General features: G+C 45.9%; 2 protein-coding genes across 4 annotated transcripts; both read right to left on the bottom strand.

Annotated features, from left to right (window-relative positions):
• Positions 1-43479: 43479 nt before the first annotated feature.
• Positions 43480-47305, bottom strand: LOC136476739 (serine/threonine-protein kinase D6PK-like). 2 transcript variants are annotated; one of them, XM_066474676.1, is made up of 3 exons: positions 46981-47305; positions 44955-45985; positions 43480-44669 (listed from the first exon to the last, which is right to left on the bottom strand). In XM_066474676.1, the coding sequence occupies exons 2-3, from the start codon at positions 45773-45775 to the stop codon at positions 43790-43792; spliced, it is 1701 nt and encodes a 566-aa protein (XP_066330773.1). In that variant the 5' UTR covers positions 45776-45985; positions 46981-47305; the 3' UTR covers positions 43480-43789. The 2 variants fall into 2 exon arrangements, with proteins under 2 accessions (XP_066330773.1, XP_066330774.1); XM_066474677.1 differs by lacking the exon at positions 46981-47305 and adding an exon at positions 46292-46940.
• A 4541-nt stretch (positions 47306-51846) lies between these two features.
• Positions 51847-68993, bottom strand: LOC136472656 (uncharacterized). 2 transcript variants are annotated; one of them, XM_066470365.1, is made up of 8 exons: positions 68437-68993; positions 67772-67860; positions 55745-56080; positions 55478-55666; positions 54516-54622; positions 53632-53723; positions 53418-53545; positions 51847-52500 (listed from the first exon to the last, which is right to left on the bottom strand). In XM_066470365.1, exons 1-7 carry the CDS (start codon positions 68882-68884, stop codon positions 53508-53510), a joined length of 1299 nt encoding a protein of 432 aa, XP_066326462.1. In that variant the 5' UTR covers positions 68885-68993; the 3' UTR covers positions 51847-52500; positions 53418-53507. The 2 variants fall into 2 exon arrangements, with proteins under 2 accessions (XP_066326462.1, XP_066326461.1); XM_066470364.1 differs by having other exon boundaries at positions 53424-53545.
• Between the last annotated feature and the right edge of the window lie 3096 nt (positions 68994-72089).

The raw sequence follows: 72089 nt of genomic DNA, 5'->3' as shown, positions 1-72089 counted from the left end.
TTTCGATTCCTCTCTCATGGACCATAAAACTAAAAAATTGTCCAGCTGATACTCCAAAGGCACACTTATTGGGATTCATCTTTTGACCATGTTTTCTTATGCACTCCAAAGTCTCCCACAAATCAGCTAGATATTTCTTGTATCCCTTGGATTTTACCATCACATCGTCAATGTAGATTTCAACAATCCTACCGATCAACTTATAAAAAATATAATTCATCGCCCTCTGATAAGTTGCACCGGCATTCTTCAAACAAAAGGTCATCACAACCCATTCAAATAAACCGATCACGCCAGGGCACCTAAAAGTTGTTTTTGCTATGTCTTCCTCGGCCATAAAAATTTGATTATATCCTGCATTGCCGTCTATGAAACTAATAACCTTGTGCCTAGCTGCTACATCTACCAACATATCGGCTATCGGCATTAGATAACCATCCATGGGTGTAGCCTTGTTCAGATCTCTAAAATCAATGTAAACTCTTAACTTCCCATTCTTCTTATACATAGAAACAACATTCGATATCCATTCTGCATATCGGCATGGTCGGATAAATTTCGCTTCTAGTAATCTTTTAGCCTCCTTTTTGATATCATCAAGAACATTTGAGTTGAATATCCTCGGAGCTTGTTTAAATGGTTGATATCCGGGTTTGATTGGCAACTGATGTTTAACAATTAATTGGTCTAGACCAGGCATCTCATAATATTCCCAAGTGAAATAATCTTTAAATTCCTTTAATAAATCTATCAACTCTTGCTTATACTATGGATCCAACTTAGCACTTACATACGTTAGCCTAGGCCTATCTCTAGAACCAATATCTATTTCTTTTAATTCATCGGCCGACGTAAAGCTATGTCCTAGTTTACCATCCGTACCATCTATTGGATTATCCATTAAAATAAACTCTCAGAGCCAACTACTTAGATCGGCTATTGGCCTTCATCATTGATTTTAATGAAGCCTCCTTCCCATAGCTTGCTAGAAAAACACTCGAAGTCTTCTAGCTCCCAATTCATTGGATCAGTTGTTGCTATACTTACAGAATCATCAGCATGAACTAGCTCAACATTGTCTTCATGCCACTGAATCAAACATTGATGCATAGTCGATGGTACACAATAATTTGCATGAATCCAATCATGACCAAGGAGTAAACTGTATGAACCTTTTCCATCAATGACGAAGAATGTGGTGAGCAAAGTCTTGCTTCCGATTGTCAATTTGACATTTATTGTCCCCCTGGTCTTAGATGCATTACCTCCAAAATCCTTAAGAATCATGTCGGTCTCAATCAAATCTCCTGGTCCCTTGCCAAGCTTGCAAAAAGTAGTATAAGGCATAAGATTAATAGAGACACCTCCATCCACCAACATTTTGCTCATCGGCTTCCCATTGATAAAACCTTTTACATACAAAGCCTTTAAGTGTCGATGCTTGACTGGCTTATCAAATATAGCTTGTTGTACAACTGCCAACTTGGCAACTATCTTCTCATATTCTGATTCATCAAAATCTGAATAGACTTCTTGATCTGCTAGAGCTCTAAATTCTGACAGCAACAGAAAAACTTTTTGAGTATCAGCTGATGGTTGACCCCTATCAGCTATTTTTTCGCACGCCACATTTGAGGTCTAGTGGATGCCTGAGCCTATTCTAGCTTTCTGTTCCTTAGGCGTTGCACCCTTCTTTTCTGGCTTCTTGTCAAACCTCCTAGACACCATTGCCTTTTTCGCCAAACATATTCTTTCTCGTCATCTTCTTCTTCATAATCAACCCAGTTTTGATCAACAACTCGCTTCCCAAGCCAATCATAAACACTTCTATTTTTAAGCGCCGATCCATATTATTATGATGATACTCATCTCGAGCATGGACAGACTGACGGTTGGCTTAAGATTGCCTAAACTCCCAATATCGCTCACTGCACTTTGGGCAATCATTTCTAGTAGACAATTTCAAACCTTCATTCCAACAATGTCTAAAGAAAGGACAATTCTAATATGATTCAGCTCATTTACTTTCATATCTCTCCTCTTCTTGTTGATGCTGGTATTCTAGGGTAGAACTGCCTAATCTAATGCCTCCTAGGAGTGCTTGTCTTCTATTAGACACTAAGCACTCAGGGGAGAACACTAAATTACTCGGTTCCGTTGGGCACATCCTAGGGGAGAACCCGAAAATCCACATTTTTCCATTAGGATCACAAATGAGAGAATAAAACTTACATCATTCTTAACTATTTCTTACATCACTTTTAATACAACATTAGAGTATAATATTTATTGTTCTAACAGCGGAATGTAATCATATTATCAGAGTTCTGAACAATTTAATTGAATAGCAAAATATAAACATGTGATCAGAGTTACAATAGAAATAAATACCTATTCATGACATGATGAAGCATTGATAAATAAACTAGGACAACAGATTATAAAATTCCCTTTATAAAAACATTTAGTCAGAGTTATAAATAACAACTACGATCGTAGCGTAAAGGAATCCTTGCTGAGCCCACCAGGAGGTATCCACACACAAGGGTCAGCTCGAGCATCCACCTGTCACATGCAACAGGGGGAATAAAACCCTGAGTATTCAATTGTACTCAGCAAGACTTACCCGATAGGAGAAAAGAAAAGACTCCAAGGATATGCAAGGCTATCTGGCTTGTGGGTTTATTGCATTTACAGGAAACATTACTAAGCGTGCGTCCTTATATTTGATTTTTATTAATAGTCACACTGGTTCATTAACTAACCATTCTATGTAAGCACCTATGCTACTTTCAAGCAGGTGGTAAGCAATCAGATTTTCTTTTCTTTCCATCTTTCATCCTCCAGTTCTTACTACGGTGCTAGAGTTAAGACAAGCCGTATCAACTCGGCGGTGATTCATGAATCAATGTCCCCAACTAGGTACCCTGAAAACACATGCCCCACTTGCACCCTGGGCACAAGCAGGACCAACCCATCACTCTCCTATCCTGAGTGTCCAGGTCCCCATCCAAACTAGGACTCCAAGCCCCCACTCTCGAGTCTTAGACTCAGTGTGGTGCAAGGACCTCCTCCACCAAAAACAAAACCCTAACAGTCGGTCTAGAAAGAGCCAGATCCACAACAAGAGAGCAACAAGTCTTCCAAGCACCCATACACAAGTATGTGCTTGGGATAATAAATATGTGACTTGCCTAGCATCTTATGCAACGATCGGTCCTTAACCGACACAGACAGGGAAAGCAGTGTAACCAAGCCATGCCCCGCGTCCATGGCAACACAACCTCTTACACCCACCAATACCCAAATCATATCCCTACCCGATCACCATTTTTCCTTTCCACCATTTATATTTTCCAAGTGATAATGATATAGTAACATATTTCCTATATCTCATGAGTGACATGCAATCACTCGACTTCTACCGGTTCCTGTAGCATAGCAAGCTACATAAATTACAGTGAGTACCTAATATTGCTAGGGCCTACTGTACAAATTTTAGATTCAACAATATTATCAATTTATCATGAAAATTCTGATAAGTTAATATTTTACAATATTAAGTACCTTAAATTAATTATATAGCTTCCAAGAATATTATCAAACTACATGAACAAAATATACTAACAGGTAGATCATGATTTTAGAAGACTAACAAAATTGGTTTCACTATTATTGGACAGCTACACAATTTTATTTTGATTTTATAAGTTTATTTCCAAAACTAATTTTACAAATGCTTAGAAAACTAAAGGCCAGCGATAAGGTAGCCTGGACGAGCAGGCAACGGCCCAGGCGGACGAGCGCGCGGCGGCCTAGGCGTGCGAGCGGCACATGACTAGCCTAGGCATAGGCAACCGACCGGCCCAGCGCGCGGGCGAGCGTGGCTAGAGGCCTAGGCGGAGGTAGACGGCCCAATAGGCGTGCACACGGCAGCGGCACATGCGGCCAAGGCAGCCCAAACAGCGGGGCGCACGCGCAGACGTGAGCGGCCTAACAGGCCGGCCCACGCGGCATGGCCCAGGCACTGGCGCGCATATTTATAGAAAGAACCTTATGTTTTTCTCTATTCAACCCAAGATCTAGAGCACTATTTATATGAGTCTCGTATTTCGTAGTAAGGACCCTATATAAAATTTTCGCTTGGATTCATACCCTTTTCTACCTTCTCAAAGCAGAGAATGACACAGAGGCACCGACTGACGGCGGTGGCAACGGCGCATCTAGGCAATGGGCATGGTCAGTGGCGGCGCGGCATGGCGGCTGTGGTGATGGCCAAGCACGGAACAGAGGAGGCCATCCACCGGCCACGAAAAACGGCTCACCAGCGGCGGAGGTGAAGCAAGGTAGTGTGGGCAGATCAGGCACGGGCACACCCGGTTGGCCCCGAGACAGCACCATGGAGCTATGGAGTTAGAAACCTAGTGTGGCCGTGGAGGCACGCGTGCGCTCACGCGGGGGAGGGGCTGGCATCGACGGGCGTGAGGCGCGGTGCAGCAGCGCGTGACCATGGTGAGGCAGCCTGGTGACGCGGCAGTGGTGGGGCGCTTCACTGGCTATAAACAACAAGCGGGCCAGTGCGGAGCACGAGACGCTGCTACGGCAAGCGCGTTTAGCAGCGACCGTGGCGAGGAAAAGGAGGGGCATCGGTGCTTCATGGACCCAGGCACACGGGGAAGGCATCATGGTGCTGTGGCAGCCGCAAGCGAGGAAAAGGAGGGTGAGCAGGGGAGGGCAACGTAGTAGGGCTTGGGCGTGCTGGAATGGCAGCGGTCCAGAGCTAGCTGGGCCACGGATGGCATGGATAGCAGCGGTGCTCACGGTCGGCTGGTGCTGGCAGCTCATGTGCATGGGCGTGGCACGGGAGAGGAAGCAACGGAGGCAAGCAGAGAAAAAGTGGGGAAGACGAGTCAGAGCGGTGCGTGCTCGGGCAGTAGCGGGGCTTGTTGCGCTTGTGCGTACTTTGGCCGGCATTGGGAGCAATGCAGGTGCCATCGAAGGTCGCCTGGAGCAGCTCGGTTCACCGAGGGGCGTGTGCAGTGGTGGGTAGCGGTTGCTCCCAGTGCGGATAGTGGCCCAACAAAGGAGGCATGCTGACGGTGGGGCACTGGGGCTATTGCCAGTGGGAGAGCAGACTAGACCATGTGCGCGCCATCATCAACATAAACGCGATGAGGGGAGATAGGGTGGCACGGCGTAGCGTGGCCAGCAGCGGCATGCCAACGCGCATAGGGAGGTGATAGGACAAGACATGGGTAGGGAAAGCGGTACCACGTGCTCATTTATAGATGCCCCTATGCGACAGAGATGGCACACAAGCAGGCACATACACGTCGGGTGCTCGGCTCTACGAAAACAGGCAGAGACAAGATAGAGGTGGACAACCAAGGCAGGCAAGCATGAGACCACAGCAGCAGAGACAAGGAGAGGCACAATAGTCGGGCCAACTTTCATTAAGACGCCCTCTAAGAAAGGGTGCGAGGGAGAGGGAGCAGCAACACAATGATGGGAGTGAAGGACAGTGACGCAGACAAAACGATGTGCCGAGGTGCAGAGCCACGACGGAAGACGAGATGGTGCATAATTGCAAAGCAAGGCGACTATGCTGAACACCACGCTAGAAAAAGTAAATGAAGCTGCTACGCTAATACTCGTCTGTTACGTTCTTAACAAAATAAACCTGTGAGTACATATATATATCGTTCTATTTATTAATGGATTTTATTTTATTTATAAAAGTTGCTTTTCATACTTAATCTAACAGAACAAACCGTTTGCTAGAATCATCGTTCGACATTCCTAATTATCTTTAACGTCAAGTACTTTTAAATAAAAAATCCGAGAAACTCGTTTTGAAAATTTTTACTTAGGCCTAAATCGCGGTGCTAAACAAGATCATAACACTAGGGGTGTTATAACCAACCCCCTTAAAAAGAATCTTGTCCCAAGATTCAAAGCAAGAACTAGAAGAGGGGAAATGCAATTACACTACGTAGATCAGGGATTACATGAAAGATTACACGGCTTAGAATACTAAACCACATGGGGATCTAGGGATACAGGGTCAAGAGCAACCTTGTACAACCAAGACTTAATCTAGAAGTCGAGATAGATGAGGGCAATGGAGAAATAACAAGATAATGAGTATCCAAAACATGGTGTAGGTCCAACAAATCCAGAAATAGTCGACTGAAAAGTAAAACATCATGAACCCTAAGATTGACTACCCCAAAAGTGAACTTGAGCTTCTTCGATGAACCGGATCCTTTCTTCTCCTCAGATTACACCATCACCTCAGACTGACGAACCTAGCTTCACAATGTCGACTGGATTTCATAACTCTGCTCCGAATGTGAGGGGAATCGGGATGAAGAAGAAGAGCAAGGACCAAGGGTATCTTATAGTGAGAAATGGAGGTGGGGCGCAACACACCAGAAGTGGATGTGGAGTGGATGGGATACATAGACGGTTCATGCTATGGGGGTAAACATAGCCATGGTGCGCTCCCTACACAAGCGAGTGGATGGAAAATAAAGGAGAGGAGATAAGAGGGTGCGCTCGATGAGGGAGGCATGTGGGCGGTCGTGTCCCCAAAAGAAGAAAGAAAGGAGAGGAAAGGTGGGGGTCTGGTATGAAGGACGAGGCATGAGAGTCAAGAGCCGATCGAATGCCAGGAAAAAGAAAAGCGCACAATGTACAAGGACGGTGAGTGTGGCACAATGTCGTGGCCACGGGCGAACGGGGTGCTACGGGCCCGATACAGACAGTGTTTGTAGGGCACACAGCGAAGTGACCCAGCATGCATAGTGCTGTCAACTAAATACAAGGCTTGGGACATGATATCTACTCAGGCTTTTACAATTACTCCCAACTATCCACGACTAACCTTTTCCTACTACTCTTCTTTTTTCTTTCCCTTACTCGACCACATCTGTCTTTCATGTAGACTGAGACCATGTCATACTTTCTTCCTCCAAAACCACCTCCTCTTGCTTACCTTGAGAGAACACTATGTCATCAACCTATTGTGGATTTCTTGTTTGAACACCTAAATATTTCCTAGGAGAATATTTGTAGCAAAAGTGGTATGACAGTGTAACTTGGCAAAGGTACTTGGTTAACAACCTCGATACCAGTGTGTGCCGAGCAGCATCACCATGTGGTAGCTGTTCCATAGGGGGCCCTTGGTTTCATCATGGCGCCATAAGCTATTAACCAGGTAACTACTACTAACATACATGCCATGAAGGCAGTGGGGTCATAGACCATAGAGTAAGGGGAGTATTGCAAGGGGAGATTCAAACAACAAAGGTTCCCTTCACAACAAGGGACAAGGAATTCAAATCCAATGGTGGATTTGTTTTAAAGAGATTCAAGTGTTCTATTGGGACATCCACAATTAGTTGATACAGTGTCCTATGTTATCCAATCACGGCTAGTCTACTGTCATATGAATGGTAGCTTCTCTTGTAACCCACTTAATATCATCCTTGAAAACTTTAAGCATGTCTAACGAACTTAAGGTAGATGAACGCAATAAACATAGCGAAATAAATAAAATATATATTCCAAACAATCTTCTATGGGTACAATGTATAGGCATTCAGGCTCCCATTCACGACACAGCATTCACCTATGGTCGGATGATCTCAACTACTATGGGTGACAACGACAGCAAGAGTATAATACCAGAGGACAGCGATGAAAAGCACTACTACTATGGGTACAACATCCCAATGCAACTAATCTACATCTTCTCGTGGCAATGGCTGAGTGAGAGGAATCAAGGGCTCTTCTTCTAACACTTCCAAGGGTGGAGGTGCTGGCGGCACTACAACACTGGTTCTCCTTCTTTCTGGCGGGTGGATAGGGATCCCTTCCAAGATCGGGGCATCCTGCCTTCCAGCAGCTAGTGTCCTCTGCTTGGCCCTGGTGACAAGATAGGCCTCACATAGCTGATGGACATGCCGATCTTTAGCCTCCTTTAGAGCTTTCAACGTGACAGTCTCCTGGCTCTCAGCAGCCGTAGCACTAGCATGCGCTTTAGCGAGCTGCACCTCGAGCATCTAGGTGAAGATCTTGGCTCCCTCGGCTCGATGGAAGCAGATCCTCAGTTCCAAGGCTTGCTGGTCATACTACTCATCCAGAGCAAGCAGGTATGTGGTCAAATGCACCATGGTAGGACTATCCTCTTGCGCATCCCGCCCTTGCAAAGCCTCCATGCGAGACCTCTATGCCTGCCAATTCTTGTCCAAAGGTGGAAAGAACCTCATGGGAGTATAGGCAATGGGCTCCTCATAGATCTAGCAGAGGTGTCGCAAGGCTTTGCAGGCCAGAATCTAGTAGGTGTCGATGAAGCTAAACTCGGTTGCAGTCACACTCCAGGCTTTAGTGAGGTTGGGGAACTCCTCCCTCTTCCCGATGTAGATGGTAACCTCACATCGCTCGGTGCCATGCTCCTCATACTCATGGCCCTCATACTCGGGATGATCTCTGACTCTGAGCTTTTGCAGGGTGGCATGCAAGATTCTAGAAAAACCCTCAATGTTCAGGCAGTAACTACTAACCCAGGCTCCTGCCATCTCTAGCGGTGGTGGTGAGGAAGGCTGAGTGAAAAGCTAGCTCAAAGGAAAAGCTGGACTACTAAAAGTGCACCAAGTGGTGGTACTAATGGTTAAGCCAGGCTCTACTTATAAAGGTGAAGCATTCAGTAGTCCTGACGTGGTTCACCAAGGTTCCTATGTGGGGTCACTACAAATGAATCGACCAAACTCCGTGCGTTCGAGGCGAGCGATTTGCGATGCCATTACTGACTAGTACGACTGTAGGGCAAGGGTCTGACAAGAGCGTAGAAAAGGGGTACAGAGAGATGTGGGTCATGATAGGCGTGAACCATGGGCGAACGTGAAACATGAAGTCATAGTGCAGACCTAATTCTAGAACAGGAATGAGTCAACCGTGCACAATACGACACACTTGACACCTATGGATAGCGTATCTATAAGCAATACGGTGCTACAATGCACAAATAGGATATGCATGAAAGCATGTCTTATACGTTCTTCCACTGTTGCCAACATATAGGGCAACCGTTCTCAGATTTTTGGCACTGCGTTCTCTCCCTATAACTAGTCGATACTATCAGACTATGCTCGAGTTAGTGTACCTACAAAAAACTTAATTAAGTCTACCTAAGTCAGTAGAGTGCCATCTATCCTAGATACATAACCATAGTAATAGGGCTACTTATATAACTTCACAGTTAAATGCCCTAACTTTTTGTAAAAATAGGTTGTCAAATTTTAGTTTACAAAAGATTTTTGAAGCCTTATTTCCTCATTTGCTCTCTGATACCACCTGTGGTAGAACTGCCTAATCTAATGCCTCCTAGGAGTGCTTGCCTTCCATTAGACACTAAGCACTTAGAGGAGAACACTAAATTACTCGGTTCCATCAGGCACACCCCAGGGGAGAACCCAAAAATCCACATTTTTCCATTAGGATCACAAATAAGAGAATAAAGCTTACATCATTCTTAACTATTTCTTACATCACTTTTAATACAACATCAGAGTAAAATATTTATTGTTCTAACAGTGGAATGTAATCATATTATCAGAGTTCTGAACAATTTAATTGAATAGCAGAATATAAACATGTGATCAAATTTACAGCAGAAATAAATACCTATTCATGACATGATGAAGCATTGATAAATAAACTAGGACAATAGATTATAAACTTTCCTTTATAAAAACATTTAGTGAGAGTTATAAATAACAACTATGATCGCAGCGTAAAGGAATCCTCATAGAGCTCACCAGGAGGTATCCACACACAAGGGTCAGATCGAGCATCCACCTATCACCTACAATAGGGGGAATAAAACCCTAAGTACTCAATTATACTCAGCAAGACTTACCCAACAGGAGGAAAAAAAGACACCAAGGATATGCAAGGCTATCTGACTTGTGGGTTTATTACATTTGCAGGAAGCATTACTAAGCATGCGTCCTTATATTTGATTTTTATTAATAGCCGCATTGGTTCATTAACTAACCATTCTATGTAAGCACCTGTGCTACTTTCAAGCAGGTGGTAAGCAATCAGATTTCCTTTTCTTTCTATCTTTCATCTTCCAGTTCTTACTACGGTGCTAGAGTTAAGACAAGCCATACCAACTCGGCGGCGATTCATGAATCAATGTCCCCAGCTAGGTACCCCAAAAACACACACCCCACTTGCACCCTGGGCACAAGCAAGACCAACCCATTACTCTCATGTCCTGGGTGTCCAGGTCCCCGTCCAAACTAGGACTCCAAGCCCCCACTCTTGAGTCCCAGACTCAGTGCAGTGTAAGGACCTCCTCCACCAAAAATAAAACACTGACAGTTGGTCCGGAAAGTGCCGGATCCACGACAAGAGAGCAACAAGTCTTCCAAGCACCCATACACAAGTATGTGCTCGAGATAATAAATTTGTGACTGGCCTAGCGTATTATGCAATGATCGGTCCTTAACCGACACAGACAGGGAAAGCCGTGTAACCAAGCCATGCCTCATGTCCACGGCGACACAACCTCTTACACCCACCAATACCCAAACCATATCCCTGCTCGGTCACAATTTTTCCTTTCCACCATTTATATTTTCTAAGTGATAATGATATAGTAACATATTTCCTATATCTCGTGAGTGACAGGCAATCACTCAACTTCTACCGGTTCCTATAGCATAGCAAGCTACCCGATCCTATCATACTAGTAAGACTCATAGGATAAAGATATATATGCAAGTGGGTTTTATTCAACTCCTTAAAACTTAATGCACAAATATAATTTAAACTGCAGAAAAGTAGGGGTTATGCACCGAGGCTTGCCTGGGTAAGATATATATTAAAAAGTTAGTATCAGCATCTTCATATCATCCACCATCATCTGAATAGAAAGCCCATTACATCATCTCCTAGAGAGAATACCATTACACCATCTTTGGATTCTTAATCATCCTTCAATTGATCCATTGATCCATCATCATACCTATATGATATGCATTGATGCAAATGCATTGATGTAAATAATCGATGATAGCCAAAATGCTTAGAAACACGATCATGTCTCACAAGCTAACGAGCTCACTCTAACTACGTCCATACTTAGGCTACATATCCATGTTGTCAAATAAGGTATTATTTCCCAACAAATATTTTAGTTATACAAACCCAAGTTGTTTCTTTATTCTATTCTATCAATTTAATCTTTATTCATAATAGGACATCATTACCTATCTAGCAAACTAATTATTCTAGAGCTACAAAAATAATAGTGAGTACCTAATATTGCTAGGGCCTACTGTACAAATTTCAGATTCAACAATATTACAAATTTATCATGGAAATTCCTACAAGTTTATATTTTACAATATTAAGTACCTTAAATTAATTATATAGCTTCCAAGAATATTATCAAACTATGTGAACAAAATATACTAACAAGTAGATCATGATTTTAGAAGACTAACAAAATTGGTTTCACCATTTTTAGACGCCTACACAATTTTATTTTGATTTTACAAGTTTATTTCCAAAACTAATTTAACAAATGCTTAGAAAACTAAAGGCCAGTGACAAGGTAGCCCAGGCGAGCAGGCAATGGCCTAGGCAGACGGGTGCGCGGTGGCCTAGGTGCGGGAGCGGCACACGACCGACCCAGGCATAGGCAACCGGCCGGCCCAGCGTGCCCATGCGGCCAAGGCATCCCAAACAACAGGCCGACCCACGCGGTGTGGCCCAGGCATAGGCACGCACATTTATAGAAAGAACCTTATGTTTTTCTCTATTCAACCCGAGATCTAGAGCACTATTTATATGAGTCTTGTATTTTGTAGTAAGGACCATGTATAAAATTTTCACTTGGATTCATACCCTTTTCTACCTTCTCAAAGTAGAGCATGGCACAGAGGCACCGGCTGGCAGCAGCGGCAACGGCACATCTAGGCAACGGGCATGGTCGATGGCGACGTGACATGGCGACTACGGTGATGGTCGAGCATGGAACAGAGGAGGCCATCCACCGGCCATGGAAAATGGCTTGTCGGCAGCGGAGGTGAAGCAGGGCGGCGTGGGTGGATCAAGCATGGGCTCACCCGGTTGGCCCCGAGACAGTGTCGTGGAGCTACAGAGTCGAAAACCTAGTGCGGCCTTGGAGGCACACATGCGCTCGCATGGTGGAGGGGCCAGCACCGGTGGGCGTGAGGCATGGTGTGGCGGCGTGTGACCATGGCAAGGTGGCCTGGCGACGTGGCAGCGGTGAGGCGCTTCACTGGCTCTCGACAACAAGTGGGCCAGCGCGAAGCACGAGACGCTGCTACAGCAGGCATGGTCAGCAGTGACCGTGGGGAGGAAAAGAAGGGGCATCGGTGCTTCATTGGCCTAGGCACGTGGGGAAGGCATCATGGTGCAGCAGCAGCCACGAGTGAGGAAAAGGAGGGCGAGCAGTGGAGGGTAGCGCAGCGAGGCTCGGGTGCACCGAAAAGGCAGTAGTCTAGAGCAGGCCGGGCCATAGATGGTGTGGATGGTGGCGGTGCTCATGGCTGGCCGGTGCCAACAGCTCACGTCTGGTGTGGGAAAGGAAGCAATGGAGGCAAGCAGAGAAAAAGCGGGGAAGACGAGCCGAAGCGGTGCGTGCTTAGGCGGCAGCGGGGCTCGCTGCGCTTGCGTGTACTGTGGCCAGCAATGGGAGGAGCATAGGTGCCAGTGGAGGTCACCCAGAGCAGCTCGGTGCACCAAGGGGCACACACGGTGGTGATGGGCTCGATGCTATGGGGCAACGGTGGCTCCTAGTGCGGACGGTGGCCCAACGAAGGAGGCATGCTGACGGTGGGGCACTAGGGCTATTGCGAGTGGGAGAGTGGACTAGACCATGTGCGCGCCATCATCAACATAAACACAATGAGGGGAGACAGGGCGGCACAGCGTAGCGTGGATGGCAGCGGCATGCCAGCGCGCATAGGGAGGTGATAGGACAAGACGTGGGCAGGGAAAGCAGTACCACGTGCTCATTTATAGATGCCCCTACATGACAGAGATGGCACACAAGCAGGTGCAGACATGTCGGGTGCTCGGCTCTACAGAAACGGGCAGAGACAAGACAGAGGCGGACAGCCAAGGTTGGCAAGGATGCGACCGCATTAGTAGAGACAAGCAGAGGCATAGTAGTCAGGCCAACTTTCATTAAGACGCTCTCTAAGAAAGGGCGCGAGGGAGAGGGAGCAACGACACAGTGACGAGAGTGAAGGACAGTGACGCAGACAAAATGACGCGCTAGGGTGCAGAGCCATGACGGAAGACGAGACGGTGCATAATTGCAAAGCAAGGTGACTACGCTGAACGCCGCGCTAGAAAAAGTAAATGAAGCTGCTACGCTAATACTCGTCTATTACATGCTTAACAAAATAAACTCATGAGTACATATATATATAGTTCTATTTATTAATGGATTTTATTTTATTTATAAAAGTTGTTTTCATACTTAATCTAACAGAACAAACCGTTCGCTAGAATCCTCGTTTGACATTCCTAATTATCTCTAACGTCGAGTACTTTTAAATCAAAAATCCAAGAAACTCGTTTAAAAATTTTTTACTTAGGCCTAAATCGCGGTGCTAAACAAGATTGTAACACTAGGGGTGTTACATATTCTTTCTCCTTTAACCAATGCTGATAATCCTTTTTCTTTTGTCGCTGCCATTTATTCAACAAAATCCAAGATATGACACGTGACCTTACCGCCCAGTTCCTTAACATCTCTCACTGTTCATATCAGCTCTTTCGTTGGTCGTGATGCCTTTCAATCTCTCTATATTCATCAGCCAATATTTGCATCATTGGGTCGATGGTTCCGGCTTTTTTTGGCCCTAGTTGATTTAGGACTTTAGTTTTACCTTTGAGCAACCTAGCATCAACTATGTTCTGATTTCTTGGAAAAGGATTATCATCAACTTTCATCTTTCGAGGTGTATCAAATTTGAACTTCCCTTGCTGAATAGCCCTCTATATTTGTTGCCGGAAAATTCTACACTCATTAGTAGAATGAGAAGTAGCGTTATGAAATTTGTAGAACTTCTTATTCCTCAATTGATCAGGAGTTCATATAACATGATTGGCGGGCAACTTGATATGTCCCCTCTCAAGCAAGAAATCAAAGAGCTTGTCCGATTTTATGACGTCGAAATCATAGCTCTCTTCAACTCCTTTTCCCCAAGGATTTGGCACCATTAGTGTCTTCTTACCCCAATTCCATTCGACTATGGCAACCTCTTCTTCTTCGTTGTCCTCGTCATCGTCATCAACTGAATATGGATTATAGGCTTCGATAATTGCGGCATTCTTCTAGAATCGGGTATCTCTGTGCATATTTTGAAATTGGCTATTGAGCACTGCCACTCGTTGAGCCAACTGACCTAAATTGTCAAATTCTTGCCCAAGCAGTTTCTCTCTCCATGTTGGTAACATTCCTTGAATGGCCAAAGTAGCTAGCTGATCATCAGTCAAGCTCAATGAGAAGCACAAGTTTCTGGTCTCTCAGAACCTCTAAAGAAACTTGGTGCCTGATTCATTAGTTCTTTGCCTTATGGTTGTCAAATTAGTAATTTTATTTTCTCCTATCCTAGTATAAAAATATGTATGAAACTTCTTCTCTAGGTCAACCCAATTGGCAATGGAATTGACTAGTAATGATGAAAACCAAGTGAAGGCTGGTCCTAACAGAGACAAGGAGAAGAAACGAACTCGATGGGCCTCTTCAATGGATGCCTCACCTAACTATGTAAGATACCGACTAACATGTTCTATTGTACTTGTGCTATCTTGGCCAGTGAACTTAGCAAACTCTGGGAGCCTGTAATTTGTAGGAAGAGCGACCAAATTATACCACTATGGATATAGATGTTTGTACGAGAAGGTCTACCCTTTTAGCTTTAAACCAAACTAATTCTTCATCATCTCGGTCACTCTGAGCAACAACTCATCAACACTTGAATCTAGATTTCTTTGCAATTGCTGACCTACCTATGGATTCAAATTTCGAGTACCTTGATACCTTGAATTTGGAATCATATGAAGGGTATTGTAATCTGTCCCATAATGATATCCTTGTGGGATCTCTATCTGTTGAGTCCTTTGCTGATTTGCTGCTTGAAGTCTTTGGTTGTAGATGTTGGGATTCGTGTCTCTATGAACCATTTGAACTGATGGCGCTATTTTGTAGCTAATGATGGTATTTGGCCTGATGTACCAAAATTAACCATATGATTCTAAACTTGTCATGTCGGCTGCTGCACATACTGCACTGATAATCTAGGATTATTTTGCATTTGATTAGTAGTGGTACCTTGAACTTGTTCAGATGAGCCCTGAACTGCCTGGACATCTTCATTACCATTTAGTGCTGCTTCTTGATGGCTAGTACTGGTTTGATTATTCCCCTGAGTCGATGGATGTGGAATGTTATAATAAGTCGGTCCAACCTGATCAATTGGATATCCATGAAACACCTCTTTCATGGTATTATGGAATATGTTCAAGAAAGCTGTATTATGGCTCAACATGGCATCATTAACAGACTTGTTTATAGCATTTATGAAAAAATGTCTATCATCAGCTTCGTCTGTATCTAACTACCTATGCATCAAAACTCTTGGTAGTGGATATTTCTGAATAACTTTATTGTTATGTGTCTTGGTGTAGGACAGCAAACACTTGTTCTTAAATTCTTCTATATTTTTACAAATGACATCTTTATCCTCATCAGGTAGGTCTTCATAAGGCACCATAAGAATGTTACTGCTGTTGTAAGTCACCATGATGATTGTGGGGTCCCACCGGGCAGGCCAGAACACGTGTTGGCGCAAAAAATGTGTCGACACATAGCAAGCCAGAAGGATCTGCTTGATGGACCAAGGCTGGAGATCCGCTTGGCTTCAACATAGGACCAGCCGATCCTATGAATTCCTTCCAAGGGCGTGCTAGTTAATTTGACCTACAATTGATAAGGAATGAAAGTTTATCAGTAATTTAAGGTGGAACATGCTGGTTTTGCCCAGATAGTTCCATCTATGTCGCTTTGGGAGCAGCCAGATGGGAAAATCAACTAAATAGCCGATACAAGAAGAAATCGGTTGTTAAGGACTATAAAGCTTGCGTGTCGTGATTGATTCCACAGTAATGAATACAATGCACCCAGATATAAGTAACACCATTAGCTAGATAAATATAACTAGTGTAAAGCATTGAGCCAATAAGTTTAACGAGAAAGGATATAACATGCGAACAAATTGACTGTCTAGTACAAATGGATCTACAAATGCTCTGAATCTAATCTATTACCATCAACAGTGTGGTTCGACCGGATCGATGCAGCTATAATGATAACAACAAACTAAAGCCAAAGAATTTATAAAACCATCTATACGTTGATAGGTTTCTGAAAGACATGCTATATGTGTGAAGGCACAGGTGAACCGGCTAAAATAGCCGGCTCAGGTAGAAAAGGGACCATATAATGTGAACAATAGACTATTTAATATGAATAGATTTATACACTCATCAAAATCTAATATATTATCTTTAACAGTGGGGTTTGACCGGATCGATGGCAGCCAAAATAAAGATAACAGATTAAACCTTTTAAAGCAAACAGATCCATTCACATTTAATAGAATCATGAAGATACACTATGAGCGTTAAAGTACGAGCAATCGACTATTTAGCCGATGCAGGCATAGCAAACAGTCGAGGTCATGCCTGGTCAAAAGAAAATCTACCAGCTAGCATACTCTAATCTAAAGTACTAACAGTGGGGATTGATTGGATCGTTGAATCTATAATAGCAAGCTATAAACCAGATTCAACTAGCTAGTAAACCTTCCCAAGATCAGACATGCCTTGACCGCGTACTATGCATGACCAAGATCAAAGTAGAACAACCGATGAAACATAATCTGTCATTTAAAGTAAGAACCATCGCGATGTAACAAAATAAACAAGGGACTAAAAGGATGTGAGGCCGGTCTAGATCGATCTCGATCGGGCAGGTTGATATTGCCGAAACTAATGACAATACGAAGATCAGCAAGATCGATAACTTAATGAATCTACCCGAAGGATGCCACCCTTAGGTAGAGTCAATAACTTGACCTTAATCTAATTCGAGCAGTGGAGGTCAAACTTAACTGATGCAGCCATACTCGAACTAGATAAGAATCGATAGCTAGCTTATACTAGAGCTCGCAAGAGGTCGGTAGGACCAATGTAGCCTTACAAACAGAAGTATAAGCTATGACGGTACTTACAGACAAGCTAGAGGTTGGCTAGACCAATGCAGCCCTGCTTGTTGAAGAACTCATCTAGATCTACACTACTCTTACTCCTAAGGGTTGGCGTGAAGCTAAAAAAGTAATTGGTATTGATTGATTGGATGTCCTCTTACAATAGCCGGGGTCCAATATTTATACCCGGAACCTAAGCGTGAATCCTACTCAAACACGACTTATTACAATCTTTGGCATAAGAGAAAATATTCCTAACTTAAGATAAGTTGGACCCTAATCTTTCCATTTTTGTAGAGTCCGACATGTTTCTCTCGACGCCAACCATAGCTTATTAACGTTATTTGCTGACATCATCCGAAGAGAGCCGATCCTAGTACCGCATCTGAATCAGCTGATATCAATCCTTATGCAATCAATTCCTTGATGACAGAATCTTGGAAGCTTCGAGTTCCTATGTTCTTCCAAATTTTGGTGTAAACAATAGCAAACCCATATTGCCCATCATATCCATGAGAGTCGAGAAACTATTCTCACTAGTCAGGTAAGTCTTGCGAGTATATTGTGTACTCAAGGTTTATTTTACCCCTGTTGCAGGTGCAGCTTAAGGAGTAGATCTTGTGTGGAGGATTCTTCTAGTGGGCATAGATGGATCCTTATATCGTTTCCGCTAGATTTTTATTTTCATTCCACTGTTTAATTATCGCACTCTAAACTCTGGTATTGTAATAAATGATTTCCAAGAACTCTGGTTGTATGAAATGGACTAAGTATTGTAAGCTCATACTCATTATTGGATTATGGATGTAAAACATGGATTGTTTCGAGTTCTCCCTTGGGGTGTCCTCGATGGAATTGTCCGAGGTAGCTAACTTTTGGGGTGCGTAGTGTCTAGTGGAAGACGAGCGCCTCTGAAAGCATATTATCTCAAGCGGTTCTACCACATATAGTGGGGCCTATTTGTTAGCCACCCAAACCTTCTCTTTCTGCCCAACCCTCTGGCTTTATCCCCTCCACTAGTCCACCCTCTCCATCGACAGTAGCTGACCAAGAAATCCCTGCCCAACCTTCGTCGCCCCTCCGGCTCTGCCTCGTGTCTGTGCGGCCTCCAGCGCCACCCCAATTGTGGCCACCTCCTCTATGCGACCTCCAACGGTGGTGTGCCACCCAACTTGGGGCCATCTCCTCCCTCCCCCGACGCCTTGCCCTCGTGCGCCCTCCGCAGTAGCGCCGCACCATCCCACCCACGACGTCGGCTGGGGCCACGCCCCACCCCACCATGGCCGCTCCACCACCTGCAAGCGGGAGCCCCCTACCACCGGAGCTCCTCGGCATGCATGTGGGAGCTACCCCGCTGCGTTGCCCCAAGGCCCACACTCACGCACCATGGCAAGGCTTCGGTGGCAGCGATGGCTGTGTTCGCCCCGTGCCTAGTGACTGAACAGAGCTCTGGGATGAACAAAGTGCGCTCATGGCATGGAGCCACCCAGTCTCCCTCCTTCCTCTATGTCCCATGCTTGGTGTCCAAGGAGAAGGTGCCTCTACCATCATTGATGGAGATCCACACGTGCACCCACCACAAAGTAGGACATGATGCACATGGTGTAAAAGTCATCACCATCATCCGGCTCTATGGGCCGATAGGTAGGATCGGGAGCGGGTCAGCACGCCAGCCGCCGCCACCGCTGGGGATGTAGTGGAGCACCTCGAAGCAGCAGCAGTCACCACCGGGCAGGATGCTGTCCATCATGACCACCGTGTCATCTCCCACCATGAGCATGGTGGGACAGAGCTTGGCCTCATGCACCTACAGGCCGAGCGATGAGGGCTGCATGGCGACATCGAGGGCCACCTCATCGCGGGACTTATAGACGAGGCTGAAGATGGTGCTGTCGGAGAGGGCGAGCACTCTAAACTCTGGTGGCGTGATCGGTGAACCAGGTAGACAAAGTCATCCAACAGCCGCTCCACAAATGAGGATGGGCCGAGGCAGAGCAGCGGGTGAAAGGTCATAATATGGCTAGAGGGGGGTGAATAGCCTATTTAAAAATCTATGAACCAACTAGAGAAATTTGATTAGTATGACAAATAGCAAAATGCAAACTTGCTCTAGCTCTACAAGGGTTGCAAGCCACCTATCCAACAATTCTAGTTACTATGATCACTAGACACAAAATTTGCTAAGTCACTACTCACTAAGAGCTCTCACACTTGCTACACTAAAGAGCTCCACATATGAATTCAAACTACAAAGCAAGCTTTCAATTCCAGCTACACTAAAGAGCTTGCTACAACTAGTTTGCGAGAATATAAATGAGTGAGTATGGTGATTATACCACCACATAAAGGATTGAACCAATCACAAGATGAATACCAATTCAATCATCAGGAGAACACCAAAGGGCAAGAGACAACCAATTTTTCTCCCGAGGTTCACGTGCTTGCCGGCACGTTAGTCCCCGTTGTGTCGACCAACACTTGGTATTCGACGGCTAAGAGGTGTTGCATGAACCTCGTCCACATAATTGGACATCGCAAGAACCTACCCACAAGTGAGGTAACTCAATGACATGAGCAATCCACTAGAGTTACCTTTCGGCGATCCACTGGAGAAGGCACAAGACCCCTCACAATCACCGGGAGATGGCCACGAACAAACACCAACTCATGCCAATCCTCCTCCGCTGCTCCAAGCCATCTAGGTGGCAAAAACCACCAAGAGTAACAAGTGAATCCGGCAGCAAAACATGAACAACAAGTGCCTCTAGATGCAATCACTCAAGCAATGCACTTGGACTCTCTCCCAATCTCACAAAGATGATGAATCAATGATGGAGATGAGTGGGAGGGCTTTGGCTAAGCTCACAAGGTTGTTATGTCAATCCAAATGGCCAAGGGAGTGAGCTTGAGCTAGCCATGGGGCTTAAATAGAGAGCCCCCATGAATAGAGTCGTTGGCTCTTTGTTCCCTAAAAAATCAGGGCGACCGGACGCACCGATCAGATTGACCGGACGTAGGACCCTAGCGTCTAGTCCTCACACATTCGCCACGTGTCCCCAGCTTCAAATGCTCATCGCCTGATCTCAATAGTCATCAATGCACTTAAGTTGTGACCAGACGCACTACAGTGTAGGACCAGATACACAGTTGCCTAGCGTTCGGTCACTTCTAGTAAGGTTCTAGAGGCAGAAATTCATGACCAGACGCGTTCGGTCATGCCCGACCAGACTCGCCCAGCGTCTGGTCACTCACCCTCATTTTTTTGTGTGCCACCACATCAGCAGGACCAGACGTTGAACAGTGTTCAGTCACCTATGTCTAGTCTTAGGCCGAGAGTACCACCTTCTTTTAAAATTGACCGGACGCTAGAACCCCAAGTCCGATCACTTCAAACTCAGTGTCCGGTCATTGTTTGATAGTGAAAAACACCTCCTTCGATTCACCAACTTCTCCACCCTTTCACAAATGTGCCAACCACCAAGTGTATCACCTTGTGCATGTGTGTTAGCATTTTTTCACAAACATTTTTAAGGGTGTTAGCTTTCCACTAGATCCTAAATACATATGCAATGAGTTAGAGCATCTAGTGGAACTTTGATAACCGCATTTCGATACGAGTTTCACCCCTCTTAATAGTATGACTATCGATCCTAAATGTGATCACACTCGCTAAGTGTCTTGATCACTAAACCAAAAAGCTCCTATCAATTTCACCTTTGCCTTTAGTTTTTTGTTTTTCTCTTTCTTCTTTTCCAAGTCCAAACACTTGATCATTACCATGGCATCACCATCATCATGTCATGATCTTCATTTACTTCACCACTTAGAATGTGCCACCTATCTCATAATTACTTTGATAAACTAGGTTAGCACTTAGGGTTTTATCAATTCACCAAAACTAAACTAGAGATTTCAATCTCTCCCTTTTTGGTAATTGATGACAACCCTTAGACAAAGATATGAATTGAAATTTAATTGAATCCATGTTGCTTGCCCAAACATATTTACCATGTGTAAAAGGATATGGACAAGTTTCATGAATCCCATATGGTAGCAATTGCTCCCCCTACATATGTGTTAAGAGTTTGGATTGTAGCTTGCACATATGCTTAGATAGGAAATATAGGAGACAATGTCTACCAAATGATGCTAAGGTATAAGAGAAGGATCTTTGAAGCGTGATACCAATCAGAGTCCACCGATATACCATCCTTAGCACCATTAGTAACTAGACATACACAAAAACTAGAATACCCCGTGAGATCAACATTAGAAGTTAGGGTCTAGTTTTCATAATGTGAGCATGAGTCTAGTTACTTAACCTATGCATGCTAGTTTTTTATTTCATCATTCAAATCTACAACTAGCATACACCACACAAGCATTGAAATTTAAAACTTGTGCCATGCAAGCAAATATATGAAATGTACATTCAAATGCAACATACAACTTTATGAGCTTGCTCCCCCTACTTGTGTACAATTTTGATTGATCCCCTTACAATGTCATTTCATTTGTTTGCTCCCCCTATCTTACTATCTTTGTGAATTTCTATTTCTATTTCTCTCCCCTCTGTCAACAATTAGCACAAAAAGGTGAGCTCAAATTTTAGATAGGTTGGGGTGAAACCATGTGAAGTGAGGATCATTTTTCCAATTTGGTTCAATCTAGATCACTTGTAAAAGATATTTAACTCGGTTTGATCCAAGGGCAAGATTCTTCATACCTCCAAAAGAGGGTTATCATGCACCATGTTGAGTTAAACACTTATAGCTCATTTTCTAGATTAAGCACTAGGTTCACAAACCCACAAACATGTCATATGCTACCACTAGATCATTTCAAGCATACAAGCAATAGTGGTACCATACAAGCATCAAATTTATTTGATTTTCATGAATGAGCCTAGAACATGATAGGAATGACTAGATGCACTAAACAAGTCCTTGTCAATGAATGAATGACATGTCAATCAACTTTACCTTGCTTTTCTTGAAGGAGAGGCATGCCATATAATTGGGGTGCATCAATGCATATTGGAGAAGTCAAGTATGTTCAATTCATTCCTTAGCTTGCAAAACCTTTTCTCATTAAGTGGCTTGGTGAAGATATCAGCAAGTTGATCTTCGGTACCCACACCCTCAATACAAATATCCCCTTTTTGTTGGTGATCTCTTATGAAATAGTGGCGGGCATCAATGTGCTTTGTTCTTGCATGTTGAACCGGGTTGTTGGTTAACTTTATTGCACTCTCATTGTCACATAGCAATGGCACTTTCTTGAACTTGATTCCAAAGTCATCCAAGATGGCCTTCATTCAAAGTATTTGTGCACAACAACTATCGACGGATATGTATTTGGCTTTGGCGGTTGATAATGCAACACTATTTTACTTTTTTGATGACCATGAAATAAGTGATCTTCCCAACAATTGACATGTGCCCAAGGTGCTCTTCCTTTCAACCTTGCATCCCGCATAATCTGAGTCGGAGTAACCAACTAGCTCAAACTTTGTTCCTTTGGGATACCACAAACCAACATTTTGTGTATGCTTCAAGTACCTCAATATTCTCTTTGTAGCCTTCAAAAGACTTTCTCTTGGTGAGGCTTGAAATCTTACACACATGCATACACTAAATATGACATTCGACCTTGATGTGGTCACATAGAGTAGGCTTCTAATCAAAGACCAATACAATTTTTGATCCACCATATTGCCTCTTGCATCACTATCCAAGATATCATTTGTCCTCATTGGTGTGCTAATGTCTTTGCTATCACTCATGCCAAACTTCTTGATCATGTCCTTGATATACTTTCCTTGACTCACAAATATACTATTCTTCAATTGCTTGATTTGAAGACCAAGGAAGTAACTTAACTCTCCAATCATGGACATCTCAAACTCATTAGTCATCATCTTTCCAAAGTCTTCATAAAAGTTTTGATTGGTTGATCCAAATATGATGTCATCAATATAGATTTGCAACACAAATAAGTCTTTGCCAATCTTCTTGATGAAAAGAGTGGTGTCAACCTTACCCATCAAGAACCCTTTAGAGAGTCAGAAGTCCCTCAATCTCTCATACCATGCTCTAGGTACTTGCTTCAAGCCATACAATGCCTTCTTCAACTTGTACACATGGTCGGGCTTCTCGTCATCTTCAAAACAGGGAGGTTGCTCAACATATACTTCTTTATTTATGTAACCATTGAGAAATGCACTCTTGACATCAATTTGATAGAGTTTGATGTTGTGGGCACAAGCATAGGCTAGCAGGATTCTAATTGTTTCCAATCTAGCAACCGGGGCATATGTTTCTCCAAATTTAAGACCTTCAATTTGTGTATAGCCTTGTTCTACCAATCTTGCTTTGTTCCTTACTACTATCCTATCTTGATCTTGCTTGTTTCTAAAGACCTATTTGGTTCCAATCACATTGTGTCCCTTTGGTCTCTCTACTAATTCCCATACTTGATTTCTTGTGAAGTTATTCAATTCTTTATGCATAGTATTCACCCAATCAACATCCTTCAATGCTTTATTTATCTTCTTTGGTTCAATGGATGACACAAATGAGAAATGCTCACAAAATAAAGTCAATTTTGATCTAGTTTGCACACCTCTTAAAATATCACCAATTATAGAGTCCAAAGGATGATCTCTTGCGACATTAGTTGGTTGGAGCACTTGCACTTGTTTGCTTGCATTTGATCAATTATTTGGTTGAGATGATGAACTAGCCACTTATTGTTGATCTTGCACTTTGTCAACACTAGCACTTGCTTGACTTTGATCTAGAGAACCGCTAGCTTATACATTTGAGTTAGAGAGCAATTGATTCTTGTCATCTTCAACATTAATCACCTTTTTAGGTCTTATATCACCAATGTCCATGTTTTTCATTGCATTGACTAATTGAGTGTCTCTAACATCATCTAGATTCTCATCTTTCTCTTGAGAACCATTTGTTTCATCAAATTCCACATCATGAACCTCCTCAAGAGTACCACTAGCTAAATTCCAAACTCTATATGCCTTGCTAGTAGTGGAGTAACCAAGAAAGAAACATTCATCACATTTCTTTTCAAACTTACTCAATCTAGTGTCTTTCTTCAATATGTAGCATTTACAACCAAAAACCCAAAAGTATGCTATGTTGGGCTTTCTTCCATTCAATAGATCATAAGGTGTCTTCTCCATCATGGGGTGACAATAGAGTCGGTTGCTATAATAACAAGCTGTGTTGATTGCTTTAGCCCAAAAAGAATGATTCACATTGTACTCACTCAACATTGATCTTGCCATGTCAATTAAAGTTCTATTCTTTCTTTCAACTAGGTCATTTGATTATGGAGTATACTTGGCCAAAAATTGATGCCTAATTCCAAACTCATCACACAAATCATCCACTCTTGTGTTTTTGAACTCACTTCCATTGTCACTTCTCACTTTCATGATGATTGTTTCAAACTTAATATGAATTCTCTTGATGAATGTCTTGAAGATTGCAAACACATCACTCTTGTCAATAAGAAAGAACATCCATGTGTATCTAGTGAAATCATCCACAATCACAAATCTATATTTGTTTCCACTAATGCTAGTGTATGTGGTTGGTCTAAACAAGTCTATGTACACCAACTCAAATACCTTAGATGTGTTCATCATGCTCTTCTTAGGATGTGTGTTACCAACTTGCTTTTTGGCTTGACATGCACTACATAGCTTATCATTCTCAAATGTGACATCTTTTAAGCCTCTAACTAAGTCATGCTTGATCAACTTGTTCATTTGTTTCATTCCAACATGACCAAGTCTTCTATGCCATACCAACCCATACTAGACTTAGTGAGCAAATATATTGATAATTGAGCTTCTCTAGCATTGAAATCAACCAAGTATAGATTCTCATATCTAAATCCTTTGAATATCAGTTAGAGCCATCTACACTTACGATCTCTACATCATCCACACCAAATATGTACTTGAAACCAAGATCACACAATTGAGCCATAGATAGCAAATTGAAGTTCAAGCTCTCTACTAGCAATACATTGGATATGCTCATGTCATTGGATATAGCAATCTTACCAAGCCCTTTGACCTTGCCTTTGCCATTATCACCAAATATGATACTATCATTCCCATTGCTCTTATTTTCATTGATTGAATTGAACATTCTTGGATCACCGGTCATGTATTATGTGCACCTATTATCAAGCACCTAATGCCTTCCTCTAGCTTTATAATTGACCTACAAAAGAAGATCAATTCTTTTTAGGTACCCAAACTTACTTGGGTCCTTAAAGGTTAGTTACCAAGGTCTTTGATACCCAAATGACCTTCTTCATCGGGCCTACAATTGGTGTACCAATGAACTTAGCCTTCACACCATTGACACCCTTAACAAGCATGTAATAAAAATCAAATCTAATTGAGAATACATTAGGTTGCTTGTTCTTGTTAGTCTTGCAATATTGCTCTATATGTCCAACTTGCTTGCATCTATTGTAAAATCGACCATTGCCCTTCACAAAGCTAGCTTTGGGAGTGACAAAGGTTGTCTTGCCTTTCTTGGGGGTATAACCTAATTCCTCTTTATTGAGAGAAAACCTTTGGCTACCCAAGCACTTTAGCAAGTGGGCATCTCCACCATAGGTATTGCCTAAGGCACGAGTGAGCTCATTCACCTCCTTCTTGAGGGTCTCATTTTCCATAATTAGTGAGGCATCACAAGTGAAACCATCACTCAAAGGTAAAGTTGAAGTAGAAGTGCTACAAGAAGGGTTAGTGGGAGCAACTACAATATGCTTATAAAAAGATTCATCAATAATATTACATGTTAGTCCCACATCACAAGACACAATCACTTGCTCCTTCTTGGCTTCCTCTATTTTGACTTGCTCAATGAGAGAGGAGTGAGCCTTTTCAAGCTTAGAGTGAGCTTTGCCAAGCTTTTCATGGGCTTCTATTAGCCTCTCATGAGTGGCACTTAGCTCATCAGTGGATTGCTCAAGAAATTTGACTTTCTTGCTCAATTCTTTGTACTCCTTTCTCTTCATCTCAAAGCAAGTGTGCACTTGCTCATATATGTCCATGAGCTCCTCCTTGGTGTACTCCTCATAATCATTATCACTCCTACAAGCATCACTTTCACATTTATCATCATCACTCACATCATATTTTACCTTGGTAGGCTTTGCCATGAAGCATGTCGATGGAGTGTTGAAGATGGAGGGCTTGTTGTTGATGGTGATGCTTGTTAATGCTTTCTTGATAGATTTCTTGTCATCATCACTAGAGCCATCACTATCTGAAGAGCCATCGCTATCCTAAGTGACCACATATCCTCCACCCTTCTTCTTTTAGAAGGTCATCTTCTTCTCCTTCCCCTTCTTGTACTTCTTCTTATCCTCATCATTATCACTATTGTAGGATAATCCGCTACAACGTGATTAGGGCTCTTGCAATTGTAGCATCTTCTCACATATTCTTTGCTTTTGATGTGATCTTTTCTCTTTCTTGCACCATAGCCCTTCTTCATGAATTTGCCCATCTTGCGCACAAATAGAGCCATGGCTTCATCATTAATGTCACTAAGATCCTCATCATCACTTGATTCTTGTAACACCCTAAAATTTGAATTTCTAGAAATGGACCGAAAAAGATTTAATTTGGAATTTTTGTGCGCATAAAATATAGGAAAATAAAAAACTTTTATTAAATTAAAATTCATCATAAGGTAGCAACATGTTTTGAGCATACATGCCATTGCATTTGATTTATTTGGTTGAGTGGTTTTGATTGAAAATTCAAAATGGTTAAAATTACTTTTGCAAATGAAACTAAAAATGGCTTTGAAATAAAAGAAAACAAAATTAGAAAATGAAAGAATTTAAAAAGTAATTCTCGGAGTACTTACCCAAAATTAGCTCATTTATGTTTGAATTAAAAAATGTATTTTAAATCATATTTATACTCGATTCAATTTATATTTGGATTTGTTTTGAATTAAGAAAAGAAAAAGGATTTAAAAAAATAAAAAGAAGAAAAAAAACCTCACCTCTCTCATTTTGGCCCGAAGGCCCATGCTTTCTCTCCCTCGGCCCGCTCTTTTCTTCCTCCTGCGCTCGGCCTGCTAGCGGCCCCGCCAGCGCTTCCTCCCCTTCCTCCCGCACGCGGCCTGTTCCGACCTGCTCGGCGCCCTTCCTCCACACCGCTCGCGCGCATAAGTCACCGGCCCAGCTCGGTGCCATGGCCCGCAACGGCCTACCCCACGTCACGCCCTCGCGTGCACGCGCTCTGTCCTTCTCCCTCACAGTGACCGGGTCCCACCCGTCAGCTAGGCCTTTCCTTTCTTCCCCCACTCCCTTTCTTTCTTCCTCGTCGGCAGTGGTGCGGCCAAACATGGCAAGCCGCCGTCGTCGCGCATGCAAGGTAGGCGGCCAATCACCCGAGTGCCCCGCTTCCCTTCCATCTACGCAATGCCTGGCCACATACAAAGCCTCAAACCAAGCGCCTCCCTCTCCTTTTCTTCGATCGCCGCTCGAGCTCGCCACTGCCACCCATAGCCCCGATGCTTCGGTGCCTAATCGACGACGTCGATGCGCCCGTGAGCTTCGTCGTGTTCCCCCGTAGTCGTAGGTATCTCCAATTACTCGATTTGACCTTGATTTGCTTAGATTCACCCTCACCGCACCTTGTCTTCTCTCTCCAACCACCACCGTCGTTGACCCAAGCCGTCAAAGCCTTCCCGGACGCCGCAACCGTCGCTTTTCACCTCACGGTGAGCTTCTCCGTCTCCCTATGCCTGCCCTCCATTCATCGTATTGCACCCTAGAATGCCGTAACGGCAAGCTCCCACCCACCAATCATGGCGCAGCCATGGGGAACGCTGCCCCGACGTGCTCCTCGCCCCCAGTTTGCACCCCATGGTGTTCGCGAGAGCCTGTAGTTCATGTATGTGTAGTTGAATCGGTATAGGATGGCTAGAATCGCTCTCTCGACGTCCGCCATCGTGCTGCCTCACCGCTAGCCATGGCGGGCTCACCAGAGCCGCTATGCAGCCACCGGAGTTTGTCCTGAGCGTCCCACGCCATCGGATTCACATGAATGGCCAAGATTAGATCTAACCGGTTGGATGCGTAACCGGTCCACCATGGACCCATGAACCCGGCCCACGATGCCGTGTCAGCATGTCCACCGAACGCGTGGTGCACCACGCTAATCGTGTACTGCCATGTGGCGCCCAGTCAGCAGCCACAGTCAGCCCTAGGTTAAGCCGGGCACATTTTGCAGTTTAGCCCTCGAATTTTTAAGTAATTAACCCGTAGTCCAACCGAAGTTCAAAATAATTTCTTTTAGGTCCTATTTTCTTCTGTTTTAGCCCCTATAGTTTTGAGTATTAGTTTCCGTAGTCCAGTTAGCATTTAAAATTCAAAATTAATTAGTTTAAATTCAAATTTAAGTTCAATTAATTATAGAAATGCCATTGAACCTTAATTCATGCATAACTTTTGCGTTTTAAGTCCGATTTGACCCGTTCAAATTACGTTAGGACCGTATTTACGTTTTCTATGTGTTTATACTACTGTTAGGCATGTTTTCAATATTTAAAATTCATGGGTAGATTTAATCTATTATTTAACTAAAGGAAAACTTGTTTAGATCATAACTTATTCATTTTAACTCCGAAATAGTCCGTTCAAGTTGCGTTGGTTTCATAATGACATGACCTACGCATTAGTATCAAAGTTTTCTATGTCAAAATCTTTAGAATTTCATGGGTTTAAATCCCAACTTGAATAATAATTGTCACTAGATTTATAAATAAAATATAATAAATTCCACTTCAATTTTTAAAACCAAATATAAGTTTGACTTAATTCAACTTAAGTATTTTCTCTGAAATATCTTATACATGTTTTATATAATTATTGAAATAAATGAAGTATGTGGTCTTGTTTTTAAAGTAAATCTTTTAGTAGTTGTATCTCTTCAACCGTAGCTCTGGTTAGCGTGCCTCTCGCGACTGTGTGTTCGTAGCGATGCGTAGAATCGTATTTCAAACTCTTTTACTTATTTTTCTATGATTGGTGTACTATATTGATATAGATACAATTGTATGCTATGCATGTATGTGTATGGATGTTTGTGTGGTGTTCTACGATTACGTCGAGTAGGTGAGATATTTGTGGTGATCCAGAAGAAGAAGGGCATTGAAGATTAAAGCTTACTGAATGATCGATGTTTAAGGCAAGTATAGCATGGGACCATCCTTATTACCTATTCACCTTTAATCACTTATTTTATATTGCATGTGTCTACCTTGTTGCCAATAAGGATATCCTAGATACTTGATATCTTGTACCTTGACACCATGGGTGATTATGCATTGGGTAGTATTATGCTAGTGCTCAATATGAATAACCATGATCTGGTAACTTGACTAATAGAATATGCAATAAACACCAAAAGATGTTTTTAGCAACATGGAAATAGGGGGCTAGAGTGTTTAGCTACTTTCTAAATGCTCTAGATTCCTCTCCCAAAGGACTTATCTGTAAGTGATCATCCAGGACTTACAGTACAACTATGAGAGCTATATGGCTTTGGCTTTAGCTCAGTATGAGAACCTTTTCTAGCTTGTTAGTGGTTACCTTTATGGCACAAGAGGGGCTCCGACGGGTATGATCTCGGCCTGCCAAGTGGGTGCACTTTGTTAGTCACTCCTTGGAGGGGAGTTTATGCTTATTGATGGGGAAACCTTAGTGGCCCTAACTTGTTAGACAAACCTTTGAAAGGCTTCATAGTGAACCCTACCGACCTTCCTTGGTAGTGGGTCAAGAGGCTGACCACCTCAGGCGAAAGGGTAAATCACGACTCATAGTGAAAGTGTACAACCTCTGCAGAGTGTAAAACTGGTATATCAGCCGTGCTCATGGACATGAGCGGCCTTGGAACCCTTATGAAATAGAGATGATCACTAATGATTAATTGTTTATGCTATTCATTATTCATGTTTACCTGATCATGTGTTTATGGGTTTATGCTAAATTCGTTGCTACTCAATTGCTTCAAAAGATGACCTAATAAAAGCTAATCGCAGTAAACCAGTGTCAACCTTTTGAGCCTCATGAACCCTATGTTATATTGCTGAGTACGACATGTACTTACGCTTGCTTTATATTTCATATATTTGGAAAATCCCGGATGGGTACTAGATTACTAGTCTGGAGGAGTTAGGCTTGTGGTCAATCAGTCAGTCGTCCCTGTGGATTTGGAGTCTTTGCTTGAAGATCGAAGTTATCTTTTCGCTATCTATACTCTGAGGTTATATTCCTTATACTAATACGTTATATATTTAAGCATTGTCTATTGATATTACCCTTATTTGTGGCTATATGTGAGATTTGACTTCCCGGGCTCACATATAGTGTGTATCTGGTTTTATCTTTAAAACTGGGTGCTACAATTCTTTCTTGGACTTGCCCTTGTTCTTGGATGATGAGCTAGCCTTGAATGCTACACTCTTCTTCTTCTTGTCTTCATCTTCCTTCTTGTCATCCCTGTCAACCCCTTCTCTTTCCACACAGTATGTCTCTTATGTCATGACATCACCTAGTACTTGGTTAGGGGTAATCTCCTTTAATCCTCCTCTTATGATAAGCAATCTCAACATCACAAATCTTAGAGGTAAGCACATCAAGAACCAATGAGAGACATCATCATCATTGATCTTCTCTCCCAAAGCCTTCAAGTCATTGACAATCACTTGCAACTGATGGAACATCTCCAAAATGTTCTCATCATCCTTCATCTTGAAGCTTGTCAACTTGTCCTTGAGGATGTACAACTTGGCACTCTTCACCGTCGGTGTGCCCTCATATGTTTCCTCCAATCTCTTCCACGCCTCATTAGCTCTATCACAATCCTTGATTTGCTCAAACACCTTGGAATCAATGGCATTGTATATGGTGTTGAGAGCCATTGTATTGCATTGCTTATTGGTCTTGTCTTGGTTGGTGAGATTGTCAGGATCAATGATACTATAGTCATTCTCGATCACATCCCATACTTGATCATTGATTGAACCAAGATACATCTTCATCTTTCTCTTCCAATAATTATAGCATGTGCCATCAAAGAACGGTGGTTTGCCCCCCACATAGTTGAACGTAACTTGAGCCATAATTTTGACACCGAGGTTGTTAAGCCTTCAATCAAACGGTGACCACGGCTCCGATACCACTTGAAAGGTCCTAATATGGCTAGAGGGGGGGTGAATAGCCTATTTAAAAAACCACGAACCAACTAGAGCAATTTGATTAGTATCACAAATAGCGAAATGCAAACTTGCTCTAGCTCTACAAGGGTTGCAAGCCACCTATCCAACAATTCTAGTTACTATGATCACTAGACACACAATTTGCTAAGTCACTACTCACTAAGAGCTCTCACACTTATTAAACTAAAGAGCTCCACTAGATGAATTCAAACTACAAAGCAAGCTCTCAATTCTAGCTACACTAAAGAGCTTGCTACAACTAGTTTGCGAGAATATAAATGAGTGAGTAGGGTGATGTACCGTCACGTAAAGGAGTGAACCAATCACAAGATAAATACTAATTCAATCATCGGGATAACACCAAAGGGCAAGAGACAACCAATTTTTCTCCCGAGGTTCACGTGCTTGTCGGCACGCTAGTCCCCATTATGTCGACCAACACTTGGTAGTTCAACGGCTAAGAGGTGTTGCACGAATCTTGTCCACACAATTGGACACCGCAAGAACCTACCCACAAGTGAGGTAACTCAATGACACAAGCAATCCACTAGAGTTACCTTTCGGCACTCCGCCGGGGAAGGCACAAGACCCCTCATAATCACCGAGAGATGGCCACGAACAATCACCAACTCTTGCCAATCCTCCTCTACTGCTCTAAGTCGTCTAGGTGGCAGCAACCACCAAGAGTAACAAGCAAATTCGGCAGTGAAACACGAACACCAAGTGCCTCAAGATGCAATCACTCAAGCAATGCACTTGGATTCTCTCCTAATCTCACAAAGATGATGAATTAATGATGGAGATGAGTGGGAGGGCTTTGGTTAAGCTCACAAGGTTGCTATGTCAATGCAAATGGGCAAGGGAGTGAGCTTGAGCTGGCCATGGGGATTAAATAGAGAGCCCCCAAGAATAGAGCCATTGGCTCTCTATTCCCTAAAAAATCAGGGCGACCAGACGCACCAGTCGAATTGACCGTACATAGGACCCCAGCGTCTGGTCCTCAGACATTCGCCATGTGTCCCCAGCTTCAAATGTTGATCGTCTGATCTCAACGGTCATCAGTGCACTTAAGTTGTGACCGGACGCACTACAGTGTAGGACCGGACGCATAGTCGCCTAGCGTCTGGTCACTTCCAGTAAGGTTCTAAAGGCAGAAATTCTCGACCGGACTCGCCCAACGTCTGGTCACTCACCCTCTTTTTTTGTCTGCCACCACATCAGTAGGACCGGACGCTGAATAGTTGAAAGGTTCTAATGGCTAGAGGGGGGTGAATAGCCTAATAAAATTTCTACAACAACACTTAACAAAGTGGTTAGACAATTATGAGGCGAAGCGAGTGTTGCGCTAGCCTACTTAAAATGCAAGCCACCTACCACAATTCTAGTTTAGATAGTGTCTATTCACACAATAGCAAAGACACTATCCTATGTTAGTGTGCTCTCAAAGACTAACTAAAGAGCCACACCAACCAAGCAAGCAAGCTCTCACAACTAGCTATACTAAAGAGCTTGTCAACTAGTTTGTGGTAAAGTAAAGAGAGTGGTTAGGATAGTTATACCGCCATGTAGATGAAGAACCAATCAATCACAAAGATGAATAATAATGAAGACCAATCACCTCGGAATCAATGATGAACACAATAATTTTTACCGAGGTTCACTTGCTTGCCGGTAAGCTAGTCCTCGTTGTGGCGATTCACTCACTTGGAGGTTCACGCGCTAATTGGCTTCACACGCCAAACCCTCAATAGGGTGCCGCACAACCAACACAAGATGAGGATCACACAAGCCACGAGCAATCCACTAGAGTACCTTTTAGCGCTCCGCTGGGGAAAGGTCAAGAACCCCTCACAATCACTGCGATCGGAGCCAGGGACAATCACCACCTCCGCTCGATGATCCTCGCTGCTCCAAGCCGTCTAGGTGGCAGCAACCACCAAGAGTAACAAGCAAAATCCACAGCGAAACACGAACACCAAGTGCCTCTAGATGCAATCACTCAAGCAATGCACTTGGATCACTCCCAATCTCACTATGATGATGAATCAATGATGTAGATGAGTGGGAGGGCTTTGGCTTAGCTCACAAGGTTGCTATGTCAATGAAAATGGCCAAAGATGTGAGCCACAGCCGGCCATGGGGCTTAAATAGAAGCCCCCACGAAATAGAGCCGTTGTACCCCTTCACTGGGTACTCTGCGCTCTGACCGGACGCTCTGGTCCACTTGACTAGACCCTGGGCTCAACGTCCGGTCCATAGATGGACGCCACGTGTCATCGCCTTCAAACGTTGTTCATTAGATTCCAACAGCTATGACGCTGACCGAACGTAGCAGCTTCAACTAACCAGACGCTGAACCCCCAGCCTCCGGTCGTTTCCAGTAAGGTACCGACCTCGACCAGACGCGTCCGGTTAAAACTGACTGGATGCTGGAACCTCAGCGTCTGGTCGAGTACAGTAAGGGTCGAAACCTGGTTTTCCTCGACCGGACGTGTCCGGTCCACCTCGATCGGACACAGCCCAGCGTCTGGTGGTAAACCCTAACCACTGTACCGATAGTCAACGCAACCGGACACAGGCAGTCAGCATCCGGTGCTTCTGGATTCAGTGTCCGGTCACTGGACCGACGTTGGCATCAGCTCTGTTCTCACTTCTATCTTCTCCATCCTTGCTCCAATGTGCCAACCACCAAGAATTTGCATCCGGCGCAATAGAAAATAGGCATTTCATTTTCTCGAAAGCGCTGAATCCCGACCCAAACCCATCTCAACCCTGCACACACCTTGTGCACATGTGTTAGCATATTTTCACAAATATTATCAAGGGTGTTAGCACTCCACTAGATCCTAAATGCATATGCAATAAGTTAGAGCATCTAGTGGCACTTTGATAACCGCATTCCGATACGAGTTTCACCCCTCTTAATAGTACGGCTATCAAACCTAAATGTGATCACACTCTCTAAGTGTCTTGATCACCAAAACAAAATAGCTCCTATGGTTTATACCTTTGCCTTGGGCTTTTTGTTTTTCTCTTTCTTCATTTCAAGTTTAAGCCCTTGATCATCGCCATGCCATCACCATTGTCATGCTATGATCTTCATTAGCTTCTTCTACTTGAAGTGTGCTACCTATGTCATGATCACTTGATAAACTAGGTTAGCACTTAGGGCTTCATCAATTCACCAAAACCAAACTAGAGCTTTCAACAGTGTTCAGTCAGAGTTCGGTCACCTACGTCTAGTCTTAGGCCGAGAGTACCACCTTCTTTTAAAATTGACCGAACACTGGAACCCCGAGTCCGATCACTTTGAACTCAATGTCCAATCACTGTTTGACAGTGAAAAACACCTCATTCGATTCACCAACTTCTCCACCCTTGCTCAAATGTGTCAACCACCAAGTGTATCACCTTGTGCACGTGTGTTAGCATTTTTCACAAACATTTTCAAGGGTGTTAGCTTTCTACTATATCCTAAATGCATATGCAATGAGTTAGAGCATTTAGTGGCACTTTGATGACCGCATTTCGATACAAGTTTTACCCCTCTTAATAGTACGGCTATCGATCCTAAATGTGATCACACTCGCTAAGTGTCTCGAACACTAAACCAAAAAGCTCCTATCAATTTCACCTTTGCCTTGAGTTTTTTGTTTTTCTCTTTCTTCTTTTCCAAGCCCAAGCACTTGATCATTACCATGGCATCATCATCATCATATCATGATCTTCATTTGCTTCACCACTTGGAATGTGCCACCTATCTCATAATTACTTTGATAAACTAAGTTAGCACTTAGGGTTTTATCAATTAACCAAAACCAAACTAGAGCTTTCAGTGGGCCGTTCTCAACATCGGTAGCGCGGGCTCCACCACGAGCACTCCATCCCACCCTGCATCCCCAACGCCGACAGCGTGGGCGCCGCCACGTGCGCCCCGCCCTGCGAGATGGGCTGGTCCTACGAGGTGCCAGTGGTTGCGGCTGTGCTGGCTTGGAGCGGCCATGGCGTCCGTGCCACGTGTGCTCTACCATGGCCCACACCAACAGCACACAGATGATGCGATCAAGCGAAGCCTCGCGTGCGCTGACGGGTGGTCGAGCGGGCGGATCGTGCGCGGCGGCGGCCGGGTGAAGGGTCGAGATGGCGGACTAGAGGGGGGGGTGAATAGTCTTTTCTAAAATTAATCGCGTCGGCTAACCGATACAAATGCGGAATTAAAACTATCGGTCTAGCCAAGACTATACCCCACTATATATGTTCACTAGCACCTTGCAAAGATAACAATTATGCAACAAAGGTGCCGGGCTAGCTAGAGCTCACCTAACCAATGCTAGGAGCAAGGTCACACAAACCTATGCCTCTAGTACTTTAAGCAACAAGGGAGCTCCTACACATGCTAGTAAGCAAAAGCACAAAGCTAACTAAGCTCACTAGCAATGCTCAATAACAAGGCAACCAATGCCTAATTAGAGAGCGTAAATACTTAGCTACACAAACTAAGCAATGTGACTAACAAGGTTACTAAAACCAAATTAGCCACGCAAGGGAGCTACTTCTATGCTACACAAGCAAGAAGGTAATTAGCAAGCTACACAAGCTATCTAATTACAAGAGCAACTACACAAGCTTAATATGTATAAAAGTAATTGCAAGCTTGTGTAATGGGGATGCAAACCAACGGGAAGAACAAGGTTGACACGATGATTTTTCTCCCGAGGTTCACGTGTTTGCCAACACGCTAGTCCCCGTTGTGTCGACCGCTCACTTGGTGGTTCGGCGGCTAATTAGCATCACCTGCTAAGCCCGCACGTCGGGCGCCACAAGAACCTACCCCTTGAGTGAGGGTAGCTCAATGACACGCTTTACTAGAGTTGCTCTTCATGCCTCCCGTGGGGCGAGCACAATGCCCCTCACAAGCACTTCTCCAGAGCACCGCACAAGCTTCTTGCGGGCTTCGACGGAGACCACCACCAAGCCGTCTAGGAGGTGGCAACCTCCAAGAGTAACAAGCACCACCGTCTTGCAACTCGATCACCTAGTGCCACTTGATGCAACCTCACGATGCAATCGCACTAGAATCGCTCACTCACACAATCGAATGATCACTATCAAGTATATGTGTGATGGAGGGCTCCCAAGCACTCACAAGCATGGACACTAAGTCCCTTGAGGTGCTCCACACAGGCCATGGCCGAAGGCCACTTCTATTTATAGCCCCAAGGGCTAAACTAGCCATTACCCCTTCACTGGGCAACGGTCGGGCCGACCGGACGCTCCAGTCGTGTTGACCGGACGCTGGACCTCAGCGTCCGGTCGCCCGCAGACGGCCACGTGTCCTGGTTCCAACGGTCACTTGACTTGATCGGACGCAGCAGCTTCAACTGACCGGACGCTGGACCCTCAGCGTCCAGTCGTTTCTAGTAAGCTCCCGAGCATGACCGAACGCGTCCGGTCGAACGTGATCGGACGTAGCACCAGCGTCCGGTCACTCTCCAGCTACTGCTACACTCCATGTCAGCACGACCGGACGCGGGCAGGCAGCGTCCGGTGCTTTTGGATCCAGCGTCCGATCACTTGACCAACGCTAGCATCTCCTCCATTCTCTTCACCCTTGCTCAAGTGTGCTAACCACAAGAATTTACATCCGGCGCAATAGAAAATAGGCATTCCATTTTCCCAAAAGCGCCGAATCCCGCCGAGCTTGCAAACACCACCTCCTTTGTAAATGTGCCAACACCACCAAGTGTACACCACCATGTGTATATGTGTTAGCATTTTCACAATCATTTCCCAAAGGATGTTAGCCACTCAACTTGCCACGCTACTCGATCCTAGCGACAATGCAAAGTTAGATCACTCGAGTGGCACTAGATGACCAATATGCAAACAAGTTTGCCCCTCTTGATAGTACGGCCATCTATCATAAACCCGGTCATAAACTTCTCTACACACCTATGACCGGTGAAATGAAATGCCCTAGGTTATACCTTTACCTTACGCATTCCATTCCATCTCCTCCAATGTTGATGCAACACATGCACCAACACGATCAACAATGATATGATCCACTTCATATCATCACATGATCATATTGGTTCATCGATCTTGACTTTACTTGCTCTTCACCGTTGCCATCGTCCATCGGCGCCAAGTCTTGCTCAAGCTTCACCGCCACGTGGTCCATCACTCCAAAGCCTTCGACTTGCCCTTCACGCTTGCAACCGGTCCATCAAGCCAAGTCTTGTCTTGATCTTCTCCACCTTGATCACATGACTCAATGTCATGTCTCATGTGCAATAAGCTCCTTCATCATCACATGTGTGAGCTTTGCAACATCTCCAAGCCATTTTCACCTTCATGGCATATGTTGCTCACACACATGTACCTGTGGACTAATCACATGTGTATCTTACATAAACACAATTAGTCCACCTAGGTTGTCACTCAATTACCAAAACCAAACAAGGACCTTTCACCGGGATGGTGGGCGGCTCTGGGAGCGCAATGCAGGAGCGCAACAGAGGAAGAAGGTGCCCATGTCACTTATAGTTTGGCCCCACCAGGCAGAGAGAGAAAGAAGGGAGAGGATAGGGTGAGAGAGAAGGGTATTTTGGACATCACTATCGGTCGGGTCCACATGTCAGGGCTGTCAATCTGTAAAAATCAAACAGAAGGTGGACGGAATGGTTAGGAGGGCAAAAAAAGTTCGACGATGGCACCAAGGTGCGCTCGAACTTTTTAGTGGCATGTATGCTTTGATCATCTTTTATAATGGCACACATGTAAAGTCTCATCATTCATTGATCCCTCTCTAGACAACAACACCTAGCAATCACTCTCCATATGCCTAAGTCAGCATTAACCACTCTCTAACCATGGATATCTTTAGCACGTTGCCATGGCTTGGTAGTCTTCTCCGGTGTATATATGTGAGCTTCCTAGACTCCAACATATCTAAATAACCAAGTGGTGGTGTAGTTTTAACCTCAACAACTCAAACTAGTCATTGCATCGTCACGATGGCTTACAGATTTACACTCACGGGATCATTTTTGGTGTGTAACACAACAACTAGTCGCCGAAGACCCACTCATACCAATATTGAACACCGGGTGATTTGTTGTGACCATCCGGCGTGTGTATAGAAAGCTCAGCTCACCAAGCTCAATGCTCTGATGTGTTGTATGTGTACACACATCCTCCATATCCGGCTGTAGCAATTTTTGTGGGATTTTTTTTTAGAATTACACAATCCAACACGGACACTCATAACACACAATCTAATTTTTAATTTGTCCTAGTGGCCGGCTTTTCACCTTAGCATCCAACACCTACTAACACATATCCTCTTGATAAACACGTTAGCTAGCCCAATTGACTATATTATTATATTAATCATCAAAATCGCAAGTATATGGCCTATACAATAGCTTACATACAAGGGCCATATGATTAGCTACAAACTTGAGTAAGGGACGACATGCATGCATTAGGAAGTCTTAGGACCCGTCAATATCACGTATGAATAGATACAAGATACAAGTCAAATGGCCGAAAGAAACAAGTGGGTGGTCCAGTACTGTTCATTGGCAGTGATGAGGGCTGCAGGCAGCATCACATGCTGTAATATGGGCACTGGGCAGCCAGCAGGCCACAGGTCAGTGTCGTGTCCTGCAACTTGAAGAAGAGAGAAAAACAACTTTGATGAATAGTATCACAAAACAGTGCACAAGTTGGTGGAGGAATGTCCTAGCTAGGACTTCCGGACAGCCCCTAAACTTACAACGTATATAATTAAATCTAACTACCACCAACCAAGGAGGATCTATCATCATACATAGACTTCATTATTGTTGTTTTTATATATATATAACAACGCCGGAAACCACGGACGAATTAGATTACAGATAGATAGATAGATTGCGTGTCTATCTTCTAGCAGCTCCATCCATGGGATGAGTTGGCCTTTGCTCCCCTAGTGGCGTTGAAACCTCAACTCTGTCCGCCACCTTGTGCTTGTGCTATTTAGCTACACCCACATGACAATGACGCTTAACTCCCACCTGCTGCCTCTTCTTCATCTAGTGTGTGCCCATGTCATGCACTTTTGTCCTCGGTTGTCATAAAAGCAGTTATGCATATCGACATTAGACACACCATAAGTATGGACATACCTTGTCAACTAATCTATCGTAACCGAGTTACCACCAACTAACCTAGTTAATTACTCCTACTATCGAGCTTCCAATTTCCAAACGGTTGCCGTCCGCATTAATTCAGAGACGACGACTCCTTTTGCTACTTAAGCATTACTTGTGACAGTACAAAGAAAAAAAAGTTTACTTAAAAAGAAGGTCTAATGAGCTCTTGTTTCCTCCTTCGACACTGTTCCATTCATCCTTGATCTGATGATGAAGAACCTTCTGAGTGTGATTGGTTGCTCTAATTTGCTGCTGCCAGACTCTTGTGACACCAATGCCCTGTTCGCTTGGCTGATAAGCTATGACTGAAAGTACTGTTGGTTGATTTATTGTGAGAGAAAAATATTGTTCGTTGGCTGAAAAAGTACAGCTTATAAACCAAACGAACTGGACGAAAGCATGCATGGTAGAGCATGCATTTGCACTGGTATAGGCTACTAGGCGCTGCTACGGTCTATATTGGTACGAACAGATTCCCATTTGCTGCAAACCTCGGTGGGTACGGAGTATTATCTAGTAGGAGTACTATACATACATTAGGCTCAATCAGAGAGAATTCAGAGCTAGGAGAGGACTTCATTGATGATGATACTTTGATAGCAAGGGTGGCAACTGATGACAAGTCCAAGAACTACTTTATTTTCTCCTTATAGTTGCCTAGCTATTACTGGTTCGGCAACAAAAAATGAGAGGACGTGTCGAATCGCGAGAAATTAATTGAAGCCACAAGTTTTTAGCTAGCTGGCTGGTTCTCCTTGTGAGCTAACGTACTCGCACTCGCTAGCAAGCAAGTAGCAACGCATGCATGCGTATTCCACGATTCTTTCTGCCGGGACGACGTGGGGCACAGCTGTGCACAGTGCACTGGATCCAAAGCATGAAAATAATATAGTATATAGTCTTTGAGGTGAAGTTGAGTTTTGTACTCACTCCGTCTAGAAAAGAAAATGCAACTATGGATTACGCGTCGGTAAAAGCATACTATTCACATTTACGGCTCCAAAATAATTTATTATGAAAATAAATTTTGTAATTAATCTAATAATATTCATATGATATAATAAATATTAATACATTTTTATTTATAACTGATCAAACTTATCATGATACTGTGCTATAATTACCTTCTTTGCAACGGAGTACAACAGCAAAATAAGAACACTGCAGCATTGCGTCGGTGCAGCAGCATGCAATGCATGCAGCCGGTAAGTACGCTGGTACTACGCGTACGGCTGTCACGGATCCTTCGGAGTGAGTGACCACACGTCGGCCATGCCACTGCCAACTGGCTACTACTGGCCTCGGCATGTGACTCTGTTTCTTCATCCTTGAGCCAGCATATTTTGGTTTGGTTTGGGTCCCCTAGCTCTCTTTTTGGCTCAACAATAGCTAGCTAGTCACAGATTCAGATGAGACTCGCATCAGCTGAATGTGAAAGCCTGCAGAAAAAAACCTTTTCCAAAAAAAAAAACCTGCAGAAAACTCTCTCTCTCTCTCTCTCATCAGCTGAATGTGAAAGCCTGCAGGAAACTCTAGTGACGCTCAGCTGACTAGGCGTCTACACCAAGAATGTATCAACGACAATGCCAAATATGCCATGAGCTAGCTAACCGTGCCTCTTGCAATGTCAAATATGCCATGGCTCGCTCACATCCACTGGCTTTGCTTTGCCACTTGTCAGTCCATTTGTCTTAGAAAAAGACATCCATGGGCATGGCCCGAGGGGAAAACGGGAAGCAGTGGTTAGTTGTTTCTTGGCGACAGTGCCCGGTAGCAAACACAGTCTATATTATTTTATTCTTGGCATTGGCAAATATAGTAATGAAACGTTTATAATAAAATGGAACGATCGGATCGACCATGCGACCTATTTAAACGTGGGGCGCAGAATTTAAAAACCATTGTTGTATAAAGGGGTATATCTATTTGTATGGTTCGTTCATTCGTCACTCCTGTAGCGAGAGGTGAGAGGAGGGTGGGGCACGGCATCGCCGTTGTGTGCGGTGATGCGGCATACACTAGAGGTGTGTTTGGTTTTCCGGTCTACCTCTTGCCTAGGCTCCAACAATTAATACTATTGCCCTGTTTGCGCTGATAAAACATGACTGAAAGTACTGTTGGCTGATTTGTTGTAAGAGAAAAATATTGTTCGTTGGCTGAAAAAGTACGGCTTATAAGCCAAGCGAACATGACGTCTTGTTTGGTTTTTTGTTTAGAGCCTGAGGCCTGGCCTAGCTAGGTAAGCCACCGACCACCCCAGGCTAGGCTTGCTGGAAATACGAGGGGTGAGCATTCCTAGCTGATCAGGCTTGGCTACATAGTTGTATGACGTCTTCTCAGCACCCCCAAGTCCCACCTTCGCTTCTACCCCTTGTCGACGCATTGTCCTCATCGAGAGGGTTCCTCGATCGCCAACGCGGCCTCGTCGCCGAGGAGCCATCCTCGCCGAACCAGGCTTTTGCATCGCGGGAACCAGGCTTTGTCTACTCTTTTTCTTTGTCTAGTCTAGCTTAGTTGACTAGCCAGATCGGGTCTGATAGCGCAAGTACTCACCCCCTATAAACAACCATCTATTTGATCTCGGAAAAAGCATACGGTTGCTCTCTCCTTTCTGAATACTAGTCTTAAAAAAAGGAAAGAAAGGAGCCAAATAAGGAGATTAAATCATAAGGCGATTGAGCATGCACATGCAGATGCGACTATTCATCCCGCGTTTCACTGCAGATTCTGTGGCCCTCTTGGCTCATGGACCTCAAATAAATAACTGTGGCATGTGGCACGCGGCCCACGCTGCACCGCGGCAAGCCGGCAATGCCGCGAGGACTTGAAACCCAAATTGAAACGGGGGCAGGGGATGGAAAGAATTGGGATACTGCGTTGGGCCACTAGCACTACCTCATGGAGGCCCAGACCGTTTGCGCCTAAAAGGAATCCGATCGGGTCGGCCCACCACCGTGATGAGGAAACAAAATTGGATCGGTTGTGATTTTTATAGTCAGACTAGAAGAAGATATATATACGACAACAATGTCGTCGTCTCATCGCCTCCTTCGTCTTCAACCAAACCAGAATTCCTCTTCTTCTTGTTGTTCGTTGAAATCTTCAACTGTGCCATGATGATGGTATATCTTGGCATGTTCTTTGTTATATACGCAAAGCTGTTTCAGTTAACAGTTTTCAAATTGCTAACTGCGTAATTCCCACAATGTTACACATAATTATTATACTTATGTTTGAGAGAATTTTTCTTGAACAGCATTACTTGCCCCGCTTGCGCTCGAGTTTCATAATAACAAAGTTACGGTGTTTCCAGTTTGCGGATTCTTGTACAGAGTTGGTTCGTCACCACCTTGTTCAACATAGCTGCTAACTTTGGATCTGTTCATCGGTACACCTGAGCATCTTCTAAAAAAAAAAACGTCTGTGCCATTTTCCTTCCCAGTTTTATACATGCTCTATTTCTCACACAGATACCATCTGCATCAATCGAACACATGGAAATAGACCAATCAAATCGTTGAGTTCAGATGCTGGTTATAATCGCAGCTCTCTCTCATTCCAGCCAATAGACTGCAGCAACCAGACATGCATGATTTGGATTTCACATAAAAGATTACAAGAAACAAGAACTATCAAGTGTCTATGTAGTATCAGACAAGCTCAAGAAAAGAAATTCAGTTGCAATTGATATGCCAAATCAAACAGGATTTACAATGCCAGGGTGAAAGTATTCCCCTGTGTTCTTTAAGCACCACAAGATTTTCTAAAAAATTGCAACATTGACCCGGTATAAATTGGGTCATTAGCAGTTCAACGGTGAGGGAAAAAGAACAAGAGCTACTTGAGATAGAGCTACAGCTTACAACAGAGCATCACCAGTCATCACAGTATACGCCTCCGAACTGATCTTCCTCCTTTCATACACCAGCTTGCATGCACCGACCCACATTACAAAACTGAAAGGAAAACAACTCTAGAAGAATTCAAACTCCAGAAAGTTATCTGGGCCCTTCTGGTTGGCGGCTGGAGCAACCCTATCATTAGCTGGGGCCGGCTTCGGTGGGCGATCCAGCTCAACAGGCTTTGGTACATCTGGAGGGCTTGCACACCGTATCAACGCCCAATTCATGCCCTCAAAGAACGGGTGCTGCTTGATCTCTGTAGTCCCTCGTTTGTAGCCAAGACGATGCTGCGGGTCTTTGACCAGCAATCCTCTTATCAAGTCCCTAGCTGAGAAACTCACAATTGGAGACTCTGGGAACCGCAGGGGCTGACCAACAACGTTGAAGAGTGTAGCCCGGTTTCCTGACCCCTTGAAAGGGGTCTTACCAAATAGGAGCTCGTAAAGGAATATACCAAAGGTCCACCAATCCACAGCACTGCCATGGCCTTCTCCCTTGATTATTTCTGGTGCCAAGTACTCATGGGTGCCAACAAATGACATAGAGCGAGCATCGGTCGGCTCCGCAATGAGCTCGGGCAGTGGGCTAACTTGGTTGACAATCTCAGGCTTCGGCTTTGGCTTCTTCTCCTTCTTGGACTTGGATTTGGAGGAGAAAAAACGGGGACCAAAGCAAGTAGTCGGAGCAACACACGCGGGCTGGATGCAGGATGGCTCGATACAAGCAGGCTGCACACAGTATGCTTGGTTGCTCCTCTGCAGCGCATCTGGTCCAGGGTTGGCAGACTTGACAACAGTAGGGCTTACGTCACAACGAAGTGAGAGGTCAAAATCAGAGAGCATGATGTGCCCATCCTCCCGAACAAGGACGTTCTCCGGCTTCAGATCACGGTATATAATCCCAAGCATATGCAGGTACTCCAGTGCGAGGAGAACTTCAGCTACATAGAACCTTGAAGAAATGACTATGAGCATATTTGTAGTATGATCTGAGGTGTTGGATTATATGTAACAGTAAAAATATACTACAATACAAGCTCCAAGTAAGGGATACATTCAGAGGCGAATGCCAGGATAATTAAATATGATCAAGCTACTACACTGGACAGTACTAACAGAAAAGGAGAAAATGGAAGCAGCAAAGAAAAATAATCAATATAGGACTAGTAAACTTCAAAAGAAAATTAATATTTGCAATATATATACAAGTACTGTAATTTTAAGAGTTGAAACATACTTGGCTGCTTGCTCTGAAAAGTATTTTCCAGGCTGCCTTTGTCGAAGGGTGTGCAGGTCCCCTCCTGGACAGAACTCCATCACCAAACATGAGAATTTATCTGTCTCGAAGTGGGTATACAGTGTAGGAAGAAACGGATGGTCCAAAGATTGCAGTATCTCCCGCTCTGTCTGCGCTCGAAGAAGCTTCTTCCGGCTCGCCAATGACCCTTTGTCCATGACCTTCATGGCAAAGTAACTCTTCGTGCCATTCAATTCAGAGAGGTACACGCTGCCAATATCACCACAGCCCAGCTTCTTAAGCAGCCTAAAGTGGCTCAAACCCAAGATGCCATCCCTCGACCTTATCACTCGGATGGCTTCCCACCTAGAATCACTCCCCTTGTGCGGCTTCGTCGTGCTGCTGCTCATGCTGCTGCACGAGCTCTCATCGCTGATGTTGCTGCCCGCGCTCGGGCGGCACATGCTACTCTTTCCACTCTCTGGAAAATCAGCCCGGTCGCTGATCTTAGCACTGCCGCTGGTCTTCCTCAGGCTGTTGGCCCCATCGCTGGCCTTGGCAGAAGCAAAGCTCTCACTCATGCTGCTCTTCTGCGACGTATTCTTCTCCTGATTACCACCACTGCAGTCCAAGCTCTGGATATCCTTCACTTCCCCAGAATCGCCGTGCGGGGTTGGCGGCTCGTCCAGGACACCGCAGTCTGAGCAAACACTGGAAGGACCCTTGTCCAGCATTGACGCAGAAGACTCTTGCCGCCGATGGGAGGCCTTTTGTTCCTCCAAGACATTCTTAGCGGCAGCAAGCTCCGGCGCCCCGTCCATTGCTTTCTTCTCCTCCTTTGCAAGAACTGGATCCGCAGCCGCTGGTTTAGTAGCCTGGTGCCCAGGCACGTTGTGCTTGGCAGCCTCCACGGTCTGGTCACAAGGAGTTCCAGCAGTGCAGATCAATCAGACGAGTGAAGATCCAATTTTAACTTCACTTTATACAAAATCTAGCAAGACTGGTCACTTCTCAATTGAGTTCCTTGGCATCTACAGAAACAATGAAGAACAAAGAACAGAATTTATATCAGCAGGTAGTATACTGATAAGAGCCGTCTTAAAAGCAGAGTTGTTGACAAAGAACTGGTAACTGTACAGGAATTTGAATTTAACAGCGGACACAGGAACACATATCAAACACCACAAAATTGCTGGGAGAGACTAGCAGCCCACCCACCGGGTGAGAACTGGGAAACCTAAAGCATTCATAGAAACGCTCAAATAACAAGCTGCTGCAGCTGCACGCAAGATTTGCGGGCAGGGAGCAAGGAGATAGGCGCAAGCAAGCAGCCGCACCTAGAGGAAGCCCGAACCACCGCACAGATCCAGCACCCGGCCCATTGCATCAGCGAAGAAGAAGCAGCAAAGGGCACCCGGCACAGCACTATGAACAAGGCCCCAAAGATCACAGAGAGGCGCCAGCGTTTGGCAGGAAAGGAGACGGGGGTGGGGGACGAATGTGGGCGTGGCTCCACGAGGGGCCAGGCCGGAACAGGAGATTAATAAGATTAGCAAGAAAAGCGCTGGCTAGCTGCAACCTGGATCGGAACAGGTGGCGGAATCACGAGCGCCTCCCCGCTTTCTCCCCTCCCCTTGGAAAGGAAAGGAAGTGGATCACACCGGAATCACAGGAGGTAGGCACGGCAGGCAGGCTACGAGCAGCACGCACATCGACATCGGACATCTGCTAGGCGCTGAACGTGGAGCGGAGGGAGGCCATTAAATGCGTCAAGAAAAAGGGAACAGAGGTACAGAGCAGATGAAGAAAGTGACGGGCGGCGGCGGCGGCGGCATTGCATCGACAGATGAACAAACAAGAAACGCGAGAAAGAAAGAAACCAACGTTGGAGGAAGTGATGGGGGAAGGAGGGACGGACGGCACCCACCCCACCCCCAATCAGTCAAATCAATCAGAGTCAGTCAGGGACGCAAGAAGCAACCATAGCCAGGGCGGGATGGGAAGGAAGGAAGGGCAGCGAGCGTACCTCTGCTAGGGGAAGGCGGCCATGGCGGCGGAACGGAATGCGGTCCTGCGTCCTGCCCGGCGGCCGGCCTGCCTCTGCCTCCGCTGATGCGCGAGCGACTCCTATACAGGATTTCGCTGCAGAGTGGTGGTGGTCATGTTGGGGATGGCGAAAGGCAGCAGATTAATAAAGTGGGGGCGGCATGCTCCTCCAGCGGCGCTGCCACCTGCCGGTGCGCGGTGTGGGGAGGGAGTAGGGCTGCGGTCAGGGTCAGTCAGAGGGGGCAAGGTTGTGCAAAGACGAGAAGGGTCAAAGCTATGGCTTGTTGGGCCTTGGGGTGCCCCTGTAGGCCTATATACAAGTGGCGTCGAATCGATCTGGGCGTGCTCTGCTGACCCACTGTCAGAGACCAGAGAGCACTTGGTGGTGCTTTGTTGTTCTTTTCTCTCTGCTCCCCTTTCTTTTTCCTTTTTTTTACTCACATGTCAGATGTTCACTCACTCACTCACCCTCCTCGAGGCCTGGGCAACCGTCCCAGTTTTCAGTTTTGACCCACCCAACCCAGGGTCACTTTCTGGCAAAAAAAAAAAAAAAAACCAGGGTCACTTTTGGGTGCAGACCCCCAAGGTGATTACTGTATTATCCAACAGTAACTACTGCTACCGTAGTTACTGAGCTACTGGTATAGTGGTACTCTACTTCTAAAAAAAAAAGTAACACGAGGTAGGAGTAGTCCTACTCTTTAGCAATGGCAGGGCTAAAAATTGGTGGAGCTAGAAAAAAATTATGTTCTTTTGGTTGATAAGCTAGTTGATGTTGTTTTATTGTGAGAGAAAACAGTGTACCATGGATGATAAGTCGTGCTGATAAGTTCAAGCGAACAGGGCCTAATCAAAAATGGTTTTGGCTTCACCGTTTTTTCTTCAAAAGTCGTTTTTGTGTGCGCGCGCATGTTTAGCAAGGCTTTTGATTAGACTGATAAAGAAGCCTCAACAAGAAAAACAGCAAAATAAATGGCCAAGATACAACTCCCTCAATCCTAGAAAAAATGAAAATATGGTTTCTCAAGATCGTAACAATCTCAAAATTGACTAGGTTTATGTGCATGGTAGTATCAAAAACTGTAGTATCTTTTAATAATGTAAACTAGATTTCATATATTTTTTAGCACAAAAAATACTAATACTCTATATATAAGTGATCAAACTAAGAAATATTTAGCTTTTTAGGGAGTATAGCGTTTTTCTCTCGTAACAAATCAGTATTAGTCGACTTATCAGCCGCATAAACTATCAACCGAAATGTATTCTTTTAGCAGTGAGTGAGTAGCGTTTCTTGTCAGCAGGTGTGTACCGTGCTTCAGTCAGCTAGTAAACGGCTCGACATGGCGCATTTCCTGACAGGATACCAGGTCGTACGACGTCTGAATTCAATCTACATTTCTACGATTAGTAATAAATAAATAGTCAACGTTTTTATTGCTCCAGTGAGCCGAGAGTTTAAATAAACATGCCAAGATGGCAAAGATGTTTGTTGCATAGCGAAACTTGTTTATTTTTCTTTTTTCTTTTTCCACGGCATTTGTCTCGTCTCTCGTCTGGACTGGAGGGCAGATTGGGAACGCAGGTTTTGGTGGCTCCCAAGCGGCCAAGCCCATAGCATAGGAAATGGCGGCAGGGAACAGCCTTGAATCACTCGCTGTCCCCTCGCCCAGTCGCCCGTGCCCCCCGCCCGCACCTTTCATTTCTTTTCGCCCTCTCTCTTCTCGCTCTCACTCTCTCTCTCTGGAGGGATGGATAGCCGTCACTCCCAGACGTAAAAAGCCAATTTCTATGGACACTAATTGTATAGTTATCTAAGCGTTTTTACTGATGTAAAGAGAGAATAAAAATCATAGAAATTAGATCTAAGTTAGAAACTATGACTATACGAAAATCAGATATGAAGAGATATGATTGGTAGAGAACAGAGAGAATATACGTGATTGGATAAAAAATTATTCGGTAAAAATTATTTATTAGGACTATGGTTTCTATACATAGTGTCTATAGATATTAATAGGACAGTTCCAATACGTTATTAGTGATGGTTTTCTATGTCTATACACTATAGCGCACTGTAGCGTGCAGGAGTTGGAGCGGGAGAAGAGAAAAAAATGAGCTTCTTAAGCTCCGGCGCTCTCTGTGAAAGAGAAAAGGAGGAGAGAGAAAAACAACTCCGATGAACCGTGTCGCTATAAGAGATGAATGGGAGAGGAGCCGGAGGCCGATGAAACGAGCTCTAAATCCGGCTCACAAGCTGACTAAAGCTATTTTTCTGTAGGAGGAAAAAATACTGTAGCAGATAAGCTGGCCGATAAGCTCAAATAAACAGGCCCAGCCGCAGCCACCTCCCTTCATCGCGGACACGGCGCGGTGGAAGCCTCCATCCCCTTTGGTCGCGTCTACAGTTCAGCGGCGGTGGGAAAACGCCAGGGTAGCCTCCTGCTAGTGTCCTACCTGCATCGACCCCCCTCACCGTCACCGAGATGACTTTCGGTGAGACATTTTTGTATTTTTGAGCTGCATGCATCGATCCTTAATTTAGTCACTCTGTTCGTTTATTGGTTTCAGCCAGCCCAAACCAGTTAGTTAATAGTGTTTTTCTCTCACAACAAACCAGCACCAGCCAGCCTAAACCGGCCCAGAAACCAACCAGCGAACAGACCGAGTAATTGCGTGTGTTATGGTCTTCTAGAACATGTCGTGGACTGCAGAAATGTGTCAGCGTGTGTTCTGAAATGTGGCGGCGTGTGTTCTACAGAAATAGTTGCCACAGTTGATCTATCTTTTTTATGCTGTATTTAAGTTATCCTTTGTATGTACAAAGCAATGGAAATCGTGGGTTGAGAAGCGTAGTTTCTACTAGGTATTACGGGCTTTTTCTCTCTTGGAAAGAAACTGTCGGACTGCGAGTAGACCTGTACTAGAGCCGCCGCTAATAAACAATGGTAGTAATTTGCGCGCTAACCTCGAGGCACAAAGCACCGCCCATGCCTCGGGAATTCGTGCCCGCCTGTCTTTTATTTTTGAAAAACAATTTTATATTATAAACAAAAAAGACATAACCATTAGGCAATGGTCGAGAGCTTTGCCGTACTCCCTCTGTCCAAAAGAATATAACTACCAATTGCGTGCCAGCAAAAATAGTTCAAAAATAGCTTCAAAATAATTTATTATAAAAATATATTTCATAATTAATCTAATAATATTTATTTAATATTATAAATATTGATATTTTTTTATCTATAATTGAATGAATTTATGATACTAAACTATGACACTATGCTAAAATTACATAGGGCTAGTTTGGCTGATCCAGTCGTGGCTGATTTTGACTGATTCAATAGTGTTCTACAGTGGCGGAGCCTCGTGGAGGCCAAACTGGGCATCGGCCCCCCTTGCTTGACTATGCTCCACTGATATTCCTGTGAATGCATTCATTGTTTCGTGCGATAGAGAGAGGAAAAATATTTAACTAAGAACACAGGCAGACTGTAGTAGCTAGAAGTTAGGCAAGATGAATTAGCCCCTCCTTTGTTTGATGCCACGCTCTGCCGCTGATGTTCTGTAAAAGAGAATAAGCTGAACCAAACTAAAAAGTGATCATCCGAGATGGTGGATAATTTTCTGGACGGACGGAGTACTAACCAGTAGCGAGGGCTTCTTTTTAATTTTATTTTTGCGAGACGAGCATGGAGGTCGCCTTCACCGAACAGATGCGTATTTGTGTCGAGGCGCCTACACGCCTGCTGCGAGAGTGACGCGACCATTAATCCTGCAGGCTCTGTCTGACGTGGATCTGGATCACGTATTCAGATCTGACTCAGCCCCATCCATACATATATTTACGGGCTTTCCTTTTTCGCCGGCCTCTCAATTCATCAATTGTAATTAATTAAATTATCGACGGCATTACTAATACTCCTCCTATTACCTGTAGCAGCATCCCACATGTCAGAAGTCCGTCCGTATCTACAAACATACGGACAGGCGCGTGTACATCGATCGAGCTCCGATAACAGTTTATATTTGCAACGTGTTGGCTTACGCTGAAATTTGACTTATGCTGATAGTTATTTTAAAATATTGTTAGAGAAAAATACAAATGAAAAGCAGCTCAAGCGAAGAGAAAGTCGGTCGTTTTGGGGGGGGCGACAGCCAGATCCACGCGGGCCCCCAAGAACGCAGGACCTCTGCAGGCTGACAGACATGTTGCCTCTCCCTCCGGCGAGCAGCACGGAGCGTGCCCGTCCTGCCCCCGTAGCATTCCAACGACTCCTATTCAGGCCGGGGGCCGGGCATCTACTACTACTAATCGCGAACAGTGCCGCCATTTGTGTGGCTTGCAGCGTGCCAAGACTGCAAGACATGACCATCTATCGCGAACAGTGCCGCCATGCAGACGGTAGCGGCGACTCACACGACACGAGCCCGTTGGCGCAGGGATTTTCCAGCCAAGTTTTTGCAAGGGCCGCCGCACCGCACAGGTGGACGACATCGACACGAGGTCGGCAGGGCCGGCGGCAGGCAAGGGCGAGAGCACGCTCGCAACAGTCACATTCCTCCCTAACGTACACTGCTGGTACAACAGTAGAGAGCATGCGCCGGCCCCTCTCCCTCTGTGCCAAACCTACACGCTTCGCCAATCTCTTCTGGCTACCAAATATATATCTCCATAAAAAGTTCCCCGCCCAGCCAGCCACTCTACTCCACGTGGTCCATGCATCTTCAGGGCCAACGGCAACTGCTGCCCGATAGGAATCTCTCGAGGGTTATAGTTTATTTATGCAGCACAGCACAGCCAACATGCATGCTCTGATCGAGCATTCAAACCCAGAAACCCTTAACATGTGTAGGCAGCCATGTACAAGTCCAAAGGCTGATTATAGTATAATACTAGTTCACAAGTGACGGTGAGAGATCAGAGATGATAAGTGCCGGCGTAAACAAATGAAGGTGACTCTAAGCTTCGGCTGCCACGAGAACAAAAGCCTAGCTAGGTTCAGTTTGGAGCCATGAGCCCCTCCCCCGCAGGCACATGGAGCCCCTCAATGCGGCCCAAGGGCATCTGAGGGAGATGCCCTACAAGTACTTGTTCTAATCCAGAAGCCACATGCCCCGCCAGCGTCCACGCTGGACCTGGATTTTTCCTTCAAACACCACTGATTAGTCAGTGGTGATGATACAACAGGATCCTCGGTACCAATATGTCCACTAAACTAGCTGTACGTCCAACTGATCTTTGACCAGACTGGATCCAAATCCTATGCATGGACCAACCAACAAGGTCGTGCCAGTGTTTGTGCAGAATGCATGTACCATAACAGTGTTGAAATGAGCAGAGCGCAACTTGATCATCAGAGTATAGATACGGTACCGTGAACCACGAATTCGGGCGGGAGCTGATGGAGGCTCCACACCCCTATTGTCTCTGTGCAAAACAAAATGCTGCCGACGGACAGAACCGCCAGCCTTTTGTTTTATCATCAGTCACCTGCAACTGGAAAAGGGAAAGGGTTAGCCCAAAGGGCCTCTGGGAAAAGCACACGCGATGACACCAACGCTACATTCAGATTCAACATCATATGCCATAGAAGATGCAGTGCAGGAAGAAAAAAAAATTAGTGTGACATTACAATCTCTGCACTGCAAGAAACTAACTCCGGAGACAGAAGTTTATGACCACACTCATCAGCACAGACCACAGAGGGGGTCAAGGGTTGCAGTCTTACAAATGCTGATCTAAACAGCAATTAGGCCAATGGAAACAGCAACAAGTTGGCAATGGTCCTAACAGTGTTTACGTGGCACTCTGCCAGCCGTTTTGTTGTTTGGGTATCAAGATACATATCACATGTGCTGACAGGGTTGCAACTTTCGGGCATCAAAGCACACAACAGCTTCATCTGCCCGTTACAAAAAGATAGTTTGGTTTAGGTCAATCCTGGGCTCAATAACAGGCAGAAGTCAGAACCTTGGCTCATTTGGTTACTGCTATTGAGTAAAAATGCAATGTTGGTCTGGCTCAAATTTCTTTATTTAAAAAAAACTACAAAGTTTCCCCTAGGTGCCCAAACACATTAGGCACTTAGCTTTTTTTTCTCTCAGCAAAAACACATTTTGGTCCCATGCTGTAAAAATGAGTAAAAGCAAGGCCAGTTATGCTGCACTAATACTGGCTAAAATCTAACAGCATACCCTGATACTAAAATTTTAGACATGCTATACTTGCACCTAGGGGTATTGCATCACAGAAGGTTGTTATTCCACATAACCAAAGTCATACAATGTACTACAGTAATTCCGTACACTTAAGATCAGCATCCGTGAAACACAGTAAATGTTTTCAATGCGCTACTCCTACAGTAGAGCATACTGAAGATAATTAGTAGTGAGAGAGGGAGAGAGGAGATTTGCCTGTACATTTTGTTGCAGAAGAAAGAATTCCGTGAAGCAGGAGAACGAGCATTATTATTTTTACAGACTTCAATAGTTGTTAATGGCCAGCTAATAGATTGGTCGTTGAGCATTGCCACGCGTAAGAACTGCACCAAAAGGAGGGCTGCAACTTCAGTCACAGCAATAACTAAAAATAGCGTTACTACTAATAGTATGGTACATTGGAGCTTACCATCAGATAAGATGGCAGAACACTTATGAGCAAAAACTTCTCTGGAGTCTAAAGCCAGATTGGATACCAAGATTTTATCTAAGTTTTCTTCCCTGAAAATAAGTACAAACAAAATGCAGTTAGCAGGATAAATATGAATTCGGCGCTGGAACATAGAGTATCACAAGGATCCCTAGTTTCTATATTATCATGGCAGGACATTCTCAGTTTCTATGTCATGTGGGGGTGGCAGTATGGACGCCCGCCGGCCCAGGACACGAGATGTTGCCAGGGGAGCTACCAAGGGCGTGCAAGAGCCCAAGGAGGCACAGGCGGCTGTAATCAATGGAGTTTAGGAGTTGGTTGAGAGATTAGAGTTATGGTTGAGAGATTAGAGTTAATGATGGAGAGAGAAACGAGGAGCTAGAGGTTGGGCGCCTCTACTTATACCCTGCAACCAGTTTATGATGACGCAAGCAAGAACAAACCTATTCCTAATCTCTCTATTCTCTCTTAATCTCATCCCCTTCACCATAGGGCGTACAGGGGAGAAACCCCACGCCATTATCAGCCCAAGCTACGAGCTTCGTAGTCGAGGGCCAGCTACCTTGAGCACCAAGGAATGACTTTTCCATGTCTGCTTCAAAAGAGGAGCATTCTACAAGGAATGACTTTTCCATGTCTGCTTCAAAAGAGGAGCATTTGCTCACAGGAAATGTTCTAAGCAAATTCACATTAAGTTAGGATGACAAAATAAAAATAAAAACATAAGCAACTTCAACTAGAACACCGCTGTCCTATAACAAGTTTGATAGTGTGCCCAGTGTATTATCTAATGTACTTGACTTATTTTGGAAACATAACTGGTCATTGATAGCTATAACTTATTGGTATAGAGTACTTACTGAGCCCATGATGGAATCAACTTATGTCTACGCCTTATTTCCCATTGATGCTCCAAGGTTTCGAAATCCTTTGCATCAGAATCTTCATAAGGTGTCATTCCATAGGACTGCGATATGTTTACAGAATGAACGTTAAGCACAATATTTCTCAAACCATAATGTTTACAAAGTTCTGGTAAATGAAAGAAAATCAAACTTTCAAAGTAGCACACAGTGCAGCTGTCGCAGTTCAGTGCCATCTGTGATGAACTGGTGGGAACACAAAGTTATGGAACCACAAGGAAAGCCACTAGATTTTGTTAATCAATATAATGCATTGTGCGAATCGAAGGATCCCACTTCTTTTCACCCTGTATTTTTGGTTCTAAAATTACTCAGCATCTCAACTGTTTCAAGTTTTGGTACCAGATGTACATCTGGACTGTGTGTGATATTTTGATGTGTACAGTCACAGAGCAAAGATTCTTTGCCATGATGTGTTCTCCTTGCAAGAGAATGACTAGATAATGTAAAAACTATGCTTGTATTTGAAACTTCAGTTGTATTTTTTGTATAATTCTAATAGGCACTATAGAGAATTTAATTGGAATTATTAGAAAATTGTTGTTGGCAGGTCTAGGCAGAACCTGTCATAGGGGAACCTTCCCGGTAGTTTGCAAAAAATACAATGGAACGTAATAATTGTAGCATGCACTGTCCCTCACAGCTTATAGCATAGGTTCACCTGACAACTGCAATAGCTCTCACATCTAGGTTCCCAGTTAATTATATGTCATAACAATCTTGCCCTACCAAAAAATATTTTGTTAACGCTTTTCTTACTCCCTCATTAATGAGAAGAGCACTAGTTCTCATTTCCTGTTTCAGGATTAATCTGGGACTTTATAGCCTTGAAGAAAAGGAAAAGGTACCTATCCTAATGGTTCAAATTTCATATAGATAAATCAACTGAAAGAGTATACCTTATCCACATTGTCTGACAAGTTTTCCAGAACCTGAAGCCCAGAACCTGCTGATTTACGATCTGCATACATGGCCTTCACACTGTTGCTTTCAGATGCTAAAAGTCTCTGAACAGATTCCATCCTTTCATCAGATAATAATTGATTTCCTACCCTTTTGACTAAATTCTCCACAAGATCCTTGCCATCCTGAAATGATTAAAATGACTAAAAAAGATAGTTCATATAGTAATTTGAAAAGCGATGTTAGTTTCAGTATTTACTAACAGTATCTTTTGGACAGGCATCTTTCACGGTATTTGTAGAATGTATTATTTCCTCCAGCTGCTTTTGATGTTTCGGTGCCTCTTCAGCACATTTCTTTTTTCTGTCATTCTCCCTCTTTCCATCACCTTCTCTCTGCCTCTTCCTAGTAATAAAGTCTGCCCCCGTTTTCTTCTCGTACTCCACTTGTTTTTGTCTGTGCTCTTTCTCTTGCTTTAATCTTTGAAGCTCTAGTTTCACAGCTGCTTTGTGCATTTCACGCTCGGTTTGCTTCTTCTCTTCACGACGCTTTGCAGCTGCCGCCACCTTAAGTGCCCTCACTCTAACATCTCTTTTTTGCTGCAAGTGAAAAGTTTCATTTATTGGATTGTCTGATGTGCCCATTCAGGAAAAGAATGTAAGCATTCTGTACAGCATCAAGCATATGAATTATGATCATAGCATCATGCAAGACTACATTAGAACACTTGCATTAAATTAAATTTCGAACTAAAAATAGTTGTAAACAGATTAGACTTATGTTATGGTCGGGGTCACATATGAGAGGAGGAACAAGCATCGTGGGTGAGCCAAACAGGTCCGGCTCCGGTCGTTACGTGCCAACGTTGCCAACTGGTCAGGTGGAGTCCCAGAAGAAGATTTGGTTTGTTAGCATTGTTAGGAGTCTTAGAGGGTTTGAGTTTGTTAGCAACTAGAGTCCTTATTTCCAGCGTCAAGTTGTTAGAGTCGATTGTATAAGAGTCCAACTCTTGGTTAATGAAAAGGTAGCCTGGGATTGAGACTTATAGTCTCCCTTGGGCGCCTGGCACTCCTGTTTCCCTGTTCCCCGTTTTCCTTGTTGCCGCACGCGAACTCTAGAACACGGCGCCGTCTCGACGTTCACGAGCGCGCCCCCACGCTCCAACCTCCCCTCCCTACTTCCTCCGAAGCAAAGCACGATGTCATAACAACCTGGTATCAGAGATCATGGCCACTTCCGGGACCTCGTCGGCGACCGTGCCTCCCACCTCCGGTGCCTCCATGCCGCCGGCCATCTCCTCCGCCGCGCCCACCACTTCCGCCGCCGTTGAGCCGTCTCTTCCGCTCGCCACCATGCCACCACCGCCCCCACCAATGACGGCCATCCCTACGGACGCGCTCAACGCCTTCACCAAAGCCATCCAAGGGCTCCAGAACCAGATGGCAGTGATGAACTTCCACATCAGGGACTTGGCGACGCGCGTGTCCGCGATGGACGGCCGCGCCCTGCCGGTTCTGCCTGGGTTGGATGCCACCCTAGCTCTTCCAGCGGCGTCGATGCCGCTGATCTCCGAGCCGGCCCCCACGGCGCCCACGTCGTCCTCGGTGCCCACTGCGGCACCATCGGCTCCACTGGCTTCGGCGCCTGCATCGACTACGCTGCCCGCCACGGCGACTCATCCGTTCGGTGTTCCGATCGGCCAGATATGCTTTCCTCACTCGCCATCCCCCGTGCCGTCCCTGGAGTCCAACTTGCGGGGGTCGGTGCCGGTGTCCTCCGCGCCCATGGCATCCCCTACGTCCCGCGTGCATGTGCCACCAGAGCTGGAGGGACAGGTGGTGCCCAAGTATGACAAGTTGGTGTTTCCGACGTTTGACGCGAAGGTCGATCCCCTCGGTTGGTTGAACAAGTGCGAACAATTCTTCAATGGCCACCAGACGCGCCATGCTGACCGAGTCTGGCTCGCGTCGTACCACCTCACCGGAGTTGCTCAGCAGTGGTACTTGGTCCTCGAAGCCGACGCAGGCCGGCCGCAATGGGAGGAGTTCCGCACGCTGTGCCAGCAGCGCTTCGGTCCTCCCCTCAGCACGAACCATCTGTCAGACCTGGCGCGCTTGCCCTTCACTTCGACGGTGGATGCCTATATGGAAGCGTTCCAGGCCCAAGCGGCGCACGCCGGGCGTCTCTCTCCGGGTCAAAAGGCGAAGCTCTTCACGGGTGGGCTGCCGAGTCACATCCGCGTCGATGTGGAGCTTCACGACCCGCAGGATCTGCAGCGCGCCATGCATCTGGCGCGCGCATACGAGCGCCGGAACGCGCCGGCTCCGCTTGCCTTGCCTGCCCAGCAGCGGCGTCGGCCAACGGGGGCGCCGCCCATCCCACCTGCTTCGTCTGGGGCGACCTCAGCAGTGGCCTCTTCTTCCACGACGACACCGCAGAGGGCATTCAAGCGGCTCTCACCGGACGAGATGGCGGAGTGCAGGAAGCAGGGCCTCTGCTATAATTGTGATGAACCGTACGTCCGGGGCCATAAGTGTGCCCGGCTGTTCTTTCTCAAGGCCGCCGATTACATCGTCGAGGAGCCGGACGACGCCGACGACGCACCAGCTACGCCGTCGGCTAACAACTCGTTTGACCCGGACAAGCCCCTGATATCTCTCTCGGCGATCACCGGTATCCGGACAGCGGACACCATGCAGCTTCGCGTTCGAGTGGGCGCACATGAGCTTACCGCGCTCCTAGATTCGGGCTCTACACACAACTTCATCAGTGGTGCCGCCGCATGACGTGCTGAACCTCAGTTCCACGACAGCAGAGGTGCCCATGTCGTCGTGGCCAACGGTGACCGCGTCATGTGTCGCGGCTTGGCTCGTGACGTCGACCTCCGGATCGGCGGTGAAACTTTCCAGGTTGACTGCTACTCCATTCCGCTGGACTCCTACGACATGGTACTCGGCATCACATGGCTCCGCACGCTCGGCCCGATACTCTGGGACTTCGACAACCTGTGCATGGCGTTCACATACTAGGGGCGTCGCGTGCTGTGGCGGGGTGTCGGCTCGCCGGCCGCGGCCCTTCCTCCGACAGGTTGCCTCCTCGCCGCCCGGGGGCTCTCGGCCAAGGGGACCGAGCCTGCACTGCTCGAGTGCCTACTGGACTCATATGCTGATGTCTTCGTGGCGCCGACGGGCCTGCCTCCGGCTCGTGCGTGTGACCACAGGATCCACCTCAAGCCGTCCACAGAGCCCGTGGCAGTACGTCCCTATCGCTATCCTCAGCTCTAGAAGGATGAGATGGAAAGACAATGTGAGGAGATGTTGCAGCAAGGCACGATCCGCAACAGCACTTCTCCGTTCTCGGCACCGGTGTTGCTCATCAAGAAACAAGATGGCTCGTGGCGATTTTGCGTGGACTACCGCGCCCTCAATGCAGCCACCGTGAAGGACAAATTTCCTATACCAGTTGTTGAGGAATTACTCGATGAGCTCCATGGCGCCAAGTTCTTTACGGAGCTCGATCTCCGTTCGGGATATCATCAAGTGCGAGTTCACCCTAACAATGTGGCTAAGACAGCGTTCCGCACTCACCACGGCCACTTTGAATTTTTGGTCATGCCGTTTGGGCTCTCCAACGCGCCGTCCACGTTCCAGGCGCTCATGAATCTAGTGTTGAAGCAGTTCCTCCGACACTGCGTGCTTGTGTTCTTCGACGACATCCTCGTCTACAGCGCCACGTGGACGGAGCACCTCTTGCGACTGCGCGCGGTCCTGGATGTCCTGCGTGCCCACAAGCTGCACCTCAAAAAGTCCAAGTGTTCCTTTGCTGCTACATCAGTTCAGTACCTGGGACATGTGATCTCGCATGAAGGTGTCTCCATGGACGTATCCAAAGTCGCAGCGGTGCAATCGTGGCCGCAGCCGCGATCGGCACGTGGTCTCCGCGGATTCCTCGGCTTGGCGGGGTATTATAGGCGGTTCATCAAGGATTATGGCACCCTCGCGGCGCCATTGACAAGCCTCTTGCGGAAGAACGCGTTCCTGTGGACAGAGGCTGCCGACACAGCATTCACGGCCCTGAAGTCGGTGTCCGCGGCCCCGGTTCTGCATCTTCCAGATTTCGACCGGGAGTTTGTCGTCGACTGCGACGCGTCGGGCTCCGGGTTTGGGGCTGTCTTGCATCAAGGGGCAGGCCCCATCGCGTTCTTCAGCCGGCCGTTTGCGGCGCGGCACCTGAAGGTGGCGGCATATGAACGGGAGCTGATCGGGCTGACGCAGGCCGTTCGCCACTGGCGCCCGTACCTTTGGGGGCGGGCCTTTGTCGTGCGCACAGATCATTATGCGTTCAAATTCCTTCTCGACCAGCGCCTGTCCACCATCCCACAGCATCACTGGATCAGCAAACTAATTGGTTATGATTTCAGGGTTGAGTACCGACCATGACGATTCAACGTCGCCGCCGATGCATTGTCTCGACGGGATGGCGACAAACCACTGTTGGCGGTGCTGCGCGGTTTGGAGACGACTGTGGCGACGCTCTCTGTGCCCACGTTCCAGCTGTTCGACGAGCTGCGACGTGCGTTTGAGGTCGACGTCGAGCTGCGCGCGCGCCGAGACGCTGTGGCGGCCGGTGACTACGGCAACGACTGGTGGCTACGCGAGGGGCTCGTGCTCCACAAGGGGCGCGTCTTCGTGCCGGCCTCCTCGTCGGTGCTTGACGACGTGCTCCAGCTGGCGCACACGGGCGCGCACGAGGGGATCCAGAAGACATTGCAGCGCCTCCGCACCGAGTTCTTCGTCGAACATGATCGCCGCGTCGTCCGTGATTTTGTGCGGGCGTGCTCCACATGCCAGCGCAACAAGACGGAGACTCTACACCCAGCCGGTCTCCTACAGCCATTGCCCGTGCCGTCTCGTGTGTGGGCGGACATTGCGACGGACTTCGTCGAGGCCCTTCCTAAGGTCCATGGCAAGAGTGTCATCCTCACCGTCGTCGACAGGTTCTCCAAGTATGCCCACTTCATTCCGTTGGGGCACCCTTACACGGCTGCGTCGGTTGCTCGTGCCTTCTTCCACGACATCGTGCGCCTTCATGGTTTTCCGGACTCCATTGTCAGTGATCGCGGCCCCGTTTTTACCGGCCATGTGTGGCGTGACCTCTTCCGGCAGGCCGGTGTGCGGTTGAAGATGAGTACAGCCTTTCATCCTCAAACCGATGGACAGTCTGAGGCTGTTAACAAGACGATTGCCATGTACCTTCGCTGCCTCACCGGTGATCGTCCTCGCGATTGGCTCGATTGGCTTCCTTGGGTGGAGTTCTGTTACAACACCGCTAACCATTCGGCTCTTCGGACCTCGCCATTCACCGTGGTCTACGGCCGTGCGCCGCCGGAACTGCTGCCCTATGTGCCTGGTCGTGCCCAGACTGAGGCGGTCGATGAGCTTCTCGCCAACCAGGACGAGTTTCTGGAAGAAGTGCGTTCCCAACTTCTTCAGGCGCAGGAGCATGCACGGCGTTCCTATGATGCTCGTCATCGTGCTCTGGAGTTTGCGGTGGGCGACTGGGTGCTCTTGCGCCTCCTTCATCGATCCACCTAGGCTCTGGAACCGGGCAGTTGTGGCAAGCTGGGTCCTAAATATGCGGGACCCTATCAGGTTGTGGAGCGTATTGGTGAAGTGGCGTATCGCCTCTAGTTGCCAGCAGGAGCACGGATTCATGACGTGTTTCATGTTGGTGTGTTGAAGCCATTCCGTGGTGCACCTCCATCAGCAATTCCAGCATTGCCTCCTATTCGCCATGGCCGTCCGCTTCTTCGCCCTGACCGTGTGCTCCGCTCTAGTCTCCGGCGCGACGAGTGGCATGTGCTTGTTCAGTGGGCAGGATTGCCAGCTTCTGAGGCGACTTGGAAGTCGGTCACTGAGTTTCGCGTTGCTCATCCTGAGTTCCAGCTCGAGGACGAGCTGTTTCCGGAGGAGGGGAGAGATGTTATGGTCGAGGTCACATATGAGAGGAGGAACAAGCATCGTGGGTGAGCCAAACAGGTCCGGCTCCGGTCGTTACGTGCCAACGTTGCCAACTGGTCAGGTGGAGTCCCAGAAGAAGATTTGGTTTGTTAGCATTGTTAGGAGTCTTAGAGGGTTTGAGTTTGTTAGCAACTAGAGTCCTTATTTCCAGCGTCAAGTTGTTAGAGTCGATTGTATAAGAGTCCAACTCTTGGTTAATGAAAAGGTAGCCTGGGATTGAGACTTATAGTCTCCCTTGGGCGCCTGGCGCTCCCGTTTCCATGTTCCCCGTTTTCCTTGTTGCCGCACGCGAACTCTAGAACACGGCGCCGTCTCGACGTTCACGAGCGCGCCCCCACGCTCCAACCTCCCCTCCCTACTTCCTCCGAAGCAAAGCACGACGTTGTAACAACTTACCACATGATTTTGATGCCTGCTGATTTTGTTTTGCAAGTGATATAATTGATGTCAATTTTGATACTGTATTCCGAGCCTGCAACCTTTCTTAAGATTTGTTTCCCTTCTTTTCCTTTCACTTTTGCTACATGACGTTTCTGTCTTACTTAATCTGTCATGGAGCGAATAAGTAATTTTTCCAACATTTGTAATCGAAAGAGCACGAACCTCGTTCGGGTTCTTTATGTCCTGATTAACTCTGATATGCACATTCTGATCAGGCTCCCTTATATAAGATTTCCCAGCTATCAAGTCTAGGCTGCTTGTTCCTTTGCTTTGATATATATTAGTAGCATAACCAAGCAGCCTTTTGCCACCCAAGCATTGCCTTGAATAATTTCTACCAATAGAATGAGATGGTTTCGCTTGGTTCTCATTTCCCCCTAGAATGGTGCTATCTTCATCAATTTTAGAGCAACCAAATCCTGATATAGAGCCACGATAATCCGAACTAGACCCAATCGTTGCAAGGAGCTTTTCCAGGTCATACTTCTAAAATGAAAGGGTCAAAGCAACATCACTATCCTCTTGTACACTATAAACATTTGATGAACCAGAAGTCTGACCATTGGACATCATAAAAGCACCATCAAAATCCAAGCTACATTTGCTAGCATAACTTGGATCCAGAAGGTTAGTGTCTACGGAATAGGAAAGGAATCGATTCATGAGATTCTCAAACCTAGATGGTAGTGACTGATACACACTGTCTAGTGGTTTTATCTTATACTTTACAGAAAGGCTGGAACAAAAGTTAACAAGCTTTTTAGACTCACAGAATCCCTGAAGTGCCCTCTCAGTAATGGTCGGGCTGTCAGATGAAACAGGGATGCCGAAGCTCTGGCATTCTAGCATTGGCACACTTTTGTCCGATGACATTACACTATTCCTTTCTAAAATGTGTGATACTCTTGCCCTCTTAGATGAAGCAGCACTCAGAGCTTCTGACCTTGCAGCTATATCTATGTTATTCCAGACACAGACATCATGCACCTCAGTAGTATCAGCCAGGTGAGAAAGCTGCAGAGCAGATTCATTGATTGGAGCAGACAGCACATGACATCCTGAGCTTTGCTGTACAACAGTTCTGGAGCTTCCATTGTCACATCTATCTAAAAGACTGCTTCTTTTTCTTAATTTTCCAGTCTGTTCGATTGTGTGCAAGAGATCCTTTTCAATCTTTGGACTCACCAAACAAAAATGCCTTTCATGGGAGGTGGTTTCAGAACTGTCCCACTTCCTTATCAAGCAGTACAATGGGGATAGAATAAGTTTCTTCAGGAACAACAGTTTGAGGCCAGCCCTGAGATACTTCAGCAGAAATATTATCAACAATATCAATTGCACCATTTTTGGGAAGTGGACAGGATACACAATCAAGCCCTTCCAGAAAATTAGATTTAGTCGAGTGCGATGAACCATTTTCAAGCGATGGGCTGGCCATAGAATTTGATGCTTCAAAGGATTGAAACCTTGGTGCTTCAAGAGTGTTTTGTTTGACCTGATGGTTGATTTCAGACAATTCATGTTGCACATGATCTGCATTTTTGCTTGATAACATTATACTATTCCTTTCTAAAGTGTGTGATACAATTTCCCTCTTAGATGAAGCAGCACTCAGAGCTTCTGTCATTGCAGCTATATCTATGTTATTCCAGATACAGACATCATGCGCCTCAGTAGTATCAGCAAGGTGATAGAGCTGCAGAGCAGATTCATTGATTGGAGCAGACAGCACATGACATCCTGAGCTTTGCTGTTCAAGAGTTCTGGAGCTTTCATTGTCACATCTATCCAAAAGACTACTTTTTCTTAATTTTCCAATCTTTTCGGTTGTGTGCAAAAGATCATTTTCCATCTTTGAACTAACTAAACAAAAAGTCACTTCAAGAGAAGTGGTTTCAAAACTGTGTCCTCCTTCCTTATCAAGCAGTACAATGGGCATAGAATAAGTCTCTTCAAGAACATCAATTTGAGGCCAGCCATGAGATGCTTCAATAGAAACATTATCAACAATATCAATTGCACCATTTTCGGGAAGTGGACAGGATACACAATCAAGCCCTTCCAGAAAATTAGATTTAGTTGAGTGCGATAAACCATTTTCAAACGGTGGGCTGGCCATGGAATTTTTTGCTTCAAAGGTTTGAAACCTTGGTGCTTAAAGAGTGTTTTGTTTGACCTGATGGTTGATTTCAGACAATTCATGTTGCACGTGATCTGCATTTTTGCTTGATAACATTATACCATTCCTTTCTAAAGTGTGCGATACACTTGCCCTCTTAGATGAAGCAGCACTCGGAGCTCCTGGCCTTTCAGCTATATCTATGTTATTCCAGACACAGACGTTATGCGCCTCAGTAGTATCAGCAAGGTGATAGAGCCGCAGAGCAGATTCATTGATTGGAGCAGACAGCACATGACATCCTGAGCTTTGCTGTTCAAGAGTTCTGGAGCTTTCATTGTCACATCTATCCAAAAGACTACTTCTTTTTCTTAATTTTCTACTCTTTTCGATTGTGTGTAAAAGATCATTTTCCATCTTTGGACTGACCAAACAAAAAGGTCCTTCAAGAGAACAACAACAGCAACAACAAAGCCTTTAAGTCTCAAACAAGTTAGGGTAGGCTAGAGTTGAAACCCAGCAGAAGCCATCAAGGTTCAGGCACGTGAATAGCTATTTTCCAAGCACTCCTATCTAAGGCTAAGTCTTTGGGTATATTCCATCCTTTCAAGTCTCCTTTTATTGCCTCTACCCAAGTCAACTTTGGTCTTACTCTGCCTCTCTTCACATTACTATCCTGGCTTAGGATTCTACTACGCACCGGTGCCTCTGGAGGTCTCCGTTCGACATGTCCAAACCATCTCAATCGGTGTTGGACAGGCTTTTCTTCAATTGGTGCTACCCCTAATCTATCACGTATATCATCGTTCCGAACTCGGTCCCTTCTTGTATGACCGCAAATCCAACGCAACATACGCATTTCCGTGACACTTATCTGTTGAACATGTCGTCTTTTCGTAGGCCAACATTCTGCACCATACAACATAGCAAGTCTAATCGTCGTCCTATAAAACTTGTTTTTTAGCTTTTGTGGTACCCTTGTGTCACATAGGACATCAGATGCTTGGCGTCACTTCATCCACCCTGCTTTGATTCTATGGTTAACATCTTTATCAATATCCCCGTCTCTCTGTAGCATTGATCCTTAATATCGAAAGGTATCCTTCCTAGGCACTACTTGACCTTCCAAACTAATATCTTCCTCCTCCCGAGTATTAGTGCCGAAGTCACATCTCATATACTCAGTTTTAGTTCTACTGAGTCTAAAACCTTTGGACTCCAAAGTCTTCCGCCATAACTCCAGTTTCTGATTTACTCATGTCCAGCTTTCATCAACTAGCACTACATCGTCCGCAAAAAGCATACACCAAGGGATGTCCCATTGTATGTCCCTTGTGACCTCATCCATCACTAAGACAAACAGATAAGGGCTCAAAACTTACCCTTGATGTAGTCCTATCATAATCGGGAAGTCATCTGTGTCTCCATCACTCGTTCGAACACTAGTCACAACATTGTTGTATATGTCCTTAATGAGCCCGACGTACTTCGTTGGGACTTTATATTTGTCCAAAGCCCACCACATAACATTCATTGGTATTTTATCATAAGCCTTCTCAAGTCAATAAAAACAATGGGTAAGTCCTTCTTCTTCTCCCTATACCGCTTCATAACTTGTCTTATTAAAAAAAATGGCTTCCATGGTTGATCTTTCGGGCATAAAACCAAATTGGTTCATAGAGACCCGCATTATTACTCTCAAGCGATGCTCGATAATTCTCTCCCATAGCTTCATAGTATGGCTCATCAACTTAATTCCCCGGTAATTAGAACAACTTTGAATATTCCATTTATTCTTGTAGATCGGTACCAATATACTTCTCCTCCACTCGTCAGACATCTTGTTCGATCGAAAAATATGGTTGAACAACTTAGTTAGTCATACTATAGCTATGTCCCCGAGGCATCTCCACACCTCGATTGGGATACCATCCGGTCCCATCGCCTTACCTCCTTTTATCCATTTCAACGCCTCTCTGACCTCAGATTCTTGAATTCTCCGCACAAAGCGCCTATTGGTGTCATCAAAAGAGTCATTCAACTAAAAGGTTGTGTCCGTATTCTCACACTTGAACAATTTATCAAAATACGCTTGCCATCGATGTCGGATCTCATCCTCCTTCACCAAGAGATGCTCCATTTCATCCTTAATGCACTTAACTAGGTTGAAGTCCCTTGTCTTTCTCTCACGAACCCTAACCATCCTATAAATGTCCTTCTCTCCTTCTTTTGTACTCAAATATTGGTAAAGATCCTCATACGCTCTATCATTTACCACACTTACAGCTCGCTTTGCAGTCTTCTTTGTCACCTTGTACTTCTCTATGTTGTCAACACTCCTGTCATGGTACAAGCATCTATAGCATTCTTTCTTCTCCTTAATAGCTCTTTGGACTTCCTCGTTGCACCACCAAGTATCTTGAGCCTCGCCTCCACTTCCTTTAGTTACTCCACACACCTCTGAGGCCACCTTCCAAATGTTGGTTGCCATCTTCTCCCACATGTTGTTTATGTCCTCTTCTTTCTTCCAAGAGCCCTCTTTAATAGCCATTTCCCTGAATACCTCTGACGTCTCCTCTTTCAGTTTCCACCACTTTGTTCTTTCAATCCTAGCTTATTTATCCCTACGGGCACGCACTTGAAAACGAAAGTCTGCCACCAAAAGCTTATGTTGAGAAACAACACACTCCCCTGGTATCACCTTGCAACCCAAGCATGCTCGTTTGTCCTTTCTTCTTGTGAGGATAAAGTCAATCTAGCTAGAATGTTGTCTGCTACTGAAGGTCACTAGATGAGATTCTCTCTTTCTAAAGAAAGTGTTGGCTATCATCAGGTCAAAAGCTACCGCGAAGTCCAGAACTTCCACCCCCTCCTGATTCCTACTACCATACCCAAAACCTCCATGAACTGCCTCAAAACCTGCGCTTGTAGTACCTACATGCCCATTAAGATCTCCTCCTATAAAAAGCTTCCCACTACTAGATACAGCTCTAATCAGGCCATCTAAATCTTCCCAGAACTATCTCTTAGCACTCTCATCGAGGCCTACTTGGGAGGCATACGCACTAATTACATTCAAGACCATATCACCAACGACAAGCTTGACTAAGATAATCCTATCTCCTTGCCTTCTTACTCCCACCACACCATTCTTGAGGCTCTTATCAATCAAAACTCCTACTCCATTTCTATTCGCGACTGTCCCTGTGTACCAAAGCTTGAAACCTGTATTGTTCACCTCCTTTGCCTTCTGACCCTTTTATTTAGTCTTTTGAACGCATAATATATTTACACGCCTCCTAGTCGCGGTATCAACTAATTCTCTTAACTTACCTGTAAGCGACCCTACATTCCAACTACCTAAATGGATCCTAGTTGGTTCGACTAGCTTCCTTACCCTTCGCACCCGTTGACTCAAGAGAAGTGGTTTCAAAATTGTGTCCTCCTTCCTTATCAAGCAGTACAATGGGCATAGAATAAGTCTCTTCAGGAACATCAATTTGAGGCCAGCCCTGAGATGCTTCAATAGAAACATTATCAACAATATCAATTGCTCCATTTTTGGGCAGTGGACAGGATACACAATCAATCCCTTCCACAAAATTAGATTTAGTTGAGTGCGATAAACCATTTTCAAGCGGTGGGCTGGCCATAGAATTTGATGCCTCAAAGGTTTAAAACCTTGGTGCTTCAAGAGTGTTTTGTTTGACCTGATGGTTGATTTCAGTCAATCCATGTTGCATATGGTCTGCACTTTGGGGGTCAGCGAGATAAACTGATGCCTTCCTTACAGTATTTCCTGCAAAAGAATATCCAAAGTTGACATCCTTGTGTTCTCAGAAAGACAGGAAAAAATCAATGGACAAGTTCACATTCACATAAATGGGAAGAATAATGACAAAGTATTCTAGTCCAAACTATAAAAACAAAATCACAACACATTATGTTTTTTCAGCACACGGAAACAGGCAAGACTATAGCGAAAAGATTTAGAAGAACAACAAAATGGAAATCTCAGTGGCTACTAAATACATCATCTCTAAATCACAGCCTAAATAGAAATTGAAAACTCAGCATCTCCAAATGAAAAGCATAGAAGAAAATTCTGATACTGCATTGTCATTTCAACCCACGATTCGAATGCTCTCTTACACAATCTCCACCAAATAGAAAGATGAACCGTTAGCTTGACACCTCAAAACACTATCGTCTGTTTCAATATGTACTAGTACCAAATCACGGGGCACGATTATCAAATATTTGATATGACGAACCTAAATCTAATAAAACAAGTGCTCCCACAATGGAATCAAAGCGCAGAACCCCAGCAACTACTCCAGAACGCGACGAAGGGGGGAGAAATCGAGGTAGCTACCTTCGGTGGTGGCCACGTCTGCAGGGGACTGGACGAGCCACGGTGGGGGGCGGTGGCCGGCGGCGAGGAGGGCGCAGGCTATGGAGAGCGAGTAGGACACCACCTGCTTCCGCATCCGCGCGTCCGCCGGCACCGAACGCTCAGAGGTCCCTACTCCAGCAGCGCGGTGCGGAAGGAGCCACGGCGGAGGCAGGTGGCCGGCGTCAATGAGGGCGCAGGCTATGGACTGGGAGTAGGCCTCCACCTGCAGCTGCATCTGCTCCTCCGCCGCGCCCCGGCAAAAGAGGGCCGCGAACGGCGCGGGGTGCGGGAGGAGACAAGGCGGAGGCTGGTGCCCCGCGCCGAGGAGGCCGCACGCGAGGGTCCGGGAGTAGGACGCCGCTTGCTGCCGCATCTGCGCCTCCGCTGCGTCCCGGCGCTCGAAGGCACGCATGAACAGCGTCTCCATGGCGGTGGCCGGCGGGTTCGATTAGGGTTTGATCATGCGGTGGCGCGGCGCGGTGGCCGGTAGGGTGGGGTGCGCAGTTCGGAACGGTTGGACTGAATTCGAATTCGAATTTTGATGAAGCGAGAAACGGCGAGAGGGAGAACGGTGACGGAGTACACCATTCAGTGCTACAAGCTCGTAAAGTCGTAACGCTTTAATCGCAAAAATGATGAAAAGTAGTATGTAGCTTGAATTTGAGCTACTACAGATAAATCTATATTAGTAGATATAAAGGTCTATAAATTTTATTAAAATAAAAAGACGCAAAACAAAAAGGATAAACGAGAGTTTTGGTCTATTAAACTTTGACAAGACATAGGATTTGTTGCGTAGCGCAACATTTGGGGATTAAAAGTGTCCATGATCCTTTCATACTTGAAATGGTGTATTTCAGCCTCGCTGAGTTTCGTTGGAACGAATGTCGTTGTCGGGGACTAATACCCTACCCAAGAGACGAACTAATAACCATCGAACATTGACGTTTTTAATCAGACAAGAACGCTACTACGCTTCTTGTCCGAACAACGAAAGATTGGCTCCACCTCGCCCGACTCCCAAAGGTTGGCTCCGCATCGCCCGACCCCTAAGGGCTGGCTCCGCCTCGCCCGACCCTCGAGGGCAGGCTCCGCCTCGGCCGATGTCTGAAGACAGGCTCCGTCCTGACCGATGGCTAAGGGCTGGATCCGCCTCACCCGATGACTGCACCCTGCATCTTCATGCTGATAAGCACAGGGTACGACAGGACATTCGAGTCAACCGCCATATCAAGGACCTGCACTGCACGTCTGTAGGAAGGTACCGTCAGGATACGATGGGACGGACGCTTTAAGCCCTTTCCAACCTAACAGTGCTCAAATAGTATTGTAGGCGTCGACTTTTGTCCCACAGTGTTGTAGGCGCCGCCATCAGACCCTGGGTGCGGATACTAACACAGACATACGACAACCACTATGGTCCAGAGAGAGACTCGCGCCATCTGCGGTGACGGACGTACTGTCACCGCGCCGTCCGCTCCCCACAGGGCCACAGGCCAACACCCTTGTCCGACACGCCGTCCGGAGGGGCGGGGCGGGACGCGGCCACTTGTTGATCCGGTAAGGGCATGGCATCACCAGGACACGGGCACCCGGCGAACGTGCCACTCCCTGACACCGTCTAGCCGTGTCAGCAAGGCTGACTCAGCGGAAAAGGAGGGCTCAACACCTTCGGAGGGGCTTCTTGGCCCCTGGTTTTTCTCCTTTCTCCCATCTATAACCCCTGCTCTTCCCTTGGTCTATAAAAGGGAGGGCAGGACCCCCACTAAGGGATCGACTCTTGATGCATAAGTTAAACACACACAACACTTCACACACAGCTGAGGAGCGACCCAAGCTCTCGGCAACCCTTTCGACAATTCCATCAGAGACTTGGGACATGTTCCTCTCTCGATCATTTGTACCCCCTGCTATGAACCTTTTTTTGGTGCTAATAATACAAGCAGCAACAGACTGGACGTAGGGACATTCAGCCCGAACCAGTATAAACCTTGTGTCTTTTGGCGCACCATCCGGGCCTAACGCGCATCAATTATAAATTTACTAGCCGGTGTTTGTTCGAAACACCAACAGTTGGCGCGCTAGGTATGGGACCTTTGCGCATAACAAATCAGGCTTCGGATGGCTAACCACGCAATCAGCTGGGTCCCGGGCGCACACGTGCGTTTCGGTGACCTAGACTTCATTGTCACACTAGGAGGAGAGTTGGCGCTGGCCCACACGGCCATCCAATCTCTCTCCTCCGCCAACTTCAGCTACCGAAGGCTTAAGGGCCAGCCCGGCGTCTCCCGTGGACCCTAGCCGTCCAAGGAGGCCCCACGCCGCATCACCCTCTCTCCGGAACGCTCCACTTGGTGCGCCTCAATGGTGTTTCCGTTCGGTCTTCGCAACACCGCGGCGACCGTAAGCCACCTTGTGGCCTAGCGTGCGATCCCGTTTTCCACGAACAATGAGTTCGTGGGGATGATCGAAAGCGTCACTGAATCCCTCCACAGCCTCCTCGCGGAAGACCCGGGGTTGGACTCTGGTTCTGACTCCGGTAGGAGGAGCCATCATCCCTCCCGGGAATGCTTCATGGCAGAAACCTCCGAGGGACACGTCAAAAGCGCCTCCGAGGAGGAGGTCACCCCGGTAGGCAACCTCGACGACGAAGCCAAAGGGGGAGCAGTGGCCCCACCTCACATAGGGGTGGAGTAGCTGGAAGCCCAAAAGCGGGAAATAGACAAAACCGGACAACAGCTTGTTCGGGAGTACAAGAGGATCGATGAGGAGATCAGGCGCCGCGAAGATGGAGGGCATGCACGCGCCGTGTCCCACGACGTGAACTGAAGGATCATCGCCGACGATGAAACCCTTCCCCGCTTTGCTCGTGCAAGCTAGAACATCATCGCCGCGACGGCCCTGCTTCATGGCCTTCTAGAGGCCGTGACGCCTGAGGATCACCGGGCCCACCGCGAGATTCACACGCTACTTGAGTGTGTGGCAGCACAGCAGGCGGAAAGCTCGATGTCTCGACGACACAAGCCCGATGCCAGCCAGCGTACACCCTCGGTGCATCCCGCCGGGGATGCGTCGGTCCACCAAGCACCGCAAGGCGGCGGGCAGCGCGCTGCGATCCCAGTACATCAACGTCTCAGCCACAACAGCGATGCGCACAGCACCATTGACGCCCGCAGGTGCACCTACGGTGACCCGAGGGAAGGGGCCCGCCATGGCTATCATCCTTGATGCATCGGACGCTACGACAGCAGCGAGGACCGAAGCCCGAGCCCCGGCCTGGTAGGCCCTCAGGCCTTCGGCCATCACATCCTCAACACGGTGTTCCCACCAAGGTATTGACCACCTACCAACATCCCTAAGTACTCCGGGGAGACAAACCTCAGACTTTGGCTTGAAGACTATCGGCTTGCGTGTCAAGCCGGTGGTGCGGATAATGACAACTTCATTATCCGCAACCTTCCACTGTTCCTCGCCAATTTGGCACGAGCGTGGTTGGAGCACCTTCCGTCCGACACCATCCAGGGTTGGGCGAACCTGAGGGAGATCTTTGTGGGGAACTTCTAGGGCACGTACAAACATCCTAGAAACCCCTAGGACCTCAAGAACTATCGCCAGAAGGCCGGCGAAATCCT

This window comes from Miscanthus floridulus, chromosome 8 (genome assembly GCF_019320115.1).
Source record: "Miscanthus floridulus cultivar M001 chromosome 8, ASM1932011v1, whole genome shotgun sequence".
Lineage (NCBI taxonomy): Eukaryota > Viridiplantae > Streptophyta > Magnoliopsida > Poales > Poaceae > Miscanthus > Miscanthus floridulus.
The sequence above is the reverse complement of the archived record's forward strand: the minus strand, read 5'-3'. Positions and strand labels throughout refer to the sequence as shown.

Coding starts and splice junctions, on each gene's coding strand:
- LOC136476739 (XM_066474676.1), bottom strand. CDS start 45,775: ATGGACGGGGCGCCGGAGCTTGCTGCCGCTAAGAATGTCTTGGAGGAA. Junction 44,670..44,954: donor TTTTCAGAGCAAGCAGCCAA/GTATGTTTCAAC, acceptor CATTTCTTCAAG/GTTCTATGTAGCTGAAGTTC.
- LOC136472656 (XM_066470365.1), bottom strand. CDS start 68,884: ATGGAGACGCTGTTCATGCGTGCCTTCGAGCGCCGGGACGCAGCGGAG. Junction 56,081..67,771: donor TGACTGAAATCAACCATCAG/GTCAAACAAAAC, acceptor TTTCACTTGCAG/CAAAAAAGAGATGTTAGAGT. Junction 54,623..55,477: donor TGTCAGACAATGTGGATAAG/GTATACTCTTTC, acceptor AACATATCGCAG/TCCTATGGAATGACACCTTA.